At 35.4% G+C, this 62,663-nt stretch overlaps 4 protein-coding genes across 4 annotated transcripts; 2 read left to right on the top strand and 2 right to left on the bottom strand.

Annotated features, from left to right (window-relative positions):
• Positions 1-11,151: 11,151 nt before the first annotated feature.
• On the bottom strand, positions 11,152-16,545 carry LOC117343581 (repetitive proline-rich cell wall protein 1-like). The gene is made up of 2 exons (XM_033906006.1): positions 14,539-16,545; positions 11,152-14,385 (listed from the first exon to the last, which is right to left on the bottom strand). The coding sequence occupies exon 2, from the start codon at positions 14,372-14,374 to the stop codon at positions 13,418-13,420; it is 957 nt and encodes a 318-aa protein (XP_033761897.1). The 5' UTR covers positions 14,375-14,385; positions 14,539-16,545; the 3' UTR covers positions 11,152-13,417.
• Positions 16,546-20,376: 3,831 nt separating this feature from the next.
• LOC117343597 lies at positions 20,377-32,135 on the bottom strand. The gene is made up of 4 exons (XM_033906028.1): positions 31,993-32,135; positions 25,922-26,697; positions 25,400-25,457; positions 20,377-23,505 (listed from the first exon to the last, which is right to left on the bottom strand). The coding sequence occupies exons 1-4, from the start codon at positions 32,099-32,101 to the stop codon at positions 23,249-23,251; spliced, it is 1,200 nt and encodes a 399-aa protein (XP_033761919.1). The 5' UTR covers positions 32,102-32,135; the 3' UTR covers positions 20,377-23,248.
• Positions 32,136-36,151: 4,016 nt separating this feature from the next.
• On the top strand, positions 36,152-39,635 carry LOC117343368 (tubulin alpha-1A chain-like). The gene is made up of 3 exons (XM_033905709.1): positions 36,152-36,171; positions 37,590-37,840; positions 38,329-39,635. Exons 1-3 carry the CDS (start codon positions 36,152-36,154, stop codon positions 39,456-39,458), a joined length of 1,401 nt encoding a protein of 466 aa, XP_033761600.1. The 3' UTR covers positions 39,459-39,635.
• Positions 39,636-48,294: 8,659 nt separating this feature from the next.
• On the top strand, positions 48,295-51,000 carry LOC117343594 (tubulin alpha-1A chain-like). The gene is made up of 3 exons (XM_033906026.1): positions 48,295-48,428; positions 48,607-48,829; positions 49,687-51,000. Exons 1-3 carry the CDS (start codon positions 48,426-48,428, stop codon positions 50,814-50,816), a joined length of 1,356 nt encoding a protein of 451 aa, XP_033761917.1. The 5' UTR covers positions 48,295-48,425; the 3' UTR covers positions 50,817-51,000.
• The last annotated feature ends 11,663 nt before the right edge of the window (positions 51,001-62,663 follow it).

Genomic DNA, 62,663 nt, shown 5'->3' with positions numbered 1-62,663 from the left:
TTTACGTATGAAGTACACATGCAAACTTAATTTGTTTTACAACAATAGTGAAACAAGTTATATCAACTCAATATATGAGTTGATATAATTTGTTTCACAATTGCCGGAATTTCTATACATACATGTATATATATATATATGTGTCTCTATTTTGAATACGTAATGATTTAACAAACCTAATACGAAATCAAAAAAGTAATGAAATCACCCTGTATAGCCTTTATTTCTCGGGCATGGGTTGTTACATACCAATTTTGATTTTGATTGTATTGCTTCTGTAATAGATGTTTGAAATTATGAACCAAATACAGTAAGAGTCACTCCTATTAGTGTAATGATCAAAGAATAACGAGTTTAGGTACGATCATTAAAGTAAATCATCAATGCTGGTTTATAATTTGTGGTGTTTATTCTAATTTTGATTGAAAGTACCGAAACGACTTGCTCACGTCTCCCGAAACGACCCGGACTTCTACCGAAACGACTTCCGAATGTCCCGAAACAACTTCAGAAAAAGTGCCGAAACGACTTGTTACCGAAACGACCTGACACCAAACACCCGTGGCTAGTGAAGTTTGTGTACAGTACACCATCTCACAAAGTGTATATAAGTTAACAAAATGGATGTGTTTATTTAGTGCATTTTATTTCACAACAAGAAGAAGGTTATAATACTTTAGAAATATCACATTTCATTGGCAAACCCCCCCTTTTTTTTTTCCTTTTTTACCATAGAATAACACAATAAATTGTGCGCGTGTCTTTGTAGAGGGAGATAACTCTAGAATGACATGTTGCACGCGAGTTTGAACTCAATGTGACCGAGAGATGAAGCTATCAAAAACTTTTTTTTTGTACAGACACTCTCAATACTACTGTTGTGGAAACTGTAATTTTTATCTGGAAGAACATGTCCTCAAATTCTTTTCCAAAAGATCCAATTTCAACCCATTGAAGACGGACAAAGACATTTTTTTTTTGTTACAAATACATTTTTGGACGACAATAATGGTTAAGGCACTTTTTTTTTTACGGAATTTCTCTTACGTACATCAACAATAATGACTTCCTGTCCTATATAATTACATATAATGTACATGTTTACTTGTTATTTCGCGAATGGATACATTTTTTATTAGGAATTGGTGCCTTTCCGAAGGACCCTTCATAACATACAAATATCATTCAAACATCTTTGTGACCAGAAAGAAATAGTGCAAGATTGTAATGCATAATGCTACAGTGTATAATGTGAAATAATTCATAACAAACAATGTTCAATAGTGTCTGTAACAGCTTGTGTAAACGATCCCGCCTGAAGCTGTGACGATAAGTTCCATAGTGTGACAGTGATGTATATACTTGTAAACCTCTTCATCAATCCCCAGCATGACTCAGACCCTCGTGCTTCATGTCACATGACCGCTGACTGAATTAATATGTTAAAATAATGATATCGAACCAAAGCTGAAGGCATTGTTTTGCCCTCTAATTTTCAAAACGGCTTGGTAAGAAGAAGGCAGTTTTGGGCTATCCACTGTTTTCCTCTCCATGATTACACGAGGCGACATAAGTGGAGGCGCCTAATGTGGAACCAGCTACTGAGTAGAATCATTAGACTGTCCATGCTCTTTATGGTTTTACGATATAGGAAATATCAAAATTCCACCGCACCCGACTGTTTTAGAGGAATTTTGAATATAAATATAGTTATTCAAACCAACAATGTTTTCAGCGTCCAGACTATGTTATGTGACATCAGCATGTTACAGGAAAATTAACCTGATCACAGGATTCCCATTTAGAAATGAGAATGGTTTGTTAAATTCTCTTATGACATTAGGACAAGATATATGCGAAAACGGGACAAAACGACATGGTGTGTAGAAACAGCCGTCACATTGTCGCGTTTTCGGAGGTGTATTTTGAATAAATCAACGTTATTTAAATAGGGAGGAAATGAGATATAGTCACAAATGCATAATTTATGCAAATCACGTAACTGTATTCCAAGTCGCACGTGGTTATTAATTTACATTTAACAGTATTTATTGCTCCCCAACAATAACATTGGATTAAACTTAAGATCGTAAATATCTAACCAACGTGTCGACAGTATCCGGGACAGACAAAATTAATGTGCTTTCAGGTGAAATTGATATTTATCATCAACATAAATACAAGTTTATAAATAGAAACTGACAGAGTGTATATTTTTATTTTATAGAATATACACGTGTTTACCTCTAAAACATACAAACAGCTGATTTCATCCAAATTAGAGACTTAAGGCTATGTCCAAATTAACATTTTAGTGCTGGGAGAGATTTTGTACACTCTGTATGGAACTTACGTGTATACGTGAACGATTTGTTTGATAATGAAAGAAGGCAATTAAGAAATTAAGACTAGTTTTTAAGATTAGACCGTTCGTTACAATATATAAAAGTCTTTTCTACACGCGGTTTAATAGGTGAAATTGACAGGTAATAGGTCACACACCTCTATATGAGGGCAATGCTCTTTGTTTGGTTTACATACTTATGTACGTCAGTAGGTATTGTGTCTATACCATATATCTACCTATACATGTAAGTCCGGTTAATACATATTTTAAATCTTGATAAAAGTTCGAAGCACTTAACATAATGTGTATTGCCCCCGTCAACAACCCTGAGTTTTACTAGAAGGTCCTGGTAGTTAATAACACAAAACTGGTGACAATATCTACATACACGGGGATGGTACAGATCCCCACCCCAGGGGCAATTATATACGTACCATACCTTACAGAATCTGTGGTATGACACTAGCTGAATAGTTTTTACACTCCCAATACAATATGATTTTAAAATTTTCTGTCTCAGTCCTTTTTACCACTGTCCTATTGGATCTCAAAATTCACTGATCGTAAACCCGAACGTAACCATCGAAGTTTTACAATAGAATCCTGCTCGAAACCTCAGAAATGTATAGCCCCCCCCCCCCCCCCCGGGGGGTTTGATTAATCACCAGGGAGAAACCTACCGATTCGGGTTGGGAGAAATACAGTAAGCCAAGTGTCCTAGGTTCGAGTCAAACGGAAATGTAAGAAAAGGCAATATGTACAAAATTGTGTTTCTGAAATATACACGATATTTTGGTTACCTTCCCTACTTTGATATAGGATTACGGTACACTTGTGTTTTCGGGGCTTTACCACCGACTTTATCACACACTTCAATACCCTGTACAGGAACACAGATAGCGCACCTTCCGTCGGTCTGTATATTCTCACCTGTATTCAGTTACCTGTGTAAATTACCTCGCCCCCAGTGACCCAAATTCTCATTCAATATTTCATCACAGCGCATGGCAATACACAAAGGCTTTAATCTCTGAATGAGAAATCTCGAACGATTCTCGAACGGACATCGTACGATATTTCTCCATGTTAAAATGTTTCCATATACTTTTGGTATAAAATTCCACGTGTTATGTTTCTTTAATGTTTTAGACGAAATAAATAAAAATGAAAAATAAGATCAAGTTGACAAATCTCGGTACACCTGACTGTCTTTAATGTTTTGTGTATTAGCGAAAGCATTTTGTTTACATTAAGAAAATTTACCTGGAGGTCACTAGTACGGCTTTTTGTAGTGAATCTAGGGCTTTTCAGATGCATAGACATAATATCTTACCCTGTTATATTTATAGAGATGAGGTAACGAGACACTCAATGTTGAAGTCTTGACATGTTTACTGCTTGGTGGCGTGACCAAGATATTGAATTTTGAATATCTAAATTCAAATTACCTGTGCATTATGTACACTCCAAAATCAACAACACACCGTAAAGTGGATTACCTGCCTAGGTGAAATTTCAGACGGCACAGAAGAAAACATTTTATTTATTTATTCATTTTTTTTTTCTCGAAACAGAAACAAGTTATTCAACAATGCTTGTTTGATTACAATTATATACCTTGCTATGAAGTTACATTAGTTGCTAAGGCCATACGTAGGTTGTAATGAGAATACTTCATTATATTCAAATACAGTGTACACAATACAAGATGTCATTTCATAAAGAAGGGAAGTAGAAGCTATCACAAATAATGGGGAAATGCGTTAAGGGGGACCCAAAAAACATCTTATCGCGTACCTTGTGTCTTTTGGTAGGATGTCAACACCCACGTCTTACTTGCTTCATTCCTTGTTCCACAAAAGTATTATGATAGGATGAAAAACAACAAATAGGAATATCCTTTGTACTAAGAGATGATTGAAGAAAAGGGGTCCTACAATGTGTTCCAGTCAACTGAACATTCAATATTTTACACATTACATATTAAATTTCATTTATTTTCATAATCGAAAGGAAACCACATTCTTTTAAGAAGTTTGATGATATTCAATTTCAATTTCTTTATTAACTGTGGGCCATATTGCCCATTAGCACATGTTGTAATATACAAAGTCGTAATATACGTGAACAGCAATAGAAATTACAAAGTGGAGAACGAGTTCAGAGTTTGTACATATAGCCAGGATCTTATAAGATTTGCATGATACAATTCACTGACATAAGTTATATTAAATATAAAAGTCTATACTTAGTCAAATCATGTACTATTGGTATAATAGCACAGAACATTTAGAATGTTGTAGTAAATGCTACTTCATCATATAAACCTGCCATGTATGGTTGTAATTCAATACGAGCACACAAATAACGTGTGTCTAATCGTTTTTCCTAGAATAGGGAAATTAAACATGATTGAACTTGAGATTAACAATGCCTACACAGAATGTCTTAGCACTTCCTTGTAACAGAAGAAAAACTTATAACGGCATCGAGAATCTCATGGTCGATCTACGACTTCCAGAATTCTGATAAGAACCAACATGTTTACATGTAACAAAAAGGGGTTTAAAAGATTGGTATGCTGTCAAGTTAGTACAAAAGATATTTAATATTTGCAATCCTTTCAACAAGTTGAAGTAACGGCTGTAAAAGATGTTAATAATAAATGATATTTTCACTCTTATATTTTATAATAAAGCTTTTTATAGCCTTTAGATTTCGGTCAATACATGATTTTATTTACATGAAAAAACAACAACCTCGGACTTCGTCCTTGGTTAATATTTTTTTCTGGTTAATGTCTATAATTGTATATTATCATTTACCTAAACAATAGATATTATACACTGTAATTACCATGTTGTCATTCAACATCGTAGCATGATACCTTATACCCCATTATCATGTATCTGAGAGAATACAACAATCTTAAAGGTAAAAACCAATGTAAAATAGATGTGTCAATACAAACAAAAGAGCGTTTTTTTTTTTTGTTTTTTTTTGTTTTTTGTTTTTTGTTTTTTTTTAAATATTATCACGTATTTCCGATAAGTAACTCGATTACCCTAACGATATGAAGGGAATACCCGAACAATTCAGAAGGGGAACATGCGCGAGTATCTTTGTTTGTTTTTGCTTCTTTTTTTTTGCGTTTTTTTTTTAAATTTATTTTTGTTTTGTTTTTTGTTGCTTTCTTCTCTTTTTCTTTCTGATATTAACAACTGTGCCTGTCGTAGCTTTTTCTGCTCTTCGCTTGATTCCAGTCGATTATATTAGCGTAAAACTGAAAAGTGTCAACATTCTGATCTAGTAATGTGAATTCCGGACCTGTCTCCGGATCCGACCTATACATGTACACCCCTCCCCAGCATGTGTCATTTCTGTTTCAATTTCTGTTTCAGGACGCTGCTTTTATCCTAGATTAATTTTTTTTCTACTGGAAATCCTTTTGTAATGCTTCCCTTATGGGAAAATATTATAAGTTAAAGAATTTCCTTAAATTCAGGAATATATTGATGAAATCGACCCCAGTCATTAAACACTCACATTAGTTTCCCCCCAGATTATGTAACGAAACTTAAAGGTTTAAAGAGCAGTACTAGATCGAAAGACAATCCCAGCCATTTTCCTTCCTTCAGTATTAAAGTTGGCGGAAGGAAGTCATCCACATTTGAGGTTCGGCTGATGGGTTTCCCAAGTGATAACAATGTACGAATCGACGAGGGGAAATGCAAACTTAGGCTAGGCAGATAATTGCGCATAGGTTACATCCGTGTGGAAGCTTAAATACGTAAATCCACAATGGATGACAAATCTGACAATATTTTCCGATATCTTATCAATCGTCATCAGTCGGGTTAAAATGATCAAACAATATCATACAAGGAGGCTTTAAAAACATGTTATTCCTGGAGCAATATCAAGTATCTCATAAATTATATATATAAAAAACTAGTTTAGACGATTGTTAATTCTTTCAACCGATGATTTTTACAAAGCTTCAATGTGCTTTATTTTCCCGGAAATCGACAAATACGTACATCGTAATAAAAGTGTGACGCTGATTTTGTTCTTTATTCTTACCTCATAATACCACTACTAAAACAGCAAAAATGTAACGTAGAAAAAAGGGAAATAAAGCAACGAAAAATCTTTAATTCAGAGGAAGGAGCCAATAATTCTTTACGTGTTTGTGATTTCAAGAAATAAAATTCATTGAAAAACAAAGTCATAATGAGAATTCATTGAAATTTTGTCGAAGTGAATGAAATTTCGAAATTGCACCATTTTATAATTATTTCGCAATTTTTCGCCACCATCCCTTTAAATTCTCTCCCCATACTGATAACAAAAGGTCTGTCTATTGTCTGACAAATCTTGTGTCTCGTGAGCCCTAAGTAGGTTAGGTTTCGCGTCCTATACGTAATGGACTTGGTATTTCCTTTTTCCGTTGAATAAGACCGATATAAAAATCTGCATTTGTTTTGTGATCGAATTTCGAAGTTAAAAGGTTTCACACCTGTATAATTTGCATTGACGCAATGGAATTCATTGAAAAATTGGCATGCATGTCTGAAATTGTTATCTAAAAGCACAATATATTGCTTCAATGTTATGTGCATCTCAAACAGCGTATCCTTCATAGGGGAATTTTCTTACGTAATACTTTCAAAAATTTGCATAAATTCCCCTTCGATATTTTTTTCTTTTTTTTACTTCTCCTTCCTCCTTCTTTATCAACATGTTAAAAAGTTTTTCATTGCTACATCTATCTTACAATAGACAATAGAATACGCTATAAAAAAAAATAAAAAATAAATAAATGAGTGAGTGAGCGAGCGAGCTTGAGTGAGTGAATGGATGAATGAATGTGCGTGTATATTACCTGTAACCAAAATATAGATACACGGAAGGAAGAAGCAAGATGCCTATCTATATCGGGATATTTGATTAGATTATTTAACTTCGAGTAACATTAAAGTAGTCATGTCTCGAGGACATTCCACTACATATGACATATCAACTGTATATATAATGTTTCTATCCGTTACGCTGACGGATTGGACGAACAGCCTTGGGCTAAATCAGGATTCAGATTCCTGAAAAATAACAGATGTTAAACATTAAGCCAATATATTTCAAACCTCACGTGGAAGAAACCTGTTAAGTATTTCTATTAAATATAGTTGAAATTGAAACTTATTTTGATTTTCCCGAATTCAGATTGCATGTCACCATATCAGTCAATCATATTAGAATTATCCTCCCTAACATAGTAAACAATGTGCGATACATACCTTACACACATCATTGATATAATTAATATCAACAGCTGATGATAATTTGATTAACTTAAATCTCATTTAACGTTACAGAATACGAGTCGAAGATATGCAAGATATTTTTTAATCTACAAGGACATTGCAGTTACCTCCCTTCTACAGATATCTCGTTCTCAACCCCTAGTCCGTACAGCTGAACAGACAATCATTTTATCTTCTAGATTTATTGAATATTTTTTAACTTCCGGATACAAAAATTAGGAGAAATTATCTTTTCTATATATATATGTGTGTGTTTTATGTACGCAGCGTTTTTTGTTTCCTGAGATTGGCATATGGGCGGATTTAGCTGGCATCCGACCACAGACATTGAAAAAATAAAAAATGAAATACCTAGTACAGTGTACATGTATAGTTATCATATCACATCCGCTAAGCGCTTTGAACTTTGACCAGTGATCAATTCTCTAAGGGCGTGTACTACACCGGAAATATACATAATGATATTGAATGTTACAAACTACGTCATAATAAAACATAAAGATATTACCGTTCGCTGTATCTCTTCATTTTAAAATTCATTTTTAATTGGCCCTCTCTGTAATGTGTGAATGTAGAGGCCGGACACCTTACCTCATACAAAAAAAAAAAAAAAATCCCAAACCAGGATCCTGAGTTTCAGATGTTCCAACAGTTGAGTTTACTCAACATTTTTGTAAGACCATGTTTGATTAGGTGTAATGTAACCCTTGACCGATACATATACAAGATACGAATAAAATATAAACTACATGTATCTTCTATTTCAACGCTTCAATGCTCTGAACATTATTCAACTTTACACCATAATTAAATTTAAGACATCGCAGGCCTAGACATCTAGATATATGTAAAAAAGAAAACTTGAAAAAAAAATAATAAATGCGAAAAATTACTAAACATTTGGCGCCTATTTAACTTTTCACTCTCACTATCTATTCGCCCCTAATTACAGTGTACTGTACATGATCTGTGGGTAATGTGTAATTAATGTTTAACAACATAAACACTACATGATAATTTTACTAAACACAGGTTTATGGACTTATTAACCCGTCTTTTATTTATATGTGAATACCAACGATCCATATTCGAACTAAACACATTTTGTGATTAACACGGTACATATTATGATAGTCCAAGTTCCATAAGATTGAGATATCTGTAAATGACAGAAGATCACAGTGACCTATTTTTTGTAGTTACCGTGACTCAGCAACGTCTTTAGATGGTACATCTCGTCGTCGGTATCGTCGTCGTCGTCGACTACTGATCAAACTGTATAACTGGTTCCATGCAAGGTATACAAGAGGCCCATTGGCCTAGTTGCGATCACGTGAGTTCTGAAGTATACCGATAGACGATATTCTGCCTTCAATCTAAGATTTTACACATCTCACCCCTGTGACTTTGAAAATAGAACAAGGTTTGTTCATTTGAACACACGTTTTAGACACGCATCTCAGCATTGACTAATATCATGACCCCAGGATTCTTGGTTATTAAGAAGACATTTGAATACATTCGAACACTTTTGAATTTGAAAGTTTGCCAATGTCCTTAATTTTAACTTGGTAACCCCTCATTAAAACATACCATTGACCTAATGTTACACTATTATTGGTTATTGATAAGTTATTCAAATATCTTTACACATTTAACCCTTTTGACTTTAAGGTCATACATCTAACCAAGAACTCTCAGAGGAGTCAAATGAAAAACTGATATTTTATCTTCTTTTCCCTTCTTTCAAAACATTTAATAACTTTACAAATATGAGAAATATCCCTCCAAAACTTTCTGAGAAATATCGATAGCAAACTTCAATAGGCAAAATACAAGATGACTCTTCTGTTGGCCATGTTGTTTTCTGATCAGTCCCAAAATGCAATATGCATAACTAGGGACCTAGAGGAACTTACATAAGAAATTTGAAAAGTAGCCCTTTAAAACTTTTTGAGAAATAGCGACAACAAACTTCAATTGTCAAAATCAAAGATGGCTGCCTGTCGGCCATGTTGTTTTCCGATCGGTTCCAAAATACAATATGCAGAACTAATGAGGAAGGGCAACTCACATAAGAAATTTGAGAAAGATCCCTTTAGTACTTTTTGAGAAATAGCCATAACAAACTTCAATTGTCAAAATACAAGATGGCCACCTGTCGGCCATGTTGTTTTCTGTTCGGTGCCAATATGCAATATACACAGCTAAGGACAAAGGGGAACCTACATATTAAATTTGAAAAAGACCCTGCAGACCTTTTTGAGAAATAGCGATAATAAACTTCAATTGTCAAAATCAAAGATGGCTGCCTGTCAGCCATGTTGTTTTCCGATCGTAAAAATGCAATGTGCACAACTATTGACCAAGAGGAACATAATATGAAATTTCAGAGAGATCCCCTAAGTACTTTCTTAGAAATAACAAGATAACAAGAATTGTTCACAGATGGATGGGCAGACCACGGACCACGGACCACGGACGCAGGGTGATTTGAATAGCCCACCATTGGGCTTACAAACTTAGTAATTCGTCCCAGCATGCTACTGGCACAATACTAATACCCTTCACTTAGTTACTGAGATTAAGTTGTTTGAAGATTTTCATCACTTGACCCATGTGACCTTGAAAGTAGGACAAGGTCATTCATTTGAAAGCACTTGGTAGCCCTTCGTCCAAGCATGCTTCTGGCAAATCCAATGACACTGGGCCTCTTGGTTATTGATAAGAAGTTGTTTAAAGGTTTCAACACACTTCACCTATGTACATGTTCGTTCAAGGTCACATAGGTCATAGTCACTCATCCCAGCACGCGTCTGGCCCAATATGAGCATATTGGCTTTATATTATATTTCATAACGTTTGTAGATATCTAGGCCTTTGACATCAGTGAATAACCACATAACTATAATTCAGTATGCATACACAACCAGAAACCATTGTTACTGCCGATTTTTCGCAAGATTTTTTTTATAAATGCTGGACTTTAAATGTTGTCGTGTCTAGCATTTCTGACAATTCGACAACGAGCCCCTGTGTGACGACAGTGACAATTTGATTACTTCCTATAGATCAGGAATATAGAACTTATAATAATTTTGTGTCGAGTCGGTCGACTTTATTTTTTTTATTATTAAATTTTACTCTCATAACTTGCGTTGCTTTTTTGTGGTGGTTTATGTAGATAAATACTAGCATTCGAAAGCTCTCTAGGCCGAATGTAACTGGGGACCATTGTTTTAACCTACAACACCTGAAGCTGTATTCCTACACTGACCGAATCACTGTAAATTGTAGTATACAGTCTCATGAATACAATTTGGTTTACTAAAGACATATTGAGAAGAAGGTGAAAACGTTAATGTTTACAGACACAAAACAGACGATGCACAGCGACAGACAAAAGTAATAAGAAATTGATTATTCCTTTGTGAAAATAAACAGTGCAAGAAAGAACAATGATAATTAACAACAATGAAATGAAATCAAATTTCTTTTTATTACTTCATTTTAAACATGAAAACAAATCCAGATTATTTATAAACATACATAAGTGTAGGACTAGCTATCAGGAGTCTGTGCCATATGTAGGTTATCAGAACATCAAATATTTTATAATTTACAATACACATTCAACCTATTTGTACAAAACAATGCAAAATATAAAACAAATTTGTAGAAATTATTCAAACATATATTCATAATCAAACCTTGGACAACTTAATTATAAATAATGTGTACACAAACATTACTTTATATACATACACAAATGGATGGTCTTATAAAGAGTCATTTTGTTGGAAAATGAGTTTAATTATCTTGACTTGGAAGGTAAATGTATGAAAATTTATATATGTTTTTTGTTATATTTTTTTATTTAACATGCAAAGATTAAATTTTGATTGATGGAATTTCGTTTGTATGATGGACATATATTGTATTTCGAAATGTGACTTTCAATGTTCCTAAAAGTACATTTAAATTATATTTCTCTGGTATACACAGGCAATATTCCTTCACGTGAAATTCATGTGAATTTCACGTGAAAAGGGCAAAAAAGTGAAATTCACATAAATTCACGTGAAGAAATATTGCCTGTGTATGTCAAGGTAAATTAATTAAGCCTAGTAATTCACCGATTCCTTTAGACTCCCTCACAGGGACTTGGCACAAATTCCCAATATACAGTCTATATACTGATATATACATGTAAATGTTTCAAGTCCCTGTGGGCCAGCTACCAACCCAGAATCTCTGTAGTCACAGGGATATGGCACACAGTCCTAAATCCAGGTCTATAGTACCCATGTATATGTATCTCATATCAACTGAAGGTTGGACAATTGTGTAAAATCCCTGTGTTAACAGTGGAAAACAATGGTCTTGTATCTAATGACCCTAGTAGTGATAATATCTTTATTGGGCAAATACTGTTATATATGTTACTGGCCCCTGTGAAACTACATTCTATGACATACATGTGCCCATAGTTTCTCATCTCCACTAAAATATATACATTCTATAGTACTGCATGAATTATAACAATATGTGTGAATAATCTGAGTTTTTTAGTCTAGTACAAACAATTTCTCGTTTCAATAAACTTGAATAAACAACATCCATATCTGTTAAAGATATCAACATCAGTGGTTAAGTCCAACTGGAGTTACTCCCCTTTATGACTTGGCACTAAGTGTCAGTATAACAATACATAATGGACCATGGATTAAGCACATGTCATGCTCCTGTGTTTTTTTATGAGATATGCTTAATGTAAATCAACATACTACTTTGTGGAAGACTTTTTGAGAAATTATCTGTAAGAACTAAACAAATGAAATCATTTGTAGGAATTTTACAAATTAGATTATTTGTAAGAATTTGACATAAAAATGTTAAATCTTGGATTCTCTTTTTAAGAATTGATTTTTAAATGATTTAAATAAACTATATGAGTTAAACATACAGAGGAATCATGTTGTTGTCAGGGAGTTTCTTTTTCTGAAACTGCATGAACTTGGTAAAAATCCCCAGCCCAAAGTCCTTAGACGTACATGTTTTCAAACACAGGGCCGGGAATTTCATACATGTGTCTGTCAGGCTAGAGCTTGTGTCCTATTGAACTTTACCATACAATTCAACAATAACTTAAACTCAATAATATGTGGTACCCAGTTAGGATATTTTGATATGGCTGAAAAATATTCATAGAAAGTAAAATAAAAACTTATAAGAGATAGTATGCTATGGAAGACATGTGCGGTGATCACAAACATAACATTACAGCTCATGCAAGCTAAAACTGAACTCACACAAAAATATACATTGTTTATATTTAACATAATGTGTGTGATCTCAAAGGAACATGTGCAGTAACATCAGAAAAGACAGAAACAATTAAAATCAAATTATCATACCACGAATGTAGCCACTACCTATAGCAATAATCCATCCCCAGCTACATTTTATTTACCAGACTGGTAAGATCTATTCTCATGCATTTTAGCCAAAAAAAAAAGGTCAAAGGACACTGCACATTTCCCTCATCATGTTAAAAACTGTTTCACATTTTACTCATTGACAAATTATCTCCCTTTAAATTACAAGATTACTTCACAGGAACAAGAAGATAATCAGTGAGAATCAACCTAATCCCCAGTGTTATCAATGTTCCTTAACTTAAAGTTATCAATTCCTTATAAAAAATTAGCCATTGAAAGGTATTATTGGATTGAAGGAATAAAATCTAGTTAAGGAACGTTCCTTGAATCCTGTAACACATTCCAATGGAACATTTAAAGTTTAGGAACGTTGACGAAACAGTGCCTGATGATAGAGGAGGGCATATAAACAGTGCCTGATGATAGGAGGGCATATAAACAGGGCCTGATGATAGGAGGGCATATAAACAGTGCCTGATGATAGGAGGGCATATAAACAGTGCCTGATGATAGGAGGGCATATAAACAGTGCCTGATGATAGGAGGGCATATAAACAGTGCCTGATGATAGAGGAGGGCATATAAACAGTGCCTGATGATAGGAGGGCATATAAACAGTGCCTGATGATAGAGGAGGGCATATAAACAGGGCCTGATGATAGGAGGGCATATAAACAGGGCCTGATGATAGGAGGGCATATAAACAGTGCCTGATGATAGGAGGGCATATAAACAGTGCCTGATGATAGGAGGGTATATAAACAGTGCCTGATGATAGGAGGGTATATAAACAGGGCCTGATGATAGGAGGGTATATAAACAGGGCCTGATGATAGGAGGGTATATAAACAGTGCCTGATGATAGGAGGGTATATAAACAGGGCCTGATGATAGGAGGGTATATAAACAGGGCCTGATGATAGGAGGGTATATAAACAGTGCCTGATGATAGGAGGGCATATAAACAGTGCCTGATGATAGAGGAGGGCATATAAACAGGGCCTGATGATAGAGGAGGGCATATAAACAGGGCCTGATGATAGAGGAGGGCATATAAACAGTGCCTGATGATAGGAGGGCATATAAACAGGGCCTGATGATAGAGGAGGGCATATAAACAGGGCCTGATGATAGGAGGGTATATAAACAGTGCCTGATGATAGGAGGGCATATAAACAGTGCCTGATGATAGAGGAGGGCATATAAACAGGGCCTGATGATAGGAGGGCATATAAACAGGGCCTGATGATAGAGGAGGGCATATAAACAGTGCCTGATGATAGGAGGGCATATAAACAGGGCCTGATGATAGAGGAGAGCATATAAACAGTGCCTGATGATAGAGGAGGGCATATAAACAGGGCCTGATGATAGAGGAGGGCATATAAACAGGGCCTGATGATAGAGGAGGGCATATAAACAGTGCCTGATGATAGGAGGGCATATAAGAAAACAAAGATGACAAAAAATCCAATCTAAACTTCATGTATAAACATTCATAGGATTGGAGAAAAATCATTTCCTACCATAATATGGAAATCTCGATCGCGGGGATGAGGTTCTCGAATGTCTAACCCTTGGCAAGTTTCTGAATCAGTAAAACAATTCAGAATAGCATAACTGACTTTAGTTGAGATCTCTCCCTCATCTGATTGGGGATGACTTTTATTGTCTCTTATTTACAACATTAAACAGAGAACAAAACAAACGTATGTAAGATTAACCATTTACATTTGATTTTCTGATACATGGGACATATCAAAACAAAAACTGCCTTTCTAAAATGTGTGAATTTCAACTACCTAGCTGTAATAATTGTAGTATCTATATTTCTGGTTCCATAGCAATCCCAAAAAAAAACATAGTTTTTACACAACAAATGTTTCATGTTATTCAGTAACTGTCATACATCATCTAGTATTTGTAGATGTAGAATTTCAAACTGCAAGTGAGTAAATAAATAAATAATTTGATTAAAAACTTTGAAGATTTTTACCCTGCATTGTATATATTAATCCAAGTACAATAATGTATACAAAGAATGCCATCAATTCTATTGATTTAATACATTTGACCAATATCAAGTCAACTGTTTTCCTTTAGGAAACGACAAGTATCATAAAAAATAACAATATCATACATATGTGTACATGTATTTCCTTTTTTGTGATGCAAACAATGCTGGGACAGTAATATTGTTCGAAATTAATCATTCCTATTAGATAATAATTCCAGAAAATTTCAAAAATATTTACCAGGTTATGATATTTAACAGTTGTGATCTGTGTTAGAGTTAAGGCTATATGCTATGTTACACATTATACCTTAGATCTGTGTTAGAGTTAAGGCTATATGCTACCTTGCACATTATTCCCATGATCTGTGTTAGGGTTAAGGCTATATGCTACTTTGCACATTATTCCCATGATCTGCGTTAGGGTTAAGGCTATATGCTACCTTTCACATTATTCCCATGATCTGTGTTAGGGTTAGGCTATATGCTACATTACACATTATACATTAGATCTGTGTAAGAGTTAAGGCTATATTCTATATGCCCATGATCTGTGTTAGGGTCAAGGCAATATGCTACATATACATTTTATATACCATACACATTATACTTGTTATCTTTGTTAGAGTTAAGGGTGTATGTTACCTTACATGTTATGTAATAATCCCAATCATGGACTAATTGCAAGATCTTTGATTGTGAAGATTATAAGGTCACATTACTAGCTCAGACTAGCAGTAATTTTCCTTTAGCCTAGTGGTAGGATGCTTGCCTTGAGAGTGAGAGGGCGCTAGTTCAAGGCCTAGTATGAGCAGGGCAGGGTATTTTTCGTTACTCCTATCTATTTTAAACTTGGTGATGTTGAGATTGGAAAACTGGAGTTTAAGAACCTGGGATAGGATTGTCTTTGGGGTGAAGACTTTGTGAAGGAGGGAGTATTGTAAGACAGAAGAGTATAAGGTTACCTAGCTCGGACTAGCGGGAATTTCCCTTTACTCTAGTGGTACGATATCCGCTATTAGAATGAGATGCCCTGTTCAGGCAGGGTATTTTTCATTACCCTTAAAATGTCAAAGTCAGACATGGAAGAAGGTATATTCTGATGATTCAATTAAGAATATGAGATGTTACTTTTGACCATTATCATTGCTCTAGCCCCCAGGGCTTATACCCAGTAAACTACGGTATTACCTATACAGCATGTGTAATATCTGTTAGACCATGATGTACTGTTTAAAAATAACTTAAATGTACACATCAAAGTTATATTAGACTAACTACATCTATATACAGTATTACCTATACAGCATGTGTAAATATCTGTTAGACCATGATGTAGTGTTTAAAAATAACTTAAATGTACACATCAAAGTTATATTAGACTAACTACATCTATATACAGTATTACCTATACAGCATGTGTAATATCTGTTAGACCATGATGTACTGTTTAAAAATAACTTAAATGTACACATCAAAGTTATATTAGACTAACTACATCTATATACAGTATTACCTATACAGCATGTGTAATATCTGTTAGACCATGATGTACTGTTTAAAAATAACTTAAATGTACACATCAAAGTTATATTAGACTAACTACATCTATATACAGTATTACCTATACAGCACGTGTAAATATCTGTTAGACCATGATGTAGTGTTTAAAAATAACTTAAATGTACACATCAAAGTTATATTAGACTAACTACATCTATATACAGTATTACCTATACAGCATGTGTAATATCTGTTAGACCATGATGTACAGTTTAAAAATAACTTAAATGTACACATCAAAGTTATATTAGACTAACTACATCTATATACAGTATTACCTATACAGCATGTGTAAATATCTGTTAGACCATGATGTACTGTTTAAAAATAACTTAAATGTACACATCAAAGTTATATTAGACTAACTACATCTATATACAGTATTACCTATACAACATGTGTAAATATCTGTTAGACCATGATGTAGTGTTTAAAAATAACTTAAATGTACACATCAAAGTTATATTAGACTAACTACATCTATATACAGTATTACCTATACAACATGTGTAAATATCTGTTAGACCATGATGTACTGTTTAAAAAGTATTAGACTAACTACATCTACATTGGTAAGTTTACACAGATATTTTGAGATAATTGTAGAAAGAAGAGAGATAGACAAGGAAAACTTCCATCCAAATCAATGTATTACGTTTAATTAACTTGGATTTTCTCTTGGATCAAGTAAAATTTTCTATGATTGTAGATTATGTAATAATTGCAAAAACTATCTAATTACCCTGGAGATTTACATCAACTAGAACTATAAAATCTCTTAATGCTTCAATATGCATTATATAAATACCAAGGTATACCTAACATTATTATGTAGACAAGCTGACAGGGAGCTTATTTATTGAATAAATATACTCGTCGTTGTTATGTAAACAAGGACATAGTCATCAAGATCCTCCACCCATGCAAATAATGTATTACATGAAATTAAAGTGGGCAACATGCATAAAAATATGAAACGCATGACAAAGCATTTAGAATTATTACATGTATTTGTGTTCAGTCATCAAGTTCCTGTGAAAGTATCTAACATAATTATTAACAAGAGGCCCATGGGCCTTAACGGTCACCTGATTTTTGAAATATTTCAGTAAATTTGAATGAAAGAATGAATTTAAAAACAAATAAAACAAATGATAGTCAAAAATGTGATTTCCCTATAACTATAGTAAAGTTTATCCCCTCCCATGGGGCAAACGCGAGACCCCAGGGCTAGGAAATTCACAATTATGGTAAAGCACCTTAAGACCCTTCGATCTGTGAAGAGTATTTAATTCTACCTTAAATGGGCTGTAAGAAGAAGATTTTTAAAATTTCTGTTAATTTGACCCTTTTTGGCCCCTCCCATCAGCCCCTGGGGGTCAGTCAGGGCCAACATGTATATACCATCAAACTGTCATCCCAAGCTGATAATGTTAACGAAGTTAGAATGAATTCCAATAAAAATTCAACAAATAATAGTCAAAAATGTGATTTCCCTTTATAAACTATAGTAAAGTTTACCCCCTCCCCAGGGGCAAACATGAGACCCCAGGGTCATGAAATTCACAATTTTGGTAAAGCACCTTAAGATCCTTCCATCTATGAAGAGTATTTGATTCTAACATATCTGAGAGTAGAGAAGAAGATTTTTGAAATTTTTGTAAATTTTATCCTTTTTGGCCCCGTCCACCAGCCCCTGGGGGTCAACTAGGGCCAACATGTACATACCATCAAACTGTCATCTCATGCTGATAATTTGAACCAAGTTAGAATGAATTCCAATACAAATCCAACAAATAATAGTCAAAAATGTGATTTCCCTATATAAACTATAGTAAAGTTTACCCCCTCCCCAGGGGCAAACGTGAGACCCCAGGGTCATGAAATTCACAATTTTGGTAAAGCACCTTAAGACCCTTCCATCTATGTAGAGTATTTGATTCTACCATATCTGAGAGTAGAGAAGAAGATTTTTGAAATTTTAGTCAATTTTACCCTTTTTGGCCCCGCCCACCAGCCCCTGGGGGTCAACTAGGGCCAACATGTACATACCATCAAAGTGTCTTCCCATGCTGATAATTTGATACAAGTTAGAATGAATTCCAATACAAATCCAACAAATAATAGTCAAAAATGTGATTTCCCTATATAAACTATAGCAAGGTTTACCCCCTCCCCAGGGGCAAACGTGAGACCCCAGGGTCATGAAATTCACAATTTTGGTAAAGCACCTTAAGACCCTTTCATCTATGAAGAGTGTTTGATTCCTCCTTATCTGAAAGTAGAGTAGAAGATTTTTGAAGTTTTAGTCAATTTGACCCTTTTTGGCCCCGCCCCTCAGGCCCCTTGGGGGTGGGGACCATATAATTCACAATTTTGGTTCACCCTCAGCCATGGAAGCTTCCTGTAAAATTTCATTGAATTTGGTTCAGCAGTTTTTAAGAAGAAGTTGAAAATGTAAATTGTTTACGACGCACGACGCACGACGCCGGACAAAAGGCGATTGCAATAGGTCAACTGAGGCTTCGTCTCAGGTGACCTAACAAGTTTACCAAGCAAGTTTCATCAAAATCTGATCAATCCTTCAAAAGATATCATGCAGAAAGCAATCAGCCAATCAGAGCACAGCAGCATTGTTAAATATGCGCAGAATATGACGATAATCAAACTTGAATGAGGGGTTTAGGTAATAAGTCTACCAAGCAAGTTTCATCAAAATCGGATCATTCCTTCAAAAGATATCTGGTGGAAAGCATTCAGCCTATCAGATCACAGCAGCCTCATTAAATATGTGAGGAATATTCAAACTTGACCTAGGGAATTAGGTAACTGTTTGTATATCCCCCACCAATTTGGTTGGGCAGAGAATAACAAGCTGATAGAAAGCTCAAGGCTTTGAAATGGCTCTACTGGTACACTTGAGACAACTAGATTGGTGACAATGATATGACAACTACAGGTGCTGTGTTAACCCAGCTCTTGATCAGTCTGGACTTTGAATTCCCAACCATTCATACTACAATATATATCAGACTTCCCACCCACCCATTAATATTATATTGGACATTCAATCCACCCATCCATATTATATTCTAACCAATTTTTAGTTTTGAATAGCAAGGGACCAATGTTGTCACAGTATCTTAACACAGGATAACACATGAACTAGCTATATAGACCACCAATCTTCCACAGGAGCTGAACCATGAATTCATATACATGTACATGTTAAATTCTTACTTCCTTGCACATTAATAGAGCTTAAATACTAGGCAGACAAATTCAAAGAGCTGGAGTTTCACAGGATAAATAATCTAAGTAAATTTGAGAGAAGTGAATAAAATAGAGCATTATACAGTTTATTGATGAATTGTGTTATTTTGGTTATTTTTTAGAAGCCAGGGTCATTTAAGGACGTGCCAGGTTTTGGAGGTGGAGGAAAGCTGGAGTACCCCAAGAAAAATCACTGGCCTACGGACAGTACCAGGCAACTACCCCACGTGGGTTTGAAAATCTCGACCCAGAGGTGGAGGGCTAGTGATATTAAGTGTCGGGACACCTTAACTAACCACTCGGCCACCGCGGCCCCATGTATTGTGTCATGGTGAGCTTTTAAAAAGACTGTGATAAAAGTGTATGGGGAAAACAATTGATGTTTTAAAGTCTGAGATTTTAGACATTTTTTAAGACAAGTTTCTCATACAATACATGTACATTTGTTATTTTCGTAAAGATTTCTACCAGGGAGCTGATAAAAAAAAGTGACATAAAATGACGGGATTCTAAAATTTTCTGGAGATTTCATCAATAGGAGTTATTTTACAACAATGGGTTTGAGGACTGTAAATAACCATATATAATGATGATTGCAGTAGCAGTTATGATATGTCCTGTTGTACCTATCTTGAAGAGATGGTGCCTGCATGAGGCAACTTTAAGTTGCTACATCGACAACAAAAATTAGGATCATTAACGACAAGAATACACTGTTGTGTAATTTTTATACAAATGTTACATTCATTATCCTATTACCACCTTAAAGATTTTCTCTTTTTATTTTCTAATTTCAAAAGTGGACAATTAACTCAATGCAAACCGAAGACATTTAAACCAGAGACAATAAATTGTTCTCTGCTATTTTATCTTTATGGAATTGCTGACCTTATAAATGACTATTATTAGGACTTGGTGATTATTTTTTGTAGTTTGCTGGGTATTGTTTTATTTCTATATCTTTGGTGCAATTTCATGCAGTCTTGTTAGAATCAGGGTATTGACGCTGTCGATGAAGAAGTAAATTTGAACTAAATCAAAAGTAAACATGTGCAAGACCAACTTCTTCCGCTCAAAACTTTTTTCTACAAATTATCATTATTTTGGTATAATTCAAAAATAAATAGTATAAAGATTAATAAATCATAAAAATGCTGAATGAATAAAATATTTACAGAAATAACAGAATATTCAACAAAAACTACATGTAGCACGACTCACTGTTGAGGACATCATATACACCACTGTTAATTTTATACCTGAACAAAACACCATTTTCAATTATTCAATATGACTGATTGTCAAAATATTTTCTGCGAGCAAAAATGAAAAATAATATTTTAAAATGTTGGCCATGTTTTCTCAGCAAATATACACCATCAATTCTGTCAACTTAAATAATGATTCTTCTCCAAACCCAACTTGTCTTTGACAGGTTTATGAAAAGTTTGTCAAGCATACCATGACTTTTAATAATGCAAAATTTAAAATAAATAATTCTGAATTATTTCCTTGCAAACACAAATCATTTTATATACAAATAAATACATAATAAGTATTCTTTTCCACCAACAAGTATTTACATTGTACAAATTGACACTCACATTAACACTTTATTTACAAAGTACAGGTTTATGGTCATTCTCTCACAAAAACACTTAATAATATATTTACAATGTAAAACTGGACAATCATTCATTTCACACAGATACATTTACAACATAAAACTTGACAACAAGCTTTTTTTGCATCATGCATCTCATCGAAATCTGAAAATTATGTACATGTCAAACTGGTAAAAACAAAACAATAAAAAAACATTGTGAAATTAGATATACAGTTATAATTACTAGTAGGTTTATTCCTGTAAAATATCTACTCAATGGAGGATTCAAACAAACAATCACAGACACAATTTGATTTAAATACATTTTATGTACATGTAGTACCATATAATCATAAGCTGCATTTTCCCAAGAACCCACCAAGATCACATATATATGATTTCATTATTTCTTGAATCCTACCATTGGATATTCCAATGGAATAGCTCCTAAAACTCCCAAAGAAAAAATTATTAAAAATGAACACCTCAAGTTTTGTTCTACTTAAGTAGAAAACAATGTATATACCTGATGCAATTGACAACCTAAAACAATATTTCACTGAAATGATAGTTGCCAACTTCTTCTATGGGGGAGACTGTGTTCAAATGTTTAAGTCTGAGAAAAGAACACTAATGGGCCTACCTAGCTTCAAACTTATAGAGTATCTTTTAAAATATTTTAATTTTGCTTTTCTTGATAAAGTTGAATTTAAAGTACTTGGTGCCTTTCTTCATTAAAATAGGTTACGAAGTACATACTTTATATTATATTCCTACTCTACTATTTTAAGATTTCCAACAACAAGCACAATGAATGGACCTTATATGAAATAGTCTTATATTCGTTCAGTTTTTAGTATCAAGCTGAAGTCACCATAAAGCCTGTCTTCCACCAGGTATTTTTAAAGAGACCTGCTACGGTAAACAGGTGTCTAGAATTATGTTAGGATGAAGACTGACTTGATCCTAGCAAAATAAAACTAAAAACAACTTAACTTGGGCCTAACAGCTAACACCACTAGAAGTATTCTTTACATGTACTGGTATATATTTTCCACAAAGAATTACAAACAGATTATTAAAAGTGATCATCTGAGAAAGAAAACATTTTCAATAGTCATCCCTTGACCCATTAATTATCAATGCCACATATCCCAGTAATCATAAATTCATGATGTCACAGAAGATGAAGGCTTTGAGTTGACAATATTTTAGATTACAAGTTTTCATTTATCTCCGACAACACAAACGTGCCAAAATAATTTGTTGTACTCTTCAGACTACTTAAAATTAAGTGGTTGAATTATAATAAGCTATTTAATATTTTTCCTATTTTAAAAATAAAATTTTCTTTATCAAATAAGTTTCTGTCAAATATTTGACAGGAAGAATAAGGGAAAATGTTCACCAGCAGAGGACAATTTTGTACTTGAATTACAGAAACTGTTACATCAAATACACAAAATGTTCCCATGTTCTGGACTACAAGTTGTACGTTTAATTCTATAACATATGCATATCTGCGATATTCGCTAAATTTTCTTGTTGGAGTTCAATAAATAAATGCTGATAATCAAAATTTAAAGTGACTTATATATATATTTAAAGCCTTTTTCTGAAAGATAGAATAATCAAACAAAAAATATCAACAAAGGTATATAAAGAAATTATAAAATAAATTCATGGCACTAAGTTGACAAAATTTCGGAGATTTTCATGTTCTTTCTTGTGATGTTGGTGGCTTGGAATCTCGAAGCAATCCACAGGATACGCACTGACAGTTTTATTGTAGAGAGTCAAGCTGTATTCCAGACAGCCGATTACGTGTAGCTTGTGTTCTTCGTGGACACTCACAGTTGACGTTATATTTAGGAAGCGAGCACACAGAGCTGCCACCTTTGTCAGAGAGCCCAGACAGACTTTTGGTGGCGACTCAGCTGTAATATATACAAACAGCATCATTTACAAATTTTACATATGATGACTGGCTACAAAACACAATATTGTTACCACAATCATGGCAATATCTAGTCATTGAGTAGGAAATATGTTAATATTGTTAATTATTCTTCAATAAAAAATTGCTAAAATTACTAGGTAAATAAAAGTATAAATAATAGTATTATGATTATAATAATTTGGAGTTTCATGAACGGCTATATCACAGCAACATGTATAGCCATCTCAAAGCAGTTCACAAATTATTTACATGGTTATTAGGCCTTTAGCAACAAGTCAAGGTCTTTCTCAACTCCCCGGGGACCATACAGCTGGAGCTGCCATTTTGGCACTTACGGCCTACACATGACAATTTTTACACTGCCCTATACCATATACTCATTTACAGTTGAGTCAACTAGACACAATGGAGAAAATTATCTTGTTCAAGTAGGATACTATACAGTGCCAGTGCCGAGACTCAAACTAGCGACCCTTCGATCAGGTAGCAACGTGTCCTACCACTAGACTGTGCATCTGTAGTAGCACAAAAGATTCCTAAACCTTACCAAGAATAAATCAGACCCAAATTTAATATACGTTCAAATAAATATAGGCTAAAATGCTGTTCTACAATTTTTACAAAAGACACATTTTAAAACAAGAAACTCAGCCGTTAAGCCTCCAGCCAAAAATAAAATAAGGCCCGTTGACTTCATACATAATGAATCACAATAATGACTCAGATCATTATGCAGCATTTTAACATTCGTACACCAAATTCAGCAATTGCAAATATATGTTAGAAAATAAAGTGGTATGAGAGCAATGTCATTGCAGTGGAATTTACACCAGCCTTTTCTCCTGAATGTGGGAAAGTATAGCAAATTTTCTTAAAACTTTTGAAGATATTTATGATTGTTTTTCGTTTTGAGGAACAAAACATACTTTTTAACTCGGGGAAAGCCTTTCTTGGCTGTAAAATAAGGTAAACAATATATACATGTATATCACTTATGACAAACAGAGGACTTTGGTGCATTTTAATTATATATCATAAATATATATACCATTGTATATATTATACATTTTGAATATGAGTTTAGAACACAGCAATTACATGTTATATGTGTAGGCGTGATGAAGACTTAACGAAGGGGAATAACTCTACAGTTTGTTTTTGATGAGTTCTCCATACTTGGCAGTGACAGGTAGGTTCTAGACAAGGTGAAGCATAGATCGAGCCAATAGTGGATTCAATGCAGATTTACGGTCCCAAAGGTCCCATTCCGTACCAGTTGGAAATTAATGAATGTATATACAACTTTTTAGAAGTTGGGACCGAAATTCCTCTTCAGGAAGCATAGAATTATGCAGAACACTCACCTGAGATTAAACACTCACCTGAGATTAAACACTCACCTGAGATTAAACACTCACCTGAGATTAAACACTGAGATTAACACTTACCTGAGATTAAACACTTACCTGAGATTAAACACTTACCTGAGATTAAACACTCACCTGAGATTAAACACTCACCTGAGATTAAACACTTACCTGAGATTAAACACTCACCTGAGATTAAACACTCACCTGAGATTAAACACTTACCTGAGATTAAACACTCACCTGAGATTAAACACTCACCTGAGATTAAACATGTACACTCACCTGAGATTAAACACTCAACTGAGATTAAACACTCACCTGAGATTAAACACTCACCTGAGATTAAACTCTCACCTGAGATTTGTACACTCACCCGAGATTAAACACTCACCTGAGAATTGTACACTCACCTGAGATTAAACACTCACCTGAGATTTGTACACTCACCTGGATTAAACACTCACCTGAGATTTGTACACTCACCTGAGATTAAACACTTACCCGAGATTACACCTTTGTACAGGGGTTTTCCATCTAGGGAAAATCTTAAGTCAAAGTCCTGTCAAAAGCAAGAAGAATTTACCATCTATCACATTCTGTAATAATTGCATTAAGTTTAAATTAATTAATTAATCAACTGTGATGAAATTAATTTACTTTTATTATTAGAAATTTTGTTTTTAATTCATTTGATGAAGATTTAATGTGAAAAGGTTACATGCAATATCAGGACAATACTGTATAAAATAACTTGCTTTAAAGATAGAAAGCACAACACTGAATTAGCTCAGGGGCGTGGCAAAACTCAACACTCACAGTCCAAGAATATGCATTATATTAATACTAATATAGGACAACAGGTTGGGAATTTGTGTGGATTTTGTGCACTGATGGTAACAGTATTACCCAGGTAATTGTATACTTCTGGTATATTAGGTTATTACTCTGAAAGATGATTCTATGTTTTATTTGGCAAGATCAAGTTGACTTCTACATAGTAAGTCAAAATGAAATCAATCTTACCTGAGACTTGGATATGTAGGTAATGTTGGAACATGCCGTCCTGTTGAAGGGCATCCTCTTGGCAGTCACACGAGCACAACACATACAGTCGTAGTCGACACAATCACAGAAGCCCACACGATTAGCCATTGTGACCTTCCTTAATGCCACCGTGACATTACCCTCTGTAACATTTTGTTTTGTTGACAGCAACTTTGGATATTTTATGTCAATTTTGTCCTCTTTATTTAAATACTGTGTATCTTTCATTACATTGCCAATGTCTTCTAGTGAAAGATTTAAAGACCATGGAGCCGGAATGTGTAAGTATTTTGGAACTTTGAGACTTTTTATAACTCCTAAATCTGATAATTTTTCAAGTGTTTTATTTTTCACTTGTTGTCCAACTTCTATTGTTTTATTTTTTAATTTTTCACCAAAATTTTCAAACATTCCTTCCTGTTTTTTTGTCTGTGTTTCATTCATTATTTTCTTTACAGTAACATTTTGTATTTCTTTCTGTGGAATGACATCCAAAACTGGCTGTTTTACTGTTTCTTTAACAGACGGCTCTTTCTTTTCTTCCACTGGTTTTTTAGGTTCCTCCTTTGGAAGAATGACTGGCTGCTCTTTAGGAGGAAGGATTTGTGGTTTATTTTCTGGTACATCCTTCTTCTCAGCTTTACCAGTGTCAAATGGAGATGAAAACTTTGTGCGAGAAAGACTGTTTTCTGGTGGTTTCACACTGGCAACATCCTTACGTTGTTGTAATGTTACTGAAGATTTTCCAATCTTATCTGCAGGTAGAGATAAAAACATATAATGTTGCAATTTAATTCTAACAATATCTAACACTGCAGATATCATTCCATCTTTTTTTGTAATACAGAGTTAACTGTTCTTGTGAGTAGATATTGGTTGTTACATCATTTGAAGAATATGTCACTATTAAAACAAGAGATCTTCTTTTCCTTTCTTTCACTCTTCTTTTAAAACATTTAATGAATTTATACAACACAATAAATAGGAGCAACCTGCAATTGTCAAAATCCAAGATGGCCGCTGGTCAGCCATATTGATTTCTGATCAATCCCAAAATGCAATATGCACAACTAGCAACCAAGGGAAACTTACATATGAAATATTATTCCCTTTATTTCCTCCTTAAAGAAGATTGCATAAATAGAATAACAAAGTTACAATCGTAAACAGAAGATAATTATATAATTGATAAATATTTTTTTTTTTCATATTACTGTATATGTATTTTACATATACAGTAATATGAAAAAAAAAAATATAGCAATAACAAACTTCAATTGTTAAAATCAAAGATGGCTTCCTGTTGGCCATGCTGTATTCTGATCGGTCCAAAATTGCAATATGCACAACTAGGGACCACGGGGAACTTACATACCAAATTTGAGAAAGATCCCTTTAGTACTCTCTAAGAAATAGCAATAACAAGAATTCTTTATGGAGGGACAGATGGACCACGGAAGAGGGCGATCTGAATAGCCCACCATCTGATGATGGTGGGCTAAAAACGATAGTCTAGAAATAAAAAAGAAAAAGAAATTGAAAAAGAAAACATGAGCTTTAGATGTCTCAATAGCTTTAGCCTTTTGAAGCATATTAACTGAAAACTTATATCAATAAGAGGAACTTCAGTATATTTTCTATTTAAAGTGAACAGCTCGACACCACTAAATTTTTAAAAGGCTCGATTCATGAATCATAAATACATTGCGTTCTTACCCCGATGGGTTCTGTATATTTAATGTAATTAAAAATTTATCTTAAAAGTTTTTATTTTTGCTCCCCAAGGCTTGCAAAAATAAAAACTTTGAAGACTTGTTTGATAAAATCTCATATGAAACAAAAACTACATTAAAGATCCTACCTGGTATGTGTATATATGTTTCAACAGAAATACCATAACAAAGGGAAGTAACTCTGATAGATCAGAAAATTCAGTGTCTCTTGCAGATGTAACATGGGAGCACAAAATGAGTCATGACCCATGGCCAATGATTTCTAATTGTGATTCCTTTTAGCCTAATTTTTCCTAAAAAGAAATTCAAAGTTCCCAATTGTGCCCGACCATAGGTTAAAACTTCCTAAAACCACAGAATAATAAAGCAAATATTACACTAAATTTAAATACCGTATTTGACCTAATAAGGGCGCAGGGCGCGGGTAATTGACAGTGGGGGCCCTCTTATTAAGATAATTTATTCTGAAGTTTTATGAAACAGACTATACCTTATAGCAGAATACCCAAGGTTGTGGAAACCGTAAAATATTCAGTCATAAAATATTCCAGATGAAGATATCTATTCATTATCATATATTCATGTAAACTTGTAAACCATGCCAACTGATCTTTAGACCAGAGAACATGTGTTCCACCATTTATGTTCAAACGGAACTCTTTTGTGTTCTATTTATAGACAGAGGTGATTTCCCAGATCATAACAGACATTGTTTTCTTTGACCTAATAATTGATTTACAATGTCTTTTACTAGCTTTCTGTTCTGAACAAAAGTTATTTATCAACAAGAATGAAGTCTTTTACTTTATCTTCAAATAAAGATGGTAAGTTATTATTTGTATGTGTGTTTAGTTTCGGATGCTCTTTGCAATGACATGTCATCTGTAATAGACAAAATGTGGCAAAAACTTGTGTTCCAGTTACAGTCAAACTTCGATGTATCGAACTTCGTTGATTCGAATTTCTCGCTGTATCGAACTTCTTGTTTGGTCCCGAATTTTCTCACTATATAACACTACTAACAAACCTATGTATGATTCGAAGTTTTATAAATCGAAGTTTTCGATGTATCGAACTTTTTTCATGACCCGTTAGCTATGCTATTATAGGTAATTGACATCTCATGATTCGAACAAAAAAAATTACCTGTACGGACCACTGGACAGGTGTTTGTCGTGACCCCTGCGGCAAGATTTCAAACCTCTCCCCCCAAATGCCCTGACTGACGATAGGGATAACGATAGCGTGTGTTGTCATTCCCGGTCATGGGGTTAATTAATAATTAGACCAAATTTGATAGATAAAAGGTTTATTTAGAAGCCATGACATTTAATCACTCCGGTAAAACATTTCGGTAGTCGTCTCTGATAATCTTCGCCGCCATTGAAATCAGCGGTCGGTGAGTAAAATTTACGTAACTGTAAAACAAGCGGACCAATTTTAAACACAAACAATTCGCGATGTCTTCACTCATATTCAAAGTGTCACGTTTCAAACTTATACATAAATATCCAAGTGAATCGATTATTTGTCATTCAATCATGCATTCTCCAACCGATCGGCATTCCGTATACTATATGCACATTACGTAAACGCACGTGTATTTAGCAGATAAACCTAACGACTTACGTAAGTGTGCATTGTACTTGTTATGCTTTATCTGTTAAACGCGATATAAATGTTTTATAACCAATACATAGTTTATCTAATTAATAAAATGCTTAGGTATAATTAATGAAAAGTATTTCTATTTTGTTGTGTTTGACGTATAAATTAACTAAACTTTTCGATGTGAGCCTGACAGACGACGATCAACACGAAGACACTGATGACATGTAACGTTAACAGATATGGTCATTATCAAGAAAACATTGATTTATTGTCAACCATGAATAATTCGAAGTCCCGCTGTTTCGAAGTTTTTCAGTTAGTCCCTTGAACTTCAAAACATCGAAGTTTGACTGTACTTAATTTGCTGAAGAAAATTGAAAACATAAAGTAGCAAAACAAATCACATGAATTATTACTTTTGAACACCATTTTGACACTCAGTCAAAGATTTATTTCCTTGAAAAAAGGTAGGGGCGCCCTTATTAGGTCAAATATGGTAGATAAGAAAAAATAACAGTCAATTATACTCAAGTGTCAGAATGGATGGGTCCCATCATGTAAAGCTAGAATATACTATAAAACTGGTAAGCATGACATTCATGAAACAATTACTGTATAAGTATTTAATTTTTAATCATAATCTACATGTAAAACTTTCACTGTACAATAAATTTATATTTCCCCAAAATACGAAGGAAGGACATACGGGCCTGGGGTATATAAGAATGATTAATTACATACTGGTTTACGTATTATTTCAATGTCTTAAGGATATTTTCCTTCTGATTTTTACTGAAAAACTGAGACCCTAACAGGCCATCTGATGTCCATATTCCCATCTTCGCTAGCCAAGGCTTCTGATTACGTTACACTCCACAAACCCTTGGCAGATATAGGCGTCTGTTCTGGCCCTCTAGCGGTGATTCGAAATTACCACCCTTCACGCATGAAATTTTCGACCAATCAAAACAAGCGTTACCGATTTACTTCATCGGTGATGTTTACAAACACACATCGAGGTTTGGTGTCATTTCGATGAGAAATGTGATCAATGACTTATATGAATTGATCAAACACTGCGAATGTCCCCCCAAAGATTGTGATTTTTGTATTTAGGTAAAATGCCATGACATAGTCGGCAATGTAGCTCTGTACTGGGTGCCGCATTTTTTGTTTACTGCGAAACTAAGCCAGAATGTAAAACACGATTTGATTGGGTGCCCTGGGATTCCAGGGCGCGACTGGTTTGAACACGACTATATCCGCCAAGGGTTCATGGAGTGTAACGTAATCAGAAGCCTTGGCTAGCTAAGATGCCATATTCCCTGCTTGACAGACAAGCCATATTCGTATAGACAACTTTAAAATGTAAAGTTACATACAATTATAGTAAAAAGTGCTATACTGTGGAAAGAGAGTTACTTTACAAATTGATATTAGAAAGAAAATTTAGTCCTTGATTAGTGATAAATATCTTGATTATTGATAATTAAGAAAGGTATATATTATTTCATTACAAATTTATTTTAAATTCCATCACAACTCTAATGACACCAAGATCTGTTGGAGAGTTCCATACTTTCATATTTAGGGCCTGGGACGCATTTCGTTCCACACTAGACATCAATCTTGAAATTGCCCAATGTCTATTGTTATAGGGCCAGAGAAAAGTTTGGCCAACAATTAAGTTTTCTTCACCAGGAAATTTTATAAGGAGTCCGAGTGGCTTCTGATCCTCACACCTTTCGACATATTCCAGATAATTAGTGGTATTCAGCTGCAGATCATTCTGTCCAAATGTGTGTCAGTCTGGTCAAGTGGCTACACATTCAGGCTACATGTAGTATAGGTAGCTAATATATATACAGGCCAAATGAAAGAATGTGTTTCCGCTAACATGGAATCTTCTTATTTTTCAAAAAGTTTTTACCAAGGTTAAGTAGAAAAGAATCTTGACTTTAATAGTCCTTCATTCATTGAAAATGGCCAGAAAAACTGGATGGCTAGGTACAAAAATATAGGGTTGGTATCTATAGCTAGCTATATATACAATTGTATATGATTAGGGACAACACAGGTATTTATTTAGGCATTAAGGAAAAGGGTATTTTTTTCTGTCTCATGTCACCCAAGTGATTCATAACGACACCTATGCTGTGGATAAATGAGAAATTCTTATAATGAGCTCGCAGCTAAGTAATAAATGATGCACAGCCACACTGACAGCGGCCTCCATGGTCTAGAGATTTAATGTAATCTTGAATACATAATGCCACTATAAGGCAAATATCAATAACATACTTGTATTGTTATAGAAGTCTTACTCTATTGTGCACTGAAAAACAAAATTACTTTCCGCATATTATATGGGCTATTTATAACCCAAGGCCACTGATGAGCGAGATAAAAATAGATGTGATCCTATGATAACGGTTTCAATATTTATTTGTATTATTCAATATTCATTAAGACTGTACGTTATACAGATATTCAATAACACCTTAACTAAACCAAACAAACATTTATATACGTCGATGCATATAACACCATTAGTCCCAGTGTAATATAAATATTGCCCGAGGTAAGGTTGTGTGTGTATTCGGCCAGTAATGACACATCGTTGCCATCCTGCAATGCTTAGAGGTTTAGATACATTTATAAAAAACATGCTAAATATAATTGCCTGGTACCAATATATCAACTTACTCGAGTTATTTGGAAGCGAAAGAAACAGATAGCCAATCCAAAACGTAGAAGCGCATAAACACACGAAGAGTATGTGCCTTTTCCGATATAACCATCTGAAAATCGCCATATTTCACAGTGTATTACTCAAATAGACGCTTGACATGTACTTCGCTTTCAAACGCACACAACACTCTGACTTACAGACATTTGACCAGACTTCAGAGAGGCCAAGGCCTTAGCTAACTTAGCACGAATTACCATAACGTGTTTGTACAATCACATGTAACAGCTGTCCTTGCTATGGCTGCCCACTGTGAATCATGATTCAACTCAGACTAGGTAGGAGCACATAGCCAGATACCCTTCTGGAAAATATTGATCATCTGGGTAGATATAGATCGATGTACAATGTATGCAGCTATCTATACTACTCACAGAGACCTATATACTAGTATATAGGTCTCTGATGTACAGTAGGTTAGAACTTATAGAACAGACAACTGTATTTATACTGTAAAGAACTTCGTGGTTAGTTTGCCGTTAATCTATATGTTTCCTTTATGTTAATATAATAAAGAAAAATACCCAGGTACAACCAGGGACGTTATATATGTCCCTGGTACAACACGTGCAGCATACATAGAACTGGTGACCTACTATGCACTTTATAAAGCTGACTGGGAGAACAAATAAAAACTGAAACCACCACTTCTTAGTTATATATTTCAGAGACGTATAGTCTATAACTGAGTTAGTAATCAATAGATGTGATATGTCGGTATTGGCAATCACAAGTTTAATGTAGATGTATGTACCTATATATTGGTACATGAATATTAAAAATTAAATGTTACTTAAAATCCTACAAGTTGTCTCACTTACATTTAATAGACGTGTAGACCTAGATATACCTAATATAGATTTAAAGTCTCTTGAAAGGGCAGAACGCCGTTTATTCGAATGGCATACCTACATTTATTACGATTTATGTAAAACACAGAGGCATACATAACCACATGCATGCATGGATCTACGAGACTGAGTGATACTGTAGGTTGTGAGCCTCGTATTTAAGGATTTGAATTTTGCCGGATAAACTATTTTGTTTTTCAACATAATCTCCTTCAGTATGTATACAATTTAGCCAGCGGTGTTTGAGGGCCTCAATGCCACTTTTATAGAACACATTTTCTTGGCCGTACAGACAGTCATCCACTACATGTTAGAGTTAGGGTTTAGTGTGCCTGGAATACATATACATGTTGCTGTTTTCAGTTTTTGAAATAGATGAAACTCGAGCGAGATCAGGTGAACAAGGCGGATGTTCAATCAATTTAAAGCCACACTCGTGAATGGCAGGCCATGGCAATGACAGACTCTCTCTCTCTCTTTAGAGTGCTACCCCGTCGATATAAACTAGCCAAATGAGACCAGTCCTTCGGTACGGCCCTATAAATTCGGAGAATATTCTTGAGTACCTCCTTCAATACGAGACTCACAATTAACATATCAATTAACCCTCGTATGTGTGTGTCCCTGATATAACGGATATTATCTTTTTGTATTAATAATATTTACAGAAAGGTAATATCATGAAATTGTTCTATACATTTTATTATAGATTAAAGTTTCAATGGATTTCGCTGACAACCCGACAAGATTAGCTATAATAACGTTGACAAACCCGCTTATTTATCAACGTCACTGTGACAATTCGATCTATTATTTGCTCACATTTATTTACATGTACATTTGTACTTATAGTATATTGATGAACATAATGAACTTTGCTATAGACGTTTCTGTATCGATAAATAAATAAATAAAATAGAATATATGAATGAATAAACAGCCATGTAAAATGAAAAAGAGTGAACTCTTATAATAATTTGAACATTTTTGAGGATTACAGAAAGTACAATCCGTTGATGTTGTTGATGATGATGTCATAACATAAACAAGAGGCCCATGGGCCTTAACCGGCACACGAGTTTTGATATATTTTGGCAGATTTGATTTCTTTGACTTGAATTTGCTATAGACATGCTACAAGCCCAATATCAGGTCTCTAGGCCTCTTGCTTAGAGAGAAAATTTTATTTAAAGATTTTAGCATATTTGACCCCCATGACCTTCAATGAAGGTCAATGTCATTCATTCAAACAATCTTGATAGGCGGACTATATGCCCAAAATCAGGCCTCAAGGCCTCTTGGTTAATGAGAAGTCGTTTGAAGATTTTAGCCTATTTGACCCTTGTGACATTGAAGGAAGGTCAATCAAGGTCATTCATTTGAACAATCTTGATAGCCCTCCAACCCAGAATGCTACAGGCCTCTTGGTTATTGAGAAGTCAAAATTGTAAATTGTTTACGAATGGACGACGGACAACGACGGACTAAAGTCGATTAGAATAGGCTATGTCCTGTTTTAGAAGTACTTGAGTTTTTAAAAAACAAGCACATACAGCTCTATGGAAAGAGGAGACATCGGTTCCATGTCGATCAAGGCATATCGTATTGGCGACGTGCCAGAATGATCCGGAGTGTAAGATTCGGGATTGGTTTCGACGTGAACAAGAGTTATAGTCGGACCCGGGATTAACAGGATACAATGCGTACAGAGACTAATTACTTTACACACTGTAAACAGGCTTATCGGAATCCGAATTAACGAAGCTCCGCCGTAACTAACGATACTTTCCTTTAAACAACATTTCTGGCCTCCGGATTAAAGAGTTTACATGTGAACTGTATCAAGTACGTCCGATTTAACGAATGGAAGAGGCGTTCCTCTGTACACAGGTTTTGTTTTACTATGTATACTCAGCATTATCAATATACTCCGTATTACCGAAATTCCGCTTAAAGATCATCGGGTTACGGATTAACGAAATCTCGTGGGAACAAGATCATCGGGTTACGGATTAACGAAATCTCGTGGGAACAAGATCATCGGGTTACGGATTAACGAAATCTCGCGGGAACAAGATCATCGGACTCCGATCTGTTGAGTTTCCATTACAAGCCGAAGGCCGAGTGTTAATGTGATGATATAGCACGGTTTACTCTATTATCCGTTTTCCGGATTGCAGAACTGAAACGAAAGTTTCACAGCTTACACCCCCTTTAGCAGATTATGATATAAACACATAGTTCATTCAAAACAACCTATCATATCCACCAAACGCATTATGTTCTTCTATCTGGTATTTATAAGTATTATTTTCAAAATATATTTACTGATAGATAATATAACTGCACTTTGGACGCTAATACAATACATTGGCAAGACATGCGCAAGAAATATTACGAAGATAACCAAAAGAAAAATGTCAAATGTCAAGGTTACTAGGTCATTACATGTTAAAAGACACATCATTTTAAATTACCGAACACTAGACTTATAAAGGAAGCTTTGTTCAAAACTCATGGAGAATTAAGATCTGAGGTTTGTAGGTCACTGTTCAAGTTTTTTTTTTTACTTTAAATTGATTCCAAAAGTAATATATTTTATCTGATATCTTTTTTTGTTCATCAAGGCATACAGAAAGAAAAGCAGTTGTGTGCATCAAAAGTGAAGTTGTATTGCATTGTCAAGTATGTCACAAGGGCGATAACTCCCACTGACTTATTGAGATTTGAACAGGAGGTTAATGCGAGCAACTTCCCGATCTCTTAGCGGACATCCTGCCACTAAGCTAAGGGAAATTCCAGCTAGTCTGAGCTAGTAATGTGATATGTCATTATGAAGTCCATGGACTGTGGATTTGTGCCAGGTACGTGTGAATACGGACGTACACTCAATCGTGATGAAATTAATGAGTAGCCTGTATATGAATAAGGACCAAATCGTTTTGTCGGAACAAATTGTTATGATACACAAATACAGAGGTTCTTTCTGTAATATTACTAAATATTGAATGCCTTGGAACAACTTTAAAAGATAAGATCGAAATTATTATTTTTTTTTTTATTTATGTATCAACGTATTTGTGAGTCATCAAGCCCGAGTTTTCACTTGCCCCAACACCGGACGTCATAAACCTTTGTTATGCATAGATATGAACTCAATTTTACAGTCCCGGGTTACACAGGTTTCACAGAATGTCAATATTCAATCTTTGCTACCAACCAGTTAAAAGTTTATGAACACACGTTGGAATGACCGATAAATAGAATGTCGCCCGTTAGGACAAGGTATATAGCGATATTGTATCAATGCAACACAAGCTGTCCATTGGGCCTGTATCTCTCACTTGGTATTTGCATTGATATTTGTCAAAGTTCAGCCAATCCAAACAAATGTTGTTATTTTATCAAAGTACTAGGGTGTTCGAACTATTTGTTTAAAGGGACTATATGGTTAAAAAAAAACACTACGAGAAAAGGATATAAAACGTTATATTTTATACGAGTATGTTACAAATATGTATAAAAATAACAAAGTTGACGGCGTAGGCGCTTGTATCGCTTAATTATTGATATATCTTATATTCATAGGCCGAATTCTACAATTCCTGAGGTTGAAATCTAAGGTGATCTAATGTCACAGTCCCTTTAAAACAAATTTGACCACTGTGTCTTTCAGTAAAGGTCAGGGTCAAGCAACATATATATACCAATGAGATATCGTGATTCTAGACATAATGGTTTTTAAGAAGCGGTCATTTAAAGGCAGAACAGTTTTCATCGGACGGACGACGGACAATATACGGCGAATGACGGACGGACAACGGATATCGCGCACTGCACCATCTGAACACGGACACAGCTAATACTGACATCAAGAATCTTAAGTCCCTCTTGTTTTGTTTTGCTGATTGCTTTAAAATCATGTGTACTGTTTACCAACTGTATACAATATGTGGTTAAGATGTTAATCACTGCTGTAAATGAATGAACGCTCTTTTCCCGATGATATATATCCGTTTCCGGTCATATGCTGATCAACTTCTGGTCTTCGAGACAGCGAGGCAAAACCGTAGAAGAAAATTACAAGGGATCTTTATTATTTTAATTCTTTCAACTGTTGCGTAACATTTGAAATATGGTAAGTAAATTCAAGTCCAATTGAACGATTTTATTTATTGATTTGCATTGTTTTGATATTTTGAACTCGCAGTGTCATTAAGATGTCAAAGGGATTTTCATACTGAATGCACAATTTTAATCTAATACACAGCATTTTAGTGTTGAATGCGTATCGAAGGCATCAATTTCGTTAAAGAAAAAAAATAAACTTTTAAAATTTCTGTAACGCTAACATAAGTTTTATCAAACACTTATATGGCGCTTTATGTCAATAAAAGGCTTGCGCAGGAATTTCACTTAATTAATGAACTGTTACATTAAAGCATTTACGTCACTTTGACGCACGTTTTGGTACATATCTTATGATATATATATACAGTATATGATTTTGATTTTACCTCGTCGACAATACAAGTTTTTATTTTCATTAAATAAATAAAGTGCCACATTTGTGAATTACTTCATGCAATGGAAGTTTGAATTCTTCGCGCAAGCAAACATCCGTTCTCTGAATATATGTTCATGATCGACAAAAGAAAATCCATTCAATCTTAAAAAAAATCACTCATAATTGGAACTTACAGGAAACGATCGGTGTATTTCTGTTTCCAGAGGGAATGTATCAGTATCCACGTCGGACAGGCCGGAGTCCAGATCGGAAACGCCTGCTGGGAATTGTACTGTCTGGAACACGGTATCCAGCCTGATGGCCAGATGCCCTCAGACGAAAGCATCGGAAGTGAAGAAGACTCCTTCAACACATTCTTCAGCGAGACCGAGGCTGGCAAGCATGTGCCAAGGGCAGTTTTTGTTGACTTGGAGCCTACTGTTGTGGGTAAGAAGATATGCTATATACTCTACACTGTGCCATTTTCCCGTTATAATTATACTTTTGAGCTTCAACCTAACACCGATTCTAGGTGGATTTTTACTGGTGAAATAGCTAGAACGAACCACAAACGTTTATTCGAATAACATTTAAAGTGATAGAATCAATCTTTATTTGACAAATGCGGCAAACGTGTTCGAAAGCTCCCAAAGACATGAACATTTTTCAATTGTACACCAAACTAACAATTCCCTGTAATCGCGAAATCAAGATTTTGTGTTACTTGTTGGATCTGTGTACTAATTAAAGTGATAGTATTACAATGCACAAGTTACTTGGCGTAACTCTTTGAATAAAGATATTTGAATTAAACTCATGAAATCATATGCTGTCAATTGCCACGCATAAACAGATTAGGGTTACAAAGTAAATATATGAATGAATGAATGAATGAATGAAACCCATTAATTTAAAATCATTTGCCTTTCACCTAGATGAGATCCGGACCGGAACTTACCGCCAACTGTTCCACCCCGAGCAGCTCATCACCGGTAAGGAGGATGCTGCCAACAACTACGCCCGTGGTCACTACACAGTTGGCAAACAGATAATTGATACGGTTCTTGACCGCATCAGGAGACTAAGTGACCAGTGCCGTGGACTACAGGGATTTCTAATCTTCCACAGTTTCGGAGGCGGAACCGGATCCGGGTTTACCTCCCTTCTTATGGAGCGCCTGAGTGTGGATTACGGAAAGAAGGCCAAACTGGAATTCGCCATCTATCCTGCCCCGCAGATCTCTACAGCTGTTGTTGAGCCCTATAATTCTGTATTGACAACCCATACCACCCTTGAGCATTCCAACTGCGCATTTATGGTCGACAACGAGGCTATCTACGATATTTGTCGTCGTAACCTTGACATTGAACGTCCAACATACGTAAACCTTAATCGGTTATTGGCCCAGATTGTCAGTTCCATCACCGCTTCCCTCCGATTCGACGGTGCCCTGAACGTCGACTTGACCGAGTTCCAGACCAACTTGGTGCCCTACCCACGTATCCATTTCCCTCTGGCCACATACGCCCCGATAGTATCCGCCGAGAAGGCCTACCACGAGCAGCTGTCTGTTGCTGACATCACCAACTCCTGCTTCGAACCTACAAGTCAGATGGTGAAATGCGATCCGCGTCACGGAAAGTACATGGCCTGTTGTCTGTTGTACAGAGGTGACGTTGTGCCCAAGGATGTCAACACTGCCATCGCCACCATCAAGACCAAGAGGACCATCCAGTTCGTCGACTGGTGTCCAACTGGATTCAAAGTAGGGATAAATTTCCAACGACCGTCTATCGTGCCAGGAGGTGATTTGGCCAAGGTCCAGCGTGCCGTGTGCATGTTGAGCAACACCACCGCCATCGCCGAGGCCTGGGCTCGTCTTGACCACAAGTTCGATCTTATGTACGCCAAGCGTGCTTTCGTCCACTGGTACGTCGGAGAGGGTATGGAAGAGGGAGAGTTCTCCGAGGCTCGTGAGGATATGGCTGCCTTAGAGAAGGATTACGAGGAGGTAGGCATGGACACAGTTGAAGATGACGAAGAAGAGAACGAGAACGAGTATTAAGGTTATACCAGAATCCTAGACCGATTGAGTAAGTGAATCCATGATAGATCAGAGGCGACTTCCAAGTCTATTCCAAATCCTCATGAACTGACAAAAAATGATTGTTCAGAAGTTACGCGTGTTTTTTTACAGCATTGTTTTGATGTCGCTGATAAATAAACATTGAAATAAAGGGTTACGAACAATTATGTTTGTAACATGCTTATCCATTTGATAAATAGCTCATGTTCTGATGACGCCTACGTCATCTATAATCTCTGTTTCTATTTTTAGAATCCTTTTCTGCTGTCTTACACAAACTCCATTGTTTACATTAACTTGTGTTTTGCTGTTAAAAATATCTGGTATTAATTTGAAACATGGCCTGTGTTTGTTAAACAGGCATGAACATTTTCAGATACAAATATGATTTCTGACTTTTCTTATATTGGCTTTAATGTTAATTTTAATATTTCACCATAGAAAACACAGTACAAAACTACAAATTGGGATTTCAGACTTTTTTACATTCAGCTGCTCTCATCCCTTGGTAAAAGTCAAAATCTTTACATCACAGATAAAATACTCTAGTTCATTTCAATTACAGGAAGATTAACTGATTTCTCATTCGAGATATTGGTGATATCAATACAAAAATCGGTTATCATTCTTAAGTCTGTTTTCCAATAGCTTACATAAAAAATATCTCCGGGTTTACCTACATGTGACTTACATCAAACATATATCTCCGGGTTTACCTACATCTAACTTACATCAAACATATATATATCCGGGTTTACCTACATCTAACTTACATCAAACATATATATATCTCCGGGTTTCCTTACATCTGACTTACATCAAATATATATATATATCCGGGTTTAACTACATCTGACTTACATCAAATATATATATATCCCCGGGTGTACCTACATCTGACTTACATCAAATATATACATCCCCGAGTTTACCTACATCTAACTTACATCAAATATATATCTCCGGGTTTACCTACATCTGACTTACATCAAACATATATCTCCGGGTTTACCTACATCTGACTTACATCAAACATACATCTCCGAGGTAACCTACATCTGACTTACATCAAACATAAACATCTCCGGGTTTACCTACATCTAACTTACATCAAACATATATCTCTCCGGGTTTACCTACATCTGACTTACATCAAATATATACATCTCCGGGTTTCCTTACATCTGACTTACATCAAATATATATATATCTCCGGGTTTACCTACATCCGACTTACATCAAATATATATATCTCCGGGTTTACCTACATCTAACTTACATCAAACATATACATCTCCGGGTTTACCTACATCAAAAATATACATCTCCGGGTTAACCTACATCTAACTTACATCAAATATATATATCTCCGGGTTTACCTACATCTAACTTACATCAAATATATATATCTCCGGGTTTACCTACATCTAACTTACATCAAATATATATATCTCCTGGTTTACCTACATCTGACTTATATCAAACATATATATCTCCGGGTTTACCTACATCTAACTTACATCAAATATATACATCTCCGGGTTTACCTACATCTAACTTACATAAAATATATACATCTCCGGGTTTACCTACATCTAACTTACATCAAATATATATATCTCCGGGTTTACCTACATCTAACTTACATCAAATATATACATCTCCGGGTTTACCTACATCTAACTTGCATCAAATATATACATCTCCGGGTTTACCTACATCTAACTTACATCAAACATATATATCTCCGGGTTTACCTACATCTAACTTACATAAAATATATACATCTCCGGGTTTACCTACATCTAACTTACATCAAATATATACATCTCCGGGTTTACCTACATCTAACTTACATCAAATATATATATCTCCGGGTTTACCTACATCTAACTTACATAAAATATATACATCTCCGGGTTTACCTACATCTAACTTACATAAAATATATACATCTCCGGGTTTACCTACATCTGACTTACATCAAACATATATATCTCCGGGTTTACCTACATCTAACTTACATCAAATATATATCTCCGGGTTTACCTACATCTAACTTACATCAAAAATATATATATCCGGGTTTACCTACATCTAACTTACATCAAATATTTATATATAAGGGTTCCTATGTGTAAGGGTTCCTAGGTGTAAAGGTTCCTTGGTGTAAGAGTTCCTGGGTGTAAGGGTTCCTATGTGTAAGTGTTCCTAGGTGTAAGGGTTCCTAGGTGTAAGGGTTCCTTGGTGTAAAGGTTCCTAGGTGTAAGGGTTCCTTGGTGTAAGGGTTCCGTAGGGGTAAGTTTTCCTTAGTGTAAAGGTTCCTTGGTGTAAGGGTTCCTAAGTGTAAGGGTTCCTATGTGTAAGGGTTCCTAGGTGTAAGGGTTCCTTGGTGTAATGGTTCCTTGGTGTAAGGGTTCCTAGGTGTAAGGGTTCCTAGGTGTAATGGTTCCTTGGTGTAAGGGTTCCTAGGTGTAAGGGTTCCTTGGTGTAAGGGTTCCTATGTGTGATGGTTCCTAGGTGTAAGGGTTCCTAGGTGAAAGGGTTCCCAGGGGTAAGTTTTCCTATGTGTAAGGGTTCCTTGGTGTAAGGGTTCCTAGGTGTAAGGGTTCCTTGGTGTAAGGGTTCCTAGGTGTAAGGGTTCCTAGGTGAAAGGGTTCCTAGGTGTAAGGGTTCCTTGGTGTAATGATTCCTTAGTGTAAGGGTCCCTAGGTGTGATGGTTCCTAGGTGTAAGGGTTCCTAGGTGAAAGGGTTCCCAGGGGTAAGTTTTCCTATGTGTAAGGGTTCCTTGGTGTAAGGGTTCCTAGGTCTAAGGGTTCCTATGTGTAAGGGTTCCTATGTGTAAGGGTTCCTAGGTGTAAGGGTTCCTTGTGTAAGGGTTCCTAGGTGTAAGGGTTCCTAGGTGTAAGGGTTCCTAGGTGTAAGGGTTCCTAGGTGAAAGGGTTACTAGGTGTAAGGGTTCCTTGGTGTAATGATTCCTTAGTGTAAGGGTTCGTTGGTGTAAGGGTTCCTAGGTGTAAGGGTTCCTTGGTGTAAGGGTTCCTTGGTGTAAGGGTTCCTAGGTGTGATGGTTCCTAGGTGTAAGGGTTCCTAGGTGAAAGGATTCCTAGGGGTAAGTTTTCCTATGTGTAAGGGTTCCTTGGTGTAAGGGTTCCTAGGTGTAAGGGTTCTTATGTGTAAGGGTTCCTATGTGTTAGGGTTCCTTGGTGTAAGGGTTCCTAGGTGTAAGGGTTCCTAGGTGTAAGGGTTCCTTGGTGTAAGGGTTCCTAGGTGTAAGGGTTCCTTGGTGTAAGGTTTCCTATGTGTAATGATTCCTTAGTGTAAGGGTTCCTAAGTGTAACCATTTGCAGTATTTTCACGCGTACCAGAAAAGTTACCTATTTCCATACACTACTTTCTATTTTAATGATAGTCCATACCAGCTGTGTGACGTGTTCAGAAAGACCTTAGGCCTTTTGAGAATGATACAGTGTATAGGACAGTCTAATTCCTTTAGCAGATCCGTAATAATGGCTCCAACAGAATAATTTCTGTCAACGACACGACGACATTCATACCTGTTAGTAATGATAAATCTGATTCGCAATTTTACTGCGCCCAGAAGGATGGTTTTAAAGATGTACTTCCATTCCTCCTTTTGTTTCGTGTCCCTAATGCACACAGTGAACCACTTTCTCTTTATACTACTGTTACTCAAAGAATGTTGTCAATTTAATAAGCAAGGAATTTTGTTTATGTAAGCATAGTGTAAAAATCAAATAATTCTAAATATTTTTCTTCCTTCTTCTCAATGTGTTCGGGAACATGGTATTGCCTTTCGTCTTTCAGAGTTCATCATTCACTCATTCAAATATAGTTATAAGATCCGAACAACTCTTGTCAAGCCGGTCCAAACGTTTGGACAGCTATCAAATGAAAACGGCCCGAGTATTTTGTTCAAAGTAGGTAACGAATTACGACCTTTTGTTTGTGTTTTATTCCAAGCGAATCCCTGGATGTGAAATATGGATTGTTTTGTCGTGTTTCCACTAATAGCACATACAGTATGACTCATTCAAATTGTATATTTATATGGACACTTCCAAACATCCTTTGTCACGTGACTAACGACAAGCGTAAACCAATAAATTCACACACAAAAAACATGTTTTGATCAGGATTTGATGATATTTAAAATGAAAAAGAGCTGCAAGAAAATATTTGGACTTACTCCAAAACATCGACGACACGTATTTAAATAGGAATACTGAATATTGACATATACCAACAAAGCTTTTAAGAAATCGTACTTTTATTAACATAAGTTTACAAAAAGCAGTGTAAAATATTGATTTAAACTCACCAAACAATTTACATGTTTACGCTGAGAGCTTGCCCAGGCACCAGTTATGTTTTGAAACGTACATAAAGAGATTACCATTGATGAATGTAGATAGTGTGTTATATAGAAAGACAAATTGTCCATACAATAGCAATTCATAACGCGGACTTTAATTTATACATAATCCAATCCTATTACCAGTAACTCAATGAGATCGCGGGCTTATAGATCGACGTTCGTTGTGAGATTTACTTATACCTACTGTGCGTGGTTATGAAGAAATAACTTTAGTCCTCTTTTATTAAGATATGGCTTTCATAGGTATTGATCTCTTTGTGGAAAAGCATACATAATTAGTAAGTTTGTAACATACCTGTAATTTCGTTGGCTGAAATGATTTTAAAGTGAGAGAGAAATATATCGATGAAGTGACATGGCATGAAAGCTGACATCAAACACTTCGTGAGCTGTGAAAAACAAAGCTATTTATTTAGCATAGTTTTTTTTCTATTGTTTACAACAACCAGGGTCAAATTCGTATACATTTTTTTGTTTCTTATTTGACTTGTTTAAATGTATGAATTCATATGTAACGTTGTTTCAGTACCTATATACAGAAGTTAATTTTATCAATACAATTCATTTATTGACTGAGCTTTACAGCTCATCAGTACATATACCATACAATACAATACACTGGCGGTTACTGCAATAAAGCAGTGTAGTATTAATATATATAGAAAATGGACAGATCTGTTAACAAACATTATATCAGTATCAGATATAGAAGGTGTCGCTATATATACAGGTTTACTGTAGGGTTGCGTTAACAATATGGAGGTGTCGCTATATACAGGTTTACTGTAGGGTTGCGTTAAGAATATGAAGGTGTCGCTATATATACAGGTTTACTGTAGGGTTGCGTTAAGAATATGAAGGTGTCGCTATATACAGGTTTACTGTAGGGTTGCGTTAAGAATATGAAGGTGTCGCTATATATGAAGGTTCATTATAGAGTTATGTACATAATAATTATGTAGGTGTCGCTTTATACGGGTTAATTGAAAGGTTGTGTATATTATATGGAGTTGGAAGTACGCTATATGCAGTTGTATCAAAGGGTTTGCAAAAGAATATGGACGTGTCCCTATGTACAGTTGTATAAAAAATATTTAGAAATATGGAGGTGTCGCTATAAACAGGTTCATTATAGATTTGTTTATATAATATGGAGGTGTCGCTATAAACAGGTTAATTATGGAGTTGTTTATATAATATGGAGGTGTCGCTATTAAGAGGTTCATTATAGATTTGTTTATATAATATGGAGGTGTCCCTATACACAGTTGTATAAAAATGCTTGCTTATAGATATGGAGGTGTCGCTATATACAGGTTTATTATAGAGTTGTTTATATAATATGGAGGTGTCCCTATACACAGTTGTATAAAAATGCTTGCTTATAGATATGGAGGTGTCGCTATAAACAGGTTTATTATAGAGTTGTTTATATAATATGGAGGTGTCGCTATATACAGGTAAATTGTAGGTTAGTGTTAACAGTATGGAGGTGTCTCATACAAAGTTTTATATATAAAAGCTTGCTTATAGATATAGGGATGTCGCTATATACAGGTTCATTATAGAGTTTAGTATATAATATTGAGTTGTCGACTCGCTAAACAGTTTTATCAAAGGGCTTGCTTATTGATATGGATGTGCTGTTGTATTTCGGTTCATGATAGAGTTAATTGTAGGGTTTGTATGTAATATGGAGATATCGATATATACAGTTATATCGAAGGACTTGCTTATAGATATGGTGGTGTCGTTGTATTATATATATAGGGTTGTTTATGAGTTGTGTATATGATATGGAGTTGTCGCTATATACAGTTATATCGAAGGGCTTGCTTATAAATATGGAGGTGTCGTGGTATATATATAGATTTATTATAGAGTTTTGTATATAATGTGGTGATGAAGCTTTAGAAAGGTTTATTCAAGTTTATAATGTAATATATCCAGGTGTCGCTATATACAGGTTTAAATTGTGTATTTCAAGGATTTTAAAGAAATGTGGAGGTGGTGGATTTGAGTATGTCCTTAATCATATATCGTATCTATTTACAGATATTTCAACATGACGCGCTGAAGCGCGACATTTAAAATATCTGTCAAAAAATGCCGTTCATACACCAGTGAGCAACAAAAAATAACAATTATTTCTTATATTTACATTTCAAAACTATTTTTCAACGTAATCTTTGAGAAAAAAATCATAAGAAACAGTATTCTACGTTCGTTATACGTAGTAACGAAACAGCTGAATGATCGATGTAACAGCGTAACAGATAGTTCCAATTTGGCGGGAATGGTAATCAAGTACACAAGTACACAAAATATAGTTCCACACAAATTCATTATTTTAATCATCATGAAAGAAAAATATTTAAATGTTGTCTTCAATTTTACAATTATTAACAAGTTTTAAAGTTGATAAAACATTATTTCATGTGTAATCAAACGCGATTTTATATTCACACTTCTGCATTCTCAATGTTGACGTTGGCACCGTCAACAATGTACTGTATGTATTCATCATGTTCATACGCGGCAGGTTAATTGTTCACCTAGGAACACACAGTGGAAATGTAAATATTTAGGTATAAATCTCAAACAATCAATTAACGAATGGTTATTGTAGGTAATTACCTTTGGAATCGATGATTTTTATGCGTAAATTTGTATTTCATTATCTACCTGCCCTATAAATAAAAATGGCGTGAGTCATCGTAACATTTAAACCTAGCATAGGAATTTGGCATGAATTGCCAACCCACGGTCGATGTAAATATATGTATTTTATGTCTCCTTGCGAAATCGCGTCCCTGTGATCACAGGAAAGTCACAAAGACCACATGTGTTAACTCAGACGTATCACACCTGTACACGTATACCACACAAGGTAAAAATAGTCATGACTGGGCAGGCTAAGCGTGATGGGGTTTAAATTGTAAGAGATTATTATGCGTTGGCTAAAATTCAATGAAAGATAGGGCTAGCTAAGAATTAGGCTATTGGTCCAAAGCATTGTTAACATCACAAACTCGGAATTGAATTTCTATAATTATGATTTTCAACATATCTGAATATTTATAAATACATATATGTAAGAATTTCCGGTCTTCATATGATTAATCCTCAGTGTATGATATAGATTCAGATTTCATCATTTTTGAAAAATATGTTGGTACAAATGTTTTGTTATGTTGTCGTAAAGCCAACCAGTCTTTTGACAACGTGCACTGATAAGCTTCTTTAACAAAATCATTTACCTAACGGTGTCTGTGACACAAATATCTATACATTTATGTACATTGTATGTGTAGAAAATATCTACAGTATTAAAATCTTAGGGCTGTATTGTAATAATATACTAATTAGAATGTTTTATTTCAGACTTATTACGATTTTGTAGGAAATTATTAGATGGAGATTTTGCTGCCTCTATATTTTATTTTATGTAAGTAAATATATATACTGAAATTAAAGAAAATACTGGAGGATATCTACTAGGCCTAGATAATGTAAGACAGAAAATTATCGATAAAATGACCAATTTCTGTACGAAACAATGAAACAAAACGTTGTTTATCTACCTTTGAATAATGCATAGTTATTTATAAAATGTTCCACGTGGACCTAATTGTTACCACCCCCCCCCCCCCCCCCCCCCCCCCCCAACACACACACATACACACACTTACGACAAACCACTACTCTAGAATCAGCTAAACACATTACTGTCCCATTTCATCTTCACGAACTAAAACTGAAATGTTAAAACGAACCGAAATGTTTCTGCTTGATAACTTTTGAGGAAAATAAAGAAAACAAGAATGTAGAAGGTAGCCATGACACGTTCTTTATCGTAGAGGAAGGGCAATGAACTTCTACAAGATTTTGTGCTCTGTATACAGTATAGACAATGAGTTTGAATAATGTAGCCAATTTTACACACGCACAGCTAAAATGTTCTTTTGTTTTGGTTTTCCTTTCTTGTGGATCTGCCTTTAATTATTAATACCAAAGCATTGATTATACGACAAAATACCGAGCGACATTTCTATAGAATAAATCAATTGTCACTCAATGTCAGTCATTTTGAGAGTTCATATTTTATCTTGTTGAAATTCTTTTGTCTATCTATTAAATTATCAGTCACTTTTTGAAGTATAACCGGTCTATTTTGACAACCGGTTTAAACCCCCTAAGCATAAATGTAATTACCTAAGATATAACAATATCGTCGCGTACATTGTATAGAATTTTACGCAGCACATATAACCGCACCTTAGGGTTGGCACAACAAACAACGTAGCCAAGCAATATATCATCCAATGAAAACTAACGTCTTTCAGCGAACCTTTCAAACTAGCCAATTGAAATGCGCGTTACAAATCAAACCTGACCTTGGAGACGGAGAGCTCGCGCCTATATAAATCGAGCGCACTGTGTTTACCGGCATTATTACTATACTCACAGCGACACATTACAGTCATCGTGAGCCTAGTGTAGTTTTGTTTAATATACAGATAACGTTTCAAGACAACCAGTCATCATGGTAAGTTAAACATACATTTCTTAAATAATATTTTATTTAAATTTTAAATTATAATTGTCAATTTGTTATTCATTTAAAGAAATACTCTACCTAGAATTTATTACGTCAGTTTCATGCAATTAAACTGATTTTCTGAAAAAATAATTGTATGCTAATATTTTTTTTTCGTTGTTTCCAGAGGGAATGTATCAGTATCCACGTCGGACAGGCCGGAGTCCAGATCGGAAACGCCTGCTGGGAGTTGTACTGTCTGGAACACGGTATCCAGCCTGATGGCCAGATGCCCTCAGACAAGACCATCGGAGGCGGTGATGACTCTTTCAACACCTTCTTCAGCGAGACTGGCGCTGGCAAGCACGTGCCCAGGGCTGTCTTTGTTGATCTTGAGCCCACCGTAGTCGGTAAGTCATATTTCTATTCTATTGTTAAAAGTTAATCACGACAATTTTGCTTATGCCACACAGACATGTGTAATTCAATCCCTACTGTAAATATATATCTGCATAGACATATTTAAATTTGCCGATAGGAGTTAAAGTATTTGAACCCTAATAAGTCTATGTGTTGACTTGCCCGTCTTTCCAATTGTGGTATGTTAAATGTTTGTGAATAAGAATTTGGGTCCTTATCGCGTTTTTGTGATAAAATATATGCAAGTAATTTTAATACTGCGACAGTACTCCCCTCAATTCTAAAGACTATTTAAGGCGGCACTAGAGCCAACACACGAGACACATTTGTTTGTAGACATTACGCCTTTGTTAACTTAACAACGGAGCAATCCGCACACAAAACGATATTAGTGTCGGAGTTATTCCCCTTGTGTCCTTAGATACAAATTTCCATGCCAACGCGTCATATCTATTTTAAGCCATAGCACATGTGCTTGTTAATAATAGCTATATTGGGCTTTTGGGTTATGACGCTTTTTATAACAGTGTACAATCAATTTATCATATCTATATTAAGCTACGACGTCATACAACTTATTGATTAACCCAACAATCTACCGTAAACGTGGACGTCACATCAATCCGGATATTTAGTTGTATATTTTTGGTATTGTACACGTCCATAAATGCCGGATAAGTTGACCGGCAATTGTCTTATAATTAGAAGACATAGAACATACCATGTCATCTTCAATTTTCTCTTCCAAATTCGACCTCATTCGACACTACATAGTTACTGCGTTGATTTATTCAAATGTCCACATCATAAATGCTTACTTATCAAATCCATACTTTTTATTTTCCAGATGAGGTCAGGACCGGAACTTACCGCCAACTGTTCCACCCCGAGCAGCTCATCACCGGTAAGGAAGATGCTGCCAACAACTACGCCCGTGGTCACTACACCATTGGTAAGGAGATCGTCGATCTCGTCCTTGACCGCATCAGGAAGTTGGCTGATCAGTGTACTGGACTCCAGGGATTCCTCATCTTCCACAGCTTCGGCGGTGGCACCGGATCCGGATTCACCTCCCTGCTCATGGAGCGTCTCAGCGTTGACTACGGAAAGAAATCCAAGCTGGAGTTCGCCATCTACCCAGCTCCCCAGGTCTCCACTGCCGTTGTTGAGCCATACAACTCCATCCTGACCACCCATACCACCCTTGAGCACTCCGACTGCGCCTTCATGGTCGACAACGAGGCTATCTACGATATCTGCCGTCGTAACTTGGACATCGAGCGACCAACCTACACTAACTTGAACCGTCTGATTGCCCAGATTGTCAGCTCCATCACCGCCTCCCTCCGATTCGACGGTGCCCTGAACGTCGACTTGACCGAGTTCCAGACCAACTTGGTGCCCTACCCACGTATCCATTTCCCTCTGGCCACATACGCCCCAGTCATCTCCGCCGAGAAGGCCTACCACGAACAGCTGTCTGTTGCTGAGATCACCAACGCCTGCTTCGAGCCCGCCAACCAGATGGTGAAATGCGATCCCCGTCACGGCAAATACATGGCCTGCTGTATGTTGTACAGAGGTGATGTTGTGCCCAAGGATGTCAACGCTGCCATCGCCACCATCAAGACCAAGAGGACCATCCAGTTCGTCGACTGGTGTCCAACTGGTTTCAAGGTCGGAATCAACTACCAGCCACCAACCGTTGTGCCAGGAGGTGATTTGGCCAAGGTACAGCGTGCCGTGTGCATGTTGAGCAACACCACCGCCATCGCCGAGGCCTGGGCTCGTCTTGACCACAAGTTCGATCTTATGTACGCCAAGCGTGCTTTCGTCCACTGGTACGTCGGAGAGGGTATGGAAGAGGGAGAGTTCTCCGAGGCTCGTGAGGATTTGGCTGCCCTTGAGAAGGATTACGAAGAGGTCGGTGTCGACTCCGTCGAGGGTGAGGGCGAGGAGGAGGGTGAGGAGTATTAAACTCTTATCCCTAATCCCCGGAAGTAACCAATGACATTCCTAGTTAACCAGACCGGCTATGTCCCCAGATTTTGACTTTTGGAAAGCGAACTCAAATGTGAATCTGTGATATTAGAATTTGACATTAAATATTTTTGTCTGATGAAATATTTTACAGATTAAAAAGAAACGTTTGAAACGTGAACAATATTTTTGTTTTATATTTCTATGTTTATTTGTGTATATATATGCACAAGTTTCTATGTAATCTAATCGTATGTTGGACATGATAATGGAAATCTTGGGTGAAATATTGTTCAGTATCGGTAAGAAACTTGTGCAGATCTTGTTTTCATATTTTGAAAACAAAATTTGATTAATTACAGTAAATTCAAATGACCAGCGAGGATACTTATACATTGATACATGTAACAAAAGAACGAGTTTAAGGGAGGTTAATATAAGTTAATATAACTTGATTCGCAATTGATGTAAAATAAATAAAGTTTACAATAGGACAAGTCCCAGCGATAAGTTCAGAAAGAGGAAGTCTCTGTACACACTGCTCACATTTTATAAAAAAAAAAAAAAAAAATAATAAAATGATTATCTTTAAAAAAATTAAGTAATAATAAAATAATAATAATTTATTTTATTTGAGTGTCGCACATTTGTTCAAACATACCTAGGTAAAATATATTTGAATTAAAATGTCTATCCTATAAGACTTATGAGACACTATTACAAAGAAATATACATAGCGTATTATAAACATAAAAATAATAGTATGGAATTGATATAGTTATATACACATCTAAAACGAAACTAGGCGTCTCTTTAAAAAGTTAAATACCGTGCCAGCTACACTCGGTTGTATTTCATCGTTTGTCGTTAAGAAGTAAAATTTAGAATCAGAACTGTTGTTTAAAAAGTCAACATTCACTATCTTGACACGATTAAAAAGTGTTTGACGTTCTTGGTTATATAAACTGAGATTCTGTTTCAACCTCGTTAGAATTACAATATATACAGAGTCTTCGTTCTAAGGGAGTCACTGGATTTGTGAAGCCGCCTGTTTCTACATGTAGTGGTAAACCACCACATCTTAGCCTAGCTAAGACACTTCGGTGTGGTCGTGGTATTAAGAAAACGCTACTAACTTACTTACTGAGGTATCATTGACCCTTATTAGAGTTCCGTATTGATTAAGTATGCTAATTGCTGTTTGTTTTCTAAGTGTACGGTAGCACCCACTACCAATGGAATTATATTCAAGTCATAACCAAGGGATAGTATCCACAGTTATATCAAGGTTTATTCTTCGATACAGTATCTGATTACAATGCGAAACATAATTAACTAAGACATCATTAAGATTGTAATCATAATTTATTATGCATTTTTTCATATTAGAATTGGCCAGTTACCTGTCCATATATGACTATGAATATCCGCTAATAAACGGAAATGATATTTAATTTCCCGGAAGTTATATACTATACGTAGTAGCCCCTACACGTATATGTTGATTTTAAAATGATCTACTTTAATATATGTAAATAGACTGAATATAAATATAATTAATGTATATAATGTTTTTTAACGTGGACTCGACGTGTCTAACTGAAAAAAAAACATATATACAAACATTTTATTAGTGTAAAGATACATCTGTACAAAATAAGATCATTGGTTAACTAGAGAAGCAATACTTGATGAGCCGAAAGGCGGAAAGTTATCAAGAACTGAACTGAACTTGAATGATTTAAATCTTTAAACGAAAATGTACGTACAATTAATTTACTAAATATTGATATGGCTATCATTTGTCCGGCAACTAATTAGCTTGTAGGTGAAAATTATTCTTTGCTTTAAGTAGAAATTTATGAATTTATGATTACATTGATCCAGTTGTACATGTGCATGTATAAATATTTTTTAAGACATCGCATCATTACAATCATACATGTTCACGTGAATATATATATTTATATAACAGTAACACAAATGACGAAGGTAGGCAACTTTTCGGCTCGTGCCTTGACCGGGCCTCGAATCACGATCTACGGCACCCAATCGCCTAGCCAGAATTACCCGCAGCCTATACCAGCTGCGCCACATCGGCGTTCTTGAAAAAGAACGTTTCAATGGCGCAGTGATGGTCGGCCCGATACCCTGACATGATCATTGTGGAAGTCGTCTATAAGATGATATGAATACCTGGATCGCAATGTATTTACATACATGGATATATATGGAAATCAGAAGTTAATATAAAGAAGTATATAAGAAAGCTATCTTTTCGAAAAGAAATAAACAGATGGCTCAGATTTATGCTGTACGGACAAGAGACTGAAATTGTAGATCCTAATATAATCCATACCTTGGATTATTGTTTCACTATACTGCCAACTTTGGTAAGGAGAAAAAGAAATTCGCGGACAAAGCTCAAAAAGTATTATTTGAAGTACATGTATGTAGGAAAATCAGAAATATTAAGTTACCTATTGCTCGACAGTTAAACAATTTAACAAAGCAATATCGCCTATGTTGTTATAAATAGTACCTGTCTAGAGGCAATATATCTGAGGTTTATAAAAAAGGATTATATGGTATACGGTGAACTGGATGATTCCCGTTAGGAAATATAATCAGAAATATAATTATTAAATTTGGCACAAATTGATTACAGAAGATGATAATTATCAAGTAAAATATATAACATTATATACAATATGAAATGGATATATTTCCATCAAAATGGTCAATGATATATGGCCATTACAAAATATCATTAGCTTAGATCGACAAAAAACTGAAACATAAAGTAAAACAAAAGTTAAATGATCAGTTAATTCAAAATTGGTTTGCATGTATCAAGAAGAGTAGTAGAGGGCATTTTTCTATTATTCAAATCTACCTTTTGTTTTGAGAAATACTTAACTAAGTAAAGTGATCGCCTAGTGTTTGGTAGATATCCGCTCGGCTAACTTCCCTTTGCCTCTGGAATCTTGGCCGTTGGATAGGAATTCCACGTGAGGAAAGAAAATGTACACTATGCATTGAAAACGAAGAAGGAGATAAATATCGTTATTCATTTAAAGAGGCTTACCCGCAGACGGACCGGTAAACGGCACATCTACGATCACTAAATAAACTTCAGTACACGTTTCTTTGTAACAAAATTAGATGCTTTCCGACTTTATTTCTTGAAAAAAATTACAGAATATGTATTTAAAAGACGTTTTAAAACTCAACCTGAGAGGGAAATGTATGGAATATAACGGCAAATCTTCTTTGTAAATCGCCGCTGCCTTTGAAGTTATCACTGTGCGGCACTGTGCACGTGCTTGTTTCTTTGATGTGTCAATCAAATTAGACTCCACTTTATAGCGGGGACTTATTGCGGGTTGCGATTAAATAAATAATATTTAAGAAATGAGGTTTTAATATCACTTTTCAGCGTTTTATAAGGAAAATAAAATGAAAAACTCAACAATTCCAACAATCTGTCATGTGTAAAAAATCTTTTTCTCTTAGCCAATTTTTCTGATCTCCCTGCGGGCAAGCCTCTTTAAATGTAAAAAAAGAATGAATTTGTCAGATTAAGGAGAAAATTTGACCAGAATATCATTACATAAATTCAGATGTTAACAAAATGAAAGGGATGTTTGCAATATGTAACTGACGATTAAAAGAAATGGTTAGCATATTTCTTATAAAATAACAAACAATTAAAAAAAACATTCGAGATATTTATTACTTGTGTACATCAACAGGTCATCATTACAGTGCAACCTGTTAAATTTGTCCATATGGCTATCTACTCTCTTTGTTATTTTATACACTTGCTATATATGAATGACCTCTTGTTACACACTTAAGTCTGTAAGAGTTTAGTAAAAATCTTGAATCTTGAATTCCATGTATGGACTTGGTGCATTGGCTGAAGCTATAGGTATTTCTGTCAAGGCAAGTAGGTGCCGTAGATCGTGAGTTCAAGGCCGTGTCAGGGCACGTGTCATGACATTTTCTTCCTTCGTCATTTGTGTTACTACACGTGTATTATAAACTTTAATTTAGGAGGAAAACACACAAGGATATTCACACATAATAACTTGGCTTCGAACTGACATCATGGAACAAAACGCATTGTCAGAAAATCTTTCCTTATCAATTCATCTTTCCCGAGTTTCCTCTGACCCCTATACCAGACGTTAAACATTTTGACTGACAGATGTCTGGTGCACTGCTGTATGATATGTTGGATTCTACTACACTGTAACTTCATGTAAGATTTTGGTTCAGACAAAAACTCCGACATGACACAACACCTACCTTACATATATCGATAAATGATGCATTTATTTATTAAATGACGCTTATTTAGCCTCTAATTGGTGTTCTAACACGTCCGAAAAGACCCGCGCTTTCAGCAGTTCAAAATGTTTCATTTGGCATCATGAAAATCAAAGTCAATTACTTTTTGGATAAATCATGAATTGAATGTAAGTAAGGCCTACATACATTTCATTGCTATCTTATTTTGAATGCCATATTCAATAACCTCGCCCAATGAAACGGCATTCTTATTCAAAGGGAGATCATCTTTCTTAAAATCAATCATGGCACGTTGTACACGAATAGAGATGTTTTAACATTTACGCTTGTATGAAGATCGGTATTTTGAATGAGTGAAGCCCAGTGAGTAATACATTAACTTATTCACATTTTAAACGTACAATGTATGTAATTGTGTCATCTGGCTAGCCCCCATCAGTATCCTTTCTGATCTTTTTTTTCTCATTTTTTTCCTGTTCTTTTTCTGCTAAATACCATATAGAATATATTATGCGTTGATTATTATTAGGTCATTGCTACATTTGTATGTACATTGATAAGCTGCGATAACATGCGTCGGATCATTTGGAATATTTGCAGGAAAATCTATGAATAACGTGTCGGAAAGAGAAAATCCAGCTGATGTGTAAGCGTTCGCGGTACCACATGTGGTATATATCGTGTTTCCTGTCAAATCCACAAATTGTCCACGTTATCATGAAATGCGGACACAAACAATCACGATTAGAAGAAAAAAAGGTTTCCCGTTGTATTATCTGCTGGATATACTTTAGAACTTTATAGACAAGAGGCCCAGAGGGTCTATATCGCTTACGTGGATGATTTTAGTTGTCTTTCCGAACAATGGTTCAAACCAAACCTGGACCAAATCCTATCGTTCTTAAAGAAGAAGGATATTAAAGCTCTTTGCATTTATTTCTTATTGGACGCCTCACTCCAGCCTTAAGAAAGGCACACCTTTAATCTAAACAACATTGAATCACATTTGGCATCTAATGGTCCAAACCAAATTTCATCAAAATCCTCTCAGTAGTTCAGGACCAGTAGCGATTTAAATGAAATGTTGACACGCGACGGGCGGACGACGGGAGCTGCAACATGACACAATCTCACCGGCCCTTTGGGCCAGATAAGCTAAAGACTATTTATTAAAAAAGGAACAGTGACAGATCGGTACATTATATAATTAAAAGATTGGCATCAATCTAATCAGAGCTGTCGTTCCTTTGTATGTGAGCGCAAGGAACGACAACTCAGGATATATAAAAAAAATCTCGGTACCACGTGTATGTATATAAAACACGAAACAAAGCATTATAGCTATTAAAAGATCAATATCAATATAATAGCTTTTATAAATAAAAACCTATCTTTCCTGTTTTGGAGGTGTACAATGTACCGGATGAACAATACATTATGTGTATTTACGTCAATTTTTTATCAATTGTTTTCCTGTGATGTTAATTTACCATTTAAAAAAAACTTTTACCTTTGCACAAACATTTATAACCCCATTTTAATGAAAACTGGAGTCAGACGCCCTGCCGTGTTTGACAGTTTGCTGATACATAAAAAGACAAATCAATCCCCGCCTAGCACGAACGTGACCATAGTAGGACATATGTACTTTACACCTGTATAATATTGTAACGGACACCCGAAGCTGTCGTTTAAACACGTGGCTGACGTATCGAATACTTATTTCAATCACTCCACACAGGTAAAAAATGGTCACCAGCGTTGTGCTTCCTACGTCAAATTGTCCCCGTGTAGTGCGATTTAATTCATAAAAAGTACAATAATTAATTATTTATTAAGGTTTAAAAAAACAATAAAGGACCTTCAGACCTCTCGAATGAGTTCAAAGATTTCGACAATTCTTTCTCGGGTTTTCTGTGTGTGTAATGACAAGAGGAGGTCTAGAATAAATTGTTACACTACTAACAAGATTCATAATTGTTTTTGGGACAAAAGAAGGGAGCGCCAAACACAGAGAGGAAGAGGACAACATTATTTTCTGAATACACAGACCTAAAACTAGAACAATTCCCGAACACTTTTACTTGTTCTAATAAGTGTTGAAATAACAGCTTGAGTTTGGCGGTGAGACCATGACAGTGAACGTAAATAGTGTATTGTCTGGGAAATCTTTGGACTGTTCTACATTCCTGAATAAACGCTGTAATTATTACTATATGTATATTCATAGTCGACGTCAAATATAAACAGTCGGTATTTTTTCTCCTTACCACGTCCACATGTTTCCCCTGATTGGAATTTTTTTTTTAAATTACAAACGTGGGCTCCGCTTTATTTATTTATTTATTTATTTATTTATTTATTTTAACATTATTTAACATCCGGGTTCATATTGTTGCTACCATTGATTGTTTGTTTGTTTGTTGGGTTTATAGCCCCGTGAACAGCCAAGGTCATTTTGAGCCGGGGTCCCCTTGTAGTAGTTTGTGACTACCGCACTAATCAACATAATGCAGGCCTGTCACATACCAATTAATATTGAAAAGATATTCTCAAAGTCACAGGGACCTGACACAAAGATTTGTTTAATGTTCTGTTCTAAGTATCTCCGTTTGGGTAAGCTATTATTGGAACATGTTTAATGTATGTTTTCCTGTAATATGCAATCATTGAGTTGAACTGTAACGCAATTAATACATTGGCAAGGGAGGCAACTATAGACCAGTGACATGTCCAAATCGCAATCGCAATGTATCGGCCACTTCCGTCACGACTCAGTCAAATCGTACCATACTTTGTATATGTCTGTTGAAGATGTGGAATCAGCTGACGAGATCTATCTTTGTGGATGTAGGATAGAAATTTCGCGGTCTCACACTATCTTGTGACATCATAATACCCCCCCCCCCCCCCCAACCCCCACTACACAACAAAAACAAACAAAAAACACCAAAACCCAAAAAAAACACAAACAAAAAAAACCCCCCCCCAAAAAAAACCCAAACCCCCCAAACCCAAAAACCAAAACCCCAAAAACCCAAAAAACGCAAACGCAAAACAAAAAAACAAAGGGACAAAAAACCCAAATCAAAACCATCCCACACCCCCCCCAACAAAACAAACAACAAACACCAAACCCACCCCCAATTACCAGACACACCAACCCATTTCTCACAATTATTTTACTATTTCCATTCCCTTTTACAAGCATTGAAGCATTTATATAAAAACATCGTTAATAAAAAAAAACCCAAACCCCCCCCCCCCAAAAAACCCCCCCCCCTATTTTTTGCAAAAGAAGTTAGTTTGCGATCAATACAATTTTTGACTATTCATAACAAATCTAGAGAAAAACCTTAAATTAAAACAATACAAAATCCAGCAAAAACTTCATGTTTAATGAAAAGAAGCGACATACCCATATAAACAAACCTACTAAACAAAGGATAAAACAGCAGTTAAATCAGCGAGAGCTTAACGTTAAAAGATTAATAAAGCTTTTACCCCAACATTTTTTTTTAAATATTAAGAACGGTTTTCCCATTCTAAACAATTTTTTGAACCATTGACTTATAGAAATTAAATGAAAAATAAAATCCAAAAAGTTTTTCCCCAAATCTCGGTAAAGTGAACATGACACAATCTCACCGGCCCTTTGGGCCAGATAAGCTAAAGCCTATTTATTAAAAAAGGAACAGTGACAGATCGGTACATATTAAAAGATTGGCATCAATCTAATCAGAGTTGTCGTTCCTTTGTATGTGAGCGCAAGGAACGACAACTCAGGATGTATAAAAAAAATCTCGTTACCACGTGTATCTATATAAAACACGAAACAAAGCATTATAGCTATTAAAAGATCAATATAAATATAATAGCTGTTATAAATAAAAACCTATCTTTCCTGTTTTGGAGGTGTACAATGTACCGGATGAACACAATAAATTATGTGTATTTACGTCAATTTGTTATCAATTGTTTTCCTGTGATGTTAATTTACCATTTAAAAAAAAAACGTTTACCTTTGCACAAACATGTACAACCCCATTTTAATGAAAAAATGGAGTCAGACGTCCTGCCGTGTTTGACAGTTTGCAGATACATAAAAAGACAAATCAATCCCCGCCTAGCACGAACGTGACCATAGCAGGACATATGTACTTTACACCTGTATACTATTGTAACGAACACCCCTAGCTGTCGTTTAAACACGTGGCTGACGTATCGAATACTTATTTCAATCACTCCACACAGGTAAAAAATGGTCGCCAGCGTTGTGCTTCCTACGTCAAATTGTCCCCGTGTAGTGCAATTTAATTCATAAAAAGTACAATAATTAATTATTTATAAAGGTTTAAAAAACAATAAAGGACCTTCAGACCTCTCGAATGAGTTCAAAGATTTCGACAATTCTTTCTCGGGGTTTCTGTGTGTGGAATGACAAGAGGAGGTCCAGAATAAATTGTTACACTACTAACAAGATTCATAATAGTTTTAGGACAAAAGAAGGGAGCGCCAAACGCAGAGAGGGAGAGGACAATATTATTTTCTGAATACACAGACCTAAAACTAGAACAATTCCCGAACACTTTTACTTGTTCTAATAAGTGTTGAAATAACAGCTTGAGTTTGGCGGTGAGACCATGACAGTGAACGTAAATAGTGTATTGTCTGGGAAATCTTTGGACTGTTCTACATTCCTGAATAAACGGTGTAATTATTATTATATGTATATTCATATTCGACGTCAAATATAAACAGTTGGTATTTTTTCTCCTTAACACGTCCACATGTTTCCCCTGATTGGAATTTTTTTTTTAAATTACAAACGTGGGCTCCGCTTTATTTATTTATTTATTTATTTATTTATTTATTTTAACATTATTTAACATCCGGGTTCATATTGTTGCTACCATTGATTGTTTGTTTGTTTGTTGGGTTTATCGCCCCATGAACAGCCAAGGTCATTTTGAGCCGGGGTCCCCTTGTAGTAGTTTGTGACTACCGCACTAATCAACATAATGCAGGCCTGTCACATACCAATTAATATTGAAAAGATATTCTCAAAGTCACAGGGACCTGACACAAAGATTTGTTTAATGTTCTATTCTAAGTATCTCCGTTTGGGTAAGCTATTATTGGAACATGTTTAATGTATGTTTTCCTGTAATATGCAATCATTGAGTTGAACTGTAACGCAATTAATACATTGGCAAGGGAGGCAACTATAGACCAGTGACATGTCCAAATCGCAATCGCAATGTATCGGCCACTTCCGTCACGACTCGAGTCAAATCGTACCATACTTTGTATATGTCTGTTTAAGATGTGAAATCAGCTGAAAAGATCTATCTTTGTGGATGTAGGATAGAAATTTCGCGGTCTCGCACTATCTTGTGACATCATAATACCCCCCCCCCCCCCCCCCCCCCCACCACCACCACCACCACCCCGTACCTCTACAAGACTGCAATACTTTGTTGCAGTCTAGGTTATTTGGACCTTTCCTGGTGCGTTTATAGCAATTCGAAGCATTTTAGGTGGATGTATTAACATTCGTTAATCAAAATTAACCCCCCCCCCCCCCCCCCCCCCCTATTTTTTTCGCAAAAGAACGTTGAGTTGAGATCAGAGTACATTTTGGTGTCGACCCGTATCTCATACGCACTATCTACGAGACATACCCTTTAAAGCTTAAATACAATACAATACCAATCCTAGCAACAATGCACCTTTCATTGTTTATTATTGAAATCTCAGGTAAGCTGGACTATAACACCCGATTACTAAACAAATCCAGTACTATAGTTTTCGAGTTTGACAAAGGGAACCTAATACCAGGCATTTAAATCAGTCGATTTGAATGCGATTGGAAACGATAAAAGATTAATCAGAGTCCCGTTAGCTTTTTAACCCAATACCACTTGTGTGTGTGTGTGTGTGTGTGAGTGTGTGTGTGTTTGTGTGAAATACTTGAATGTTAACGGTTTTCCGCGTATTTCTTGCATTATTACAATATTTTTGAATTTCCATTCTGACAATATATTATTTTGTTTTTTTTAATATGTAAATTTTGAAAAATAAGATACCAGTAAAAACGTTTGTTCTAAAGTCTCGTAAAGCTGACACGGTCGGCCATTATACGAGAACCCATAATAAAAGTAATTAATACCTGTTCGTACGATCTGCATCCGGGCTCTACCGCCCGTTCTATTGTTATAACTGTCTCTCGACATGATAGGTTAGGACACGTGTGTTTTTCATTCTAAAGCTAGGTCTTTACCTATCCAGTACGGCACATCTGCGTTTAGAAATCCACAGTAGTTAACAAGTACAAGAAATAAAAATTGGCGCCTCAATTACTGGTTATCAAGGTCTATTGTTAAAATGAACAAAAAATGACATCGATTGTAGAAATAAAATAGACCAACGAAATAAACATCGGTGAACAATTGTGAGAAAATTTAAAAGAAAGCTGTTTTAAAAATCAATTTCGAGACGCCAATAAATAAATCATTACCTTTGATAACATGAAGTGTATGTACGATAAGATGATGTATATTTTATTAAGTGTCACACTGTTTAGATACATCAATGTACGTCAATCACACACATATAATACGTTATTTAAAAATGTCCGTTACACAAATGGTATACAGACGAAAAATGAATTATAACGGACTTTATAGTCAACAAAGAAATGCCCTGAACAAACATGGAAAGTGTCCATCAATATTTTCAAACATATTTCCACAAAAATACTTTAGTTTGATATCTGGGGAAAATGGCGTGAAATTATCAAATATTGATATTTTTTTTTTCGCCGTCAAATTGACAAAATTAACGTTGCCTGCTCGAATACCATATTTTGTAATATATCCTAATGTAGCAAAATTCATCGAACTCTTAGACCTCTAGATCTGTCTTTCTTTCTTGTCATTCTTCTTTACCTTTATCTTTTATAATCATTATAAGTATACTTTGTCGCAATTACAGTCTTTGTAATATATATTTCTGGAGAGAGCTTTTATAAGTTGTTAAAAATTTGTATCCAATCCAAAATAAAATATGTTCAAATAAATAAATCATGACAAAACGAAAGCATTAATGTGAGCATAAACAGTTTTTCAAAGATATCATGTTCTTTTGACTTACTTCTTTAACTGGATAATGTTGCGATAATATAGAAATAATTTGTCACAATTTGATAAAACTTCCCGATATTTCATTTTGGTATTTTTTCACGATAGGAGATTCATCTCTGCCATAGCAGCAGGTAGTACACAGTATACACGGCACTGTTACGTAATCTACACGAGAAATATATATTTCTACTAAGGGTTAGATAAACATGTCGTGTCAGAAGATTACTTACCGTTAATTAAATAGTACAGGTAAGTATTCGATAACCCAACAGTCATTTACATTTGATTGAATACGTCTGCATATATGCAATTAAGTGGTTAGCATTCCATTGCGTGGCTAAGCCTGTTGTTTGGACACCTGTAGAAGTAGACCTCTCAATGT

This window comes from Pecten maximus, chromosome 15 (assembly GCF_902652985.1).
Source record: "Pecten maximus chromosome 15, xPecMax1.1, whole genome shotgun sequence".
NCBI lineage: Eukaryota > Metazoa > Mollusca > Bivalvia > Pectinida > Pectinidae > Pecten > Pecten maximus.
This window is presented reverse-complemented; position numbering and strand designations above follow the sequence as displayed.

Coding starts and splice junctions, on each gene's coding strand:
- LOC117343594 (XM_033906026.1), top strand. Junction 48,830..49,686: donor TCTTGAGCCCACCGTAGTCG/GTAAGTCATATT, acceptor TTTATTTTCCAG/ATGAGGTCAGGACCGGAACT.
- LOC117343581 (XM_033906006.1), bottom strand. CDS start 14,374: ATGCCCTCCTCTATCATCAGGCCCTGTTTATATGCCCTCCTATCATCA.
- LOC117343368 (XM_033905709.1), top strand. CDS start 36,152: ATGTCGCCCGTTAGGACAAG. Junction 36,172..37,589: donor ATGTCGCCCGTTAGGACAAG/GTATATAGCGAT, acceptor TGGAACTTACAG/GAAACGATCGGTGTATTTCT. Junction 37,841..38,328: donor CTTGGAGCCTACTGTTGTGG/GTAAGAAGATAT, acceptor CCTTTCACCTAG/ATGAGATCCGGACCGGAACT.
- LOC117343597 (XM_033906028.1), bottom strand. CDS start 32,101: ATGGCGATTTTCAGATGGTTATATCGGAAAAGGCACATACTCTTCGTG. Junction 26,698..31,992: donor TTCGCTTCCAAATAACTCGA/GTAAGTTGATAT, acceptor CTCTACCTGCAG/ATAAGATTGGAAAATCTTCA. Junction 23,506..25,399: donor GTACAAAGGTGTAATCTCGG/GTAAGTGTTTAA, acceptor TATATATTACAG/CTGAGTCGCCACCAAAAGTC.